Source organism: Phyllobates terribilis, unplaced genomic scaffold, assembly GCF_046119375.1.
Source record: "Phyllobates terribilis strain yellow unplaced genomic scaffold, ASM4611937v1 Scaffold_208__1_contigs__length_3488620, whole genome shotgun sequence".
Taxonomy (NCBI): Eukaryota; Metazoa; Chordata; class Amphibia; order Anura; family Dendrobatidae; genus Phyllobates; species Phyllobates terribilis.
The window spans coordinates 2,554,342-2,626,430 of record NW_027362968.1 but is presented as its reverse complement, the minus strand read 5'-3'; the positions used below and the strand labels follow the sequence as shown (position 1 = coordinate 2,626,430).

General features: G+C 45.3%; 1 pseudogene; it reads left to right on the top strand.

The window, feature by feature from the left end:
* The first annotated feature begins 15,871 nt into the window (after positions 1–15,871).
* Positions 15,872–69,983, top strand: LOC141213692 (uncharacterized; annotated as a pseudogene).
* Positions 69,984–72,089: the final 2,106 nt, after the last annotated feature.

Here is a 72,089-nt window from a genome sequence, read left to right as displayed (position 1 = left end):
CCCTCACCCCCATCCTGGTATGCATGGCACTCCTCATCCCTATCCTGGTATGCATGGCCCCTCATCCGAATCCTGGTATGCATAGCATCCCTCATCCTCAATCCTGGTAAGCATGGCATCCCTCATCCCCAATCCTGGTCTGCATGGCCCCCTCTTCCCCAATCCTGGTATGCATGGCTCCCCTCAACCCCAATCGTGGTATGCATGGCTCCCACATCCCCAGTCCTGGTATGCGTGGCTCCCTCATCCCCAATCCTGGTATGCATGGCTCCATCATCCCCAATCCTGGTATGCATGGCTCCCTCATCCCCAATCCTGGTATGCATGGCTCCCTCATCCTGAATCCTGGTATGCATGGCTCCCTCATCCCTAATTCTGGTATGCGTGGCACCCCTCATCCCCAATCCTGTTATGCATGGCACCACTCATCCCCAGTCCTGGTATGCATGGCTCCCTCATCCCTAATCCTGGTATGCATGACTCCCCTCATTCCCAATCCTGGTATGCATGGTTCCCTCATCCCCAATCCTGGTATGCATGGCACCCCTCATCCCCAATATGTTATGCATGGCACCACTCATCCCCAATCCTGGTATACATGGCTCCCTTATCCCCAATCCTGGTATGCAAGGCACCCATCATCCCCAATCCTTGTATGCATGGCACCCCTCATCCCCAATCCTATTATGCATAGCACCTCTCATCCTCAATTCTGGTATGCGTGGCTCCCTCATACCCAATCCTGGTATGCATGGCACCCCTCGTCCCCAATCCTGGTATGCATGGTTTCCTCATCCCCAATCCTGGTATTCATGTTACCCCTCATCCCCAATCCTGGTATGCATGGCTCCGTCATCCACAATCCTGATATGCAAGGCACTCCTCATCCCTATCCTGGTATGCATGGCACTCCTCATCCCTATCCTGGTAAGCATGGGCCCCTCATCCCCAATCCTGGTATACATGGTACCCCTCATCACTATCCTGGTATGTATGGTACCCCTCGTCCTCGTATGCATGGCACTCCATCCCTCATCCTGTTATGCATGGTACCCCTCATCTCTATTCTGGTATGTATGGTACCCCTCATCCTGGTGTGCATGGCACCCCTCATCCCAATTCTGGTATGTATGGCCTCCTCATCCCAGAAACCTGGTATGCATGACAACCAATCCCTCATTCTAGTATGCATTGCACCCCTCATCCTTATCCTGGTACACATGGTACCCCTCATCCCTATTCTGGTATGCATGGCACCCCTCATCCCCTAATCCTTGTATGCATGGTCCTCTCACCCCCCAATGCTGGTATACATGGTCCCCTCACCTCCCAATCCTGATATGCATAGTCCCTTCACCCCCCAATCCTGGTATGTATGGTTCCCTCACCTCGCAATCCTGATATGCATTTTCCCCTCACCTCCCAATCCTGGTATGCATGGTCCGCTCTCCCCACAATCCTGGTATGCTTGGTACCCCTCATTCCCCAAATCCTGGTATGTGTGGACCCCTCACCCCCAATCCTGGTATGTGTGGTGCCCTAACCCCCCAATCCTGGTATACATGGCACCCCATCCCTCATTCTGGTATGCATGGCACCCCTCATTCCCCAATCCTTTTTTGTGTAGTACCCCTTTATCCTGGTATACATGGTCCCCTCACCTCCCAATCCTGGTATGTATGGTCCCCTCACCCCACAATCCTGGTAAGCTTGGTACCCCTCATCCCCCAAATCCTGGTATGTGTGGCCCCCTCACCCCCAATCCTGGTATGTGTGGCCCCCTCACCCCCCAATCCTGGTATGTGCGGCCCCCTCACCCCCCAGTCATGGTATGTTTGGCCACCTCATCCCTTTCACGCTGTACACACATGCAAAAAAATAATCACTTATACTCACCTTTCTTCCCTGTGCTCCAGCGCTGCTGTGCCCTGTTCTGCCGGAGGCCGGGGGAGGAGTGTGGCGCCGGGGTACGTGCATGCCCATACCGCACTGTCCGGTGCCATTTTGCTGAAGACAAACTGCAAATGTGTCTTCAGTAAAATGGCGCCGGATAGCACTATGCACATGCGCCTATCCGACGCCTCACTCCTGCCCCGGTCTCTGGCGAAGAGCAACGCTCCTCCTGGTCAGGTAAGTATGTAAGTATGGCACCAGAGATCGCGGTATGCATTCAGTGTCTACGCATACCGCGATCTCCGGCGCCATACACACTCCTCTTACCTGTAACAGCTGGATGCGGCCTTCTGTCTGAAGCCAGACTGTGCGTCGCGCATGCGCAGTCTATAAAGGCATCAGACAGAGACACGCATCTCCCGTTATATTATAGATTGTCATGTCATTGACCAAAAATCCAAGCTCAGGACAACAGTATCTATAATATAAAGGCGGATGCGTGTCTCTGTCCGAAGCCTCGATAGACTGCGCATGCGTGACGCACCTGCAGAGTCTATACCCCCCACAGAGGCACGCATCCCAATCCTAAACGAGGATGTGGATTGTGGCGCCAGAAATCGCGGTACGCATAAGCACTGAACACATACCGCGATTTCCGGCACCATAACAACTTACCTATCCGGGAGGTCAGTTGCCATGGCATCTCTTCAGGCAGAAGGCCGGTATCCACCGTCGGTACCGGCGCATGCGCATAGCGCACTTCCGACGCCGTTTTATTGAAGACACATTGCAAGTGTGTCTTCAACAGACACATTGAAGACACACTTGCAGTGTGTCTTCAACAAGATGGCGCCGGAAACCGCGGTCTGCGCAGGCGCTGATCCGGAGTCAGTGCTCTCCCCCGCCCTCTTCTGACATCAATAATCATTTAAATATCTAACGCACCCCCACACTTCGCCGCCATTTTAAAAACAGAAGATTTCTGCGTCACACAGCGCCTCCAGTCTCTAGCTTAAAAAAACAAAAACATTTTGTAGTATATATAGATATATATATTACACATATATGTATATATATATAAAGAAGATACTATATACAAATATATATATCTATATATACTATATAGAATAGTTATCAGAGTACTCCAACACAGTCAGCGGAGCAATCCCGCACAAAATACGTCAGCGGAGCAATCCTGCACAAAAAAACCTCAGCGGAGCAATCCCGCACAAAAAAACCTCAGCGGAGCAATCCCGCACAAAATACGTCAGCGGAGCAATCCCACACAAAAAAACCTCAGCGGAGCAATCCCGCACAAAATACGTCAGCGGAGCAATTCCGCACAAAATACGTCAGCAGAGCAATCCCGCACAAAAACCTCAGCGGAGCAATCCCGCACAAAAAAACCTCAGCGGAGCAATCCCGCACAAAAAACCTCAGCGGAGCAATCCCGCACAAAAAAACCTTAGCGGAGCAATCCCGCACAAAAAACTTCAGAGGAGCAATCCCGCACAAAAAAACCTCAGCGGAGCAATGCCGCACAAAAAGCTTCAGCGGAGCAATCCCGCACAAAAAACGTCAGCGGAGCAATCCCGCACAAAATACGTCAGCGGAGCAATCCCGCACAAAATACGTCAGCGGAGCAATCCCGCACAAAATACGTCAATGGAGCAATCCCACACAAAATACGTCAGCGGAGCAATCCCGCACAAAATACGTCAGTGGAGCAATCCCGCACAAAATACATCAGCGGAGCAATCCCGCACAAAAAACGTCAGCGGAGAAATCCCGCACAAAAAACCTCAGCGGAGCAATCCCGCACAAAATACGTCAGCGGAGCAATCCCGCACAAAAAACTTCAGAGGAGCAATCCCGCACAAAAAACTTCAGCGGAGCAATCCCGCACAAAATACGTCAGCGGAGCAATCCCGCACAAAATACGTCAGCGGAGCAATCCCGCACAAAATACGTCAGGGAAGCAATCCCGCACAAAATACTTCAGCGGAGCAATCCCGCACAAAATACGTCAGCGGAGAAATGCAGCCACTTTCTACTGAATATAAAAATCTAATAAGTCAGCGGAGCAATCCGGCCACTTTATACTGAACATATATATATATATATATATATATATATATATATATATATATATAATACGTCAGGGGAAAAATCCGGCCACTTTCTACTGAATATATATAATACGTCAGCGGAGCAATCCAGCCACTTTCTACTGAATATAAATATATATAATACGTCAGCGGAGCAATCCAGCGACTTTTTACTGAATATAAATATATATAATACGTCAGCGGAGCAATCCGGCCACTTTCTACTGAATATAAATATATAATACGTCAGCGGAGCAATCCAGCCACTTTCTACTGAATATAAATATATATAATACGTCAGCGGAGCAATCCAGCCACTTTCTACTGAATATAAATATATATAATACGTCAGAGGAGCAATCCAGCCACTTTCTACTGAATATATATAATACGTCAGCGGAGCAATCCAGCCACTTTCTACTGAATATAAATATATATAATACGTCAGCAGAGCAATCCAGCCACTTTCTACTGAATATATATAATACGTCAGCGGAGCAATCCAGCCACTTTCTACTGAATATAAATATATATAATACGTCAGCGGAGCAATCCAGCCACTTTCTACTGAATATATATATATATAATACGTCAGCGGAGCAATCCAGCCACTTTCTACTGAATATATATAATACGTGAGCGGAGCAATCCAGCCACTTTCTACTGAATATAAATATATATAATACGTCAGCGGAGCAATCCGGCCACTTTCTACTGAATATAAATATATATAATACGTCAGCGGAGCAATCCGGCCACTTTCTACTGAATATAAATATATATAATACGTCAGCGGAGCAATCCAGCCACTTTCTACTGAATATAAATATATATAATACGTCAGAGGAGCAATCCGGCCACTTTCTACAGAATATAAATATATATAATACGTCAGAGGAGCAATCCGGCCACTTTCTACTGAATATAAATATATATAATACGTCAGAGGAGCAATCCAGCCACTTTCTACTGAATATAAATATATATAATACGTCAGCAGAGCAATCCAGCCACTTTCTACAGAATATATATATATAATACGTCAGTGGAGCAATCCAGCCACTTTCTACTGAATATATATATATAATACGTCAGCAGAGCAATCCAGCCACTTTCTACTGAATATAAATATATAATACGTCAGCGGAGCAATCCGGCCACTTTCTACTGAATATATATATATAATACGTCAGCGGAGCAATCCAGCCACTTTCTACTGAATATAAATATATATAATACGTCAGCAGAGCAATCCAGCCACTTTCCACTGAATATAAATATATATAATACGTCAGCGGAGCAATCCAGCCACTTTCTACTGAATATAAATATATATAATACGTCAGCGGAGCAATCCAGCCACTTTCTACTGAATATATATAATACGTCAGCGGAGCAATCCAGCCACTTTCTACTGAATATAAATATATATAATACGTCAGCAGAGCAATCCAGCCACTTTCTACTGAATATAAATATATATAATACGTCAGCGGAGCAATCCGGCCACTTTCTACTGAATATAAATATATATAATACGTCAGCGGAGCAATCCGGCCACTTTCTACTGAATATAAATATATATAATACGTCAGAGGAGCAATCCAGCCACTTTCTACTGAATATAAATATATATAATACGTCAGCGGAGCAATCCAGACACTTTCTACTGAATATAAATATATATAATACGTCAGAGGAGCAATCCAGCCACTTTCTACTGAATATAAATATATATAATACGTCAGTGGAGCAATCCAGCCACTTTCTACTGAATATAAATATATATAATACGTCAGAGGAGCAATCCAGCCACTTTCTACTGAATATAAATATATATAATACGTCAGCGGAGCAATCCAGCCACTTTCTACTGAATATATATATATATAATACGTCAGCGGAGCAATCCATCCACTTTCTACTGAATATAAATATATATAATACGTCAGCGGAGCAATCCAGCCACTTTCTACTGAATATAAATATATATAATACGTCAGAGGAGCAATCCAGCCACTTTCTACTGAATATAAATATATATAATACGTCAGCGGAGCAATCCAGCCACTTTCTACTGAATATATATATATAATACGTCAGCGGAGCAATCCGGCCACTTTCTACTGAACATAAATATATATAATACGTCAGCGGAGCAATCCAGCCACTTTCTACTGAATATAAATATATATAATACGTCAGCGGAGCAATCCAGCCACTTTCTACTGAATATATATATATAATACGTCAGAGGAGCAATCCAGCCACTTTCTACTGAATATAAATATATATAATACGTCAGCGGAGCAATCCAGCCACTTTCTACTGAATATAAATATATATAATACGTCAGCGGAGCAATCCAGCCACTTTCTACTGAATATAAATATATATAATACATCAGCGGAGCAATCCAGCCACTTTCTACTGAATATAAATATATATAATACGTCAGAGGAGCAATCCAGCCACTTTCTACTGAATATAAATATATATAATACGTCAGCGGAGCAATCCAGCCACTTTCTACTGAATATAAATATATATAATACGTCAGCGGAGCAATCCAGCCACTTTCTACTGAATATAAATATATATAATACGTCAGCAGAGCAATCCGGACACTTTCTACTGAATATATATATATATAATACGTCAGCGGAGCAATCCAGCCACTTTCTACTGAATATAAATATATATAATACGTCAGCGGAGCAATCCAGCCACTTTCTACTGAATATATATATATATAATACGTCAAGGGAGCAATCCAGCCACTTTCTACTGAATATATATAATACGTCAGAGGAGCAATCCGGCCACTTTCTACTGAATATATATAATACGTCAGAGGAGCAATCCAGTCACTTTCTACTGAATATAAATATATATAATACGTCAGCGGAGCAATCCGGCCACTTTCTACTGAATATAAATATATATAATACGTCAGCGGAGCAATCCGGCCACTTTCTACTGAATATATATATATATAATACGTCAAGGGAGCAATCCAGCCACTTTCTACTGAATATATATAATACGTCAGAGGAGCAATCCGGCCACTTTCTACTGAATATATATAATACGTCAGAGGAGCAATCCAGTCACTTTCTACTGAATATAAATATATATAATACGTCAGCGGAGCAATCCGGCCACTTTCTACTGAATATAAATATATATAATACGTCAGCAGAGCAATCCAGCCACTTTCTACTGAACATAAATATATATAATACGTCAGCGGAGCAATACAGCCACTTTCTACTGAACATAAATATATATAATACGACAGCGGAGCAATACAGCCACTTTCTACTGAATATAAATATATATAATACGTCAGCGGAGCAATCCAGCCACTTTCTACTGAATATAAATATATATAATACGTCAGCGGAGCAATCCGGCCACTTTCTACTGAATATATATATATAATACGTCAGCGGAGCAATCCAGCCACTTTCTACTGAACATAAATATATATAATACGTCAGCGGAGCAATACAGCCACTTTCTACTGAACATAAATATATATAATACGTCAGCGGAGCAATCCAGCCACTTTCTACTGAATATAAATATATATAATACGTCAGCGGAGCAATCCGGCCACTTTCTACTGAATATAAATATATATAATACGTCAGAGGAGCAATCCAGCCACTTTCTACTGAACATAAATATATATAATACGTCAGCGGAGCAATACAGCCACTTTCTACTGAACATAAATATATATAATACGACAGCGGAGCAATACAGCCACTTTCTACTGAACATAAATATATATAATACGACAGCGGAGCAATACAGCCACTTTCTACTGAATATAAATATATATAATACGTCAGAGGAGCAATCCAGCCACTTTCTACTGAATATAAATATATATAATACGTCAGCGGAGCAATACAGCCACTTTCTACTGAACATAAATATATATAATACGACAGCGGAGCAATCCAGCCACTTTCTACTGAATATAAATATATATAATACGTCAGAGGAGCAATCCAGCCACTTTCTACTGAATATAAATATATATAATACGTCAGCAGAGCGATCCAGCCACTTTCTACTGAATATATATATATAATACGTCAGCGGAGCAATCCAGCCACTTTCTACTGAATATATATAATACGTCAGAGGAGCAATCCGGCCACTTTCTACTGAATATATATAATACGTCAGAGGAGCAATCCGGCCACTTTCTACTGAATATATATAATACGTCAGCAGAGCAATCCAGCCACTTTCTACTGAATATATATAATACGTCAGAGGAGCAATCCAGCCACTTTCTACTGAATATAAATATATATAATACGTCAGCGGAGCAATCCAGCCACTTTCTACTGAATATATATAATACGTCAGCAGAGCAATCCAGCCACTTTCTACTGAATATAAATATATATAATACGTCAGCGGAGCAATCCAGCCACTTTCTACTGAATATAAATATATATAATACGTCAGCGGAGCAATCCAGCCACTTTCTACTGAATATATATATATATAATACGTCAGCGGAGCAATCCAGCCACTTTCTACTGAATATAAATATATATAATACGTCAGCGGAGCAATCCAGCCACTTTCTACTGAATATAAATATATATAATACGTCAGCGGAGCAATCCAGCCACTTTCTACTGAATATAAATATATATAATACGTCAGCGGAGCAATCCAGCCACTTTCTACTGAATATAAATATATATAATACGTCAGCAGAGCAATCCAGCCACTTTCTACTGAATATATATATATATAATACGTCAGCGGAGCAATCCAGCCACTTTCTACTGAATATAAATATATATAATACGTCAGAGGAGCAATCCAGCCACTTTCTACTGAATATATATATATATAATACGTCAGTGGAGCAATCCAGCCACTTTATACTGAATATAAATATATATAATACGTCAGCAGAGCAATCCAGCCACTTTATACTGAATATATATATATATAATACGTCAGCGGAGCAATCCAGCCACTTTATACTGAATATAAATATATACAATACATCAGCAGAGCAATCCAGCCACTTTATACTGAATATAAATATATATAATACGTCAGAGGAGCAATCCAGCCACTTTCTACTGAATATATATATATATAATACGTCAGTGGAGCAATCCAGCCACTTTCTACTGAATATAAATATATATAATACGTCAGCGGAGCAATCCAGCCACTTTCTACTGAATATAAATATATATAATACGTCAGCAGAGCAATCCAGCCACTTTCTACTGAATATAAATATATATAATACGTCAGAGGAGCAATCCAGCCACTTTCTACTGAATATAAATATATATAATACGTCAGCGGAGCAATCCGGCCACTTTCTACTGAATATATATATATATAATACGTCAGTGGAGCAATCCGGCCACTTTATACTGAATATAAATATATAATACGTCAGCGGAGCAATCCAGCCACTTTCTACTGAATATAAATATATATAATACGTCAGCGGAGCAATCCGGCCACTTTCTACTGAATATATATATATATAATACATCAGCGGAGCAATCCAGCCACTTTCTACTGAATATATATATATATAATACGTCAGCGGAGCAATCCAGCCACTTTCTACTGAATATAAATATATATAATACGTCAGCGGAGCAATCCGGCCACTTTCTACTGAATATATATATATATAATACGTCAGTGGAGCAATCCGGCCACTTTATACTGAATATAAATATATAATACGTCAGCGGAGCAATCCGGCCACTTTCTACTGAATATATATATATATATAATACGTCAGCGGAGCAATCCAGCCACTTTATACTGAATATAAATATATATAATACATCAGCGGAGCAATCCAGCCACTTTCTACTGAATATAAATATATATAATACGTCAGAGGAGCAATCCAGCCACTTTCTACTGAGTATAAATATATATAATACGTCAGCGGAGCAATCCGGCCACTTTCTACTGAATATATATATATATATAATACGTCAGTGGAGCAATCCGGCCACTTTATACTGAATATAAATATATAATACGTCAGTGGAGCAATCCAGCCACTTTCTACTGAATATAAATATATATAATACGTCAGCGGAGCAATCCGGCCACTTTCTACTGAATATATATATATATAATACATCAGCGGAGCAATCCAGCCACTTTCTACTGAATATAAATATATATAATACGTCAGCGGAGCAATCCGGCCACTTTCTACTGAATATATATATATATAATACATCAGCGGAGCAATCCGGCCACTTTCTACTGAATATATATATATATATAATACGTCAGTGGAGCAATCCGGCCACTTTATACTGAATATAAATATATAATACGTCAGTGGAGCAATCCAGCCACTTTCTACTGAATATAAATATATATAATACGTCAGCGGAGCAATCCAGCCACTTTCTACTGAATATAAATATATATAATACGTCAGCGGAGCAATCCGGCCACTTTCTACTGAATATATATATATATAATACGTCAGTGGAGCAATCCGGCCACTTTATACTGAATATAAATATATAATACGTCAGCGGAGCAATCCGGCCACTTTCTACTGAATATATATATATATATAATACGTCAGCGGAGCAATCCAGCCACTTTATACTGAATATAAATATATATAATACATCAGCGGAGCAATCCAGCCACTTTCTACTGAATATAAATATATATAATACGTCAGAGGAGCAATCCAGCCACTTTCTACTGAATATAAATATATATAATACGTCAGCGGAGCAATCCGGCCAATTTCTACTGAATATATATATATATAATACCTCAGCGGAGCAATCCAGCCACTTTCTACTGAATATATATATATATAATACGTCAGCGGAGCAATCCAGCCACTTTCTACTGAATATATATATATATAATACGTCAGCGGAGCAATCCAGCCACTTTCTACTGAATATAAATATATATAATACGTCAGCGGAGCAATCCGGCCACTTTCTACTGAATATATATATATATAATACGTCAGTGGAGCAATCCGGCCACTTTATACTGAATATAAATATATAATACGTCAGCGGAGCAATCCAGCCACTTTCTACTGAATATAAATATATATAATACGTCAGAGGAGCAATCCAGCCACTTTCTACTGAATATATATATATATAATACGTCAGCGGAGCAATCCAGCCACTTTCTACTGAATATAAATATATATAATACGTCAGCGGAGCAATCCGGCCACTTTCTACTGAATATATATATATATAATACGTCAGTGGAGCAATCCAGCCACTTTCTACTGAATATATATATATATAATACGTCAGTGGAGCAATCCAGCCACTTTATACTGAATATAAATATATAATACGTCAGCGGAGCAATCCGGCCACTTTCTACTGAATATATATATATATAATACGTCAGCGGAGCAATCCAGCCACTTTCTACTGAATATAAATATATATAATATGTCAGCGGAGCAATCCAGCCACTTTCTTCTGAATATAAATATATATAATACGTCAGCGGAGCAATCCGGCCACTTTCTACTGAATATATATATATATAATACGTCAGTGGAGCAATCCGGCCACTTTATACTGAATATAAATATATAATACGTCAGCGGAGCAATCCGGCCACTTTCTACTGAATATAAATATACAGTAAGGTTTTTAATATAGGCAGTATAGGTACCGTCCCGATTTAGGGTCACCTTGCCGCTGGTAGGACGGCTTGTATACTTTTTTTGATCAAAAATAGTTCACTAAGTACCCTATATTTATTATGCAACTTTGCTTTACATTTATATATAATGATGGTAGGGTATGAGATATATTTTTTGTCTTTTGTAGGTTTTGAATATAAATATATATAATACGTCAGCGGAGCAATCCAGCCACTTTCTACTGAATATAAATATATATAATACGTCAGCGGAGCAATCCAGCCACTTTCTACTGAATATATATATATAATACGTCAGCGGAGCAATCCAGCCAATTTCTACTGAATATAAATATATATAATACGTCAGCGGAGCAATCCAGCCACTTTCTACTGAATATATATATATATAATACGTCAGCGGAGCAATCCGGCCACTTTCTACTGAATATAAATATATATAATACATCAGCGGAGCAATCCAGCCACTTTCTACTGAATATAAATATATATAATACGTCAGAGGAGCAATCCAGCCACTTTCTACTGAATATAAATATATATAATACGTCAGAGGAGCAATCCAGCCACTTTCTACTGAATATATATATATAATACGTCAGAGGAGCAATCCAGCCACTTTCTACTGAATATAAATATATATAATACGTCAGCGGAGCAATCCAGCCACTTTCTACTGAATATAAATATATATAATACGTCAGCGGAGCAATCCGGCCACTTTCTACTGAATATAAATATATATAATACGTCAGCGGAGCAATCCGGCCACTTTCTACTGAATATAAATATATATAATACGTCAGCGGAGCAATCCGGCCACTTTCCTCTGAATATATATATATATATAAAATACGTCAGTGGAGCAATCCCGCCACTTTCCTCTGAATATATATAATACGTCAGCGGAGCAATCCGGCCACTTTCTACTGAATATAAATATATATAATACGTCAGCAGAGCAATCCGGCCACTTTCTACTGAATATAAATATATATAATACGTCAGCGGAGCAATCCGGCCACTTTCTACTGAATATATATAATACGTCAGCGGAGCAATCCAGCCACTTTCTACTGAATATAAATATATATAATACATCAGCGGAGCAATCCAGCCACTTTCCTCTGAATATATATATATATATATAAAATACGTCAGCGGAGCAATCCAGCCACTTTCCTCTGAATATATATATATACTACGTCAGCGGAGCAATCCAGCCACTTTCTACTGAATATAAATATATATAATACGTCAGCGGAGCAATCCAGCCACTTTCCTCTGAATATATATATAATACGTCAGCGGAGCAATCCAGCCACTTTCCGCTGAATATAAATATATATAATACGTCAGCGGAGCAATCCAGCCACTTTCTACTGAATATAAATATATATAATACGTCAGCGGAGCAATCCGGCCACTTTATACTGAATATAAATATATATAATACGTCAGCGGAGCAATCCGGCCACTTTATACTGAATATAAATATATATAATACGTCAGAGGAGCAATCCAGCCACTTTCCTCTGAATATATATATATACTACATCAGCGGAGCAATCCAGCCACTTTCTACTGAATATAAATATATATAATACGTCAGAGGAGCAATCCAGCCACTTTCTACTGAATATAAATATATATAATACGTCAGCGGAGCAATCCAGCCACTTTCTACTGAATATATATATATATAATACGTCAGCGGAGCAATCCAGCCACTTTCTACTGAATATAAATATATATAATACGTCAGTGGAGCAATCCAGCCACTTTCTACTGAATATAAATATATATAATACGTCAGAGGAGCAATCCAGCCACTTTCTACTGAATATAAATATATAATACGTCAGAGGAGCAATCCAGCCACTTTCTACTGAATATAAATATATATAATACGTCAGCAGAGCAATCCAGCCACTTTCTACTGAATATAAATATATATAATACGTCAGAGGAGCAATCCGGCCACTTTCTACTGAATATAAATATATATAATAAGTCAGCGGAGCAATCCGGCCACTTTCTACTGAATATAAATATATAATACGTCAGAGGAGCAATCCGGCCACTTTCTACAGAATATAAATATATATAATACGTCAGAGGAGCAATCCAGCCACTTTCTACTGAATATAAATATATATAATACGTCAGCGGAGCAATCCAGCCACTTTCTACTGAATATAAATATATATAATACGTCAGAGGAGCAATCCGGCCACTTTCTACTGAATATAAATATATATAATACGTCAGCGGAGCAATCCGGCCACTTTCTACTGAATATAAATATATATAATACGTCAGTGGAGCAATCCGGCCACTTTCTACTGAATATAAATATATATAATACGTCAGCGGAGCAATCCGGCCACTTTCTACTGAATATAAATATATATAATACGTCAGCGGAGCAATCCGGCCACTTTCTACTGAATATAAATATATATAATACGTCAGCGGAGCAATCCGGCCACTTTCTACTGAATATAAATATATATAATACGTCAGCGGAGCAATCCGGCCACTTTCTACTGAATATAAATATATATAATACGTCAGCGGAGCAATGCAGCCACTTTCTGCTGAATATATATAATATGTCAGCGGAGCAATGCAGCCACTTTCTACTGAATATATATAATACGTCAGCGGAGGAATCCGGCCACTTTTTTGACTATATCAAACGTCAGCAGAGCTAAATATTTTAATTAAAGTTTACAACCTTATTCGTTCCGTAATTCCATTATAATGGCCCCCAAACGCCAGCAAGTTCTTTCTGAGGAGAAAACTCAGGCAAAAAAATCAAAAAGGGCTGAAGCTCAAAAGGTTGGTAGAAGTAGGGGTAAAAAACAGCACCTTAAATTGCAGCGTGAAAAAAATACTGTCAGAAGAAAGGCTGCCCGTCATAATCTCACCCCAAAAAAGCCTCAACAGATGCGCAACGCTGACGCTGAGAGGCATAGGTCTGCCCCAGAGAGACATAGGTCTGCCCCAGAGAGGCGTAGGTCTGCCCCAGAGAAGCATAGGTCTGCCACAGAGAGGCATAGGTCTGCCCCAGAGAGGTGTAGGTCTGCCCCAGAGAGGCATAGGTCTGCCCCAGAGAGGCATAGGTCTGCCCCAGAGAGGCGTAGGTCTGCCCCAGAGAGGCGTAGGTCTGCCCCAGAGAGGCATAGGTCTGCCCCAGAGAGGCGTAGGTCTGCCCCAGAGAGGCATAGGTCTGCCCCAGAGAGGCGTAGGTCTGCCCCAGAGAGGCATAGGTCTGCTCCAGAGAGGCGTAGGTCTGCCCCAGAGAGGCATAGGTCTGCCCCAGAGAGGCATAGGTCTGCCACAGAGAGGCGTAGGTCTGCCCCAGAGAGGCATAGGTCTGCCACAGAGAGGCATAGGTCTGCCCCAGAGAGGCATAGGTCTGCCCCAGAGAGGCGTAGGTCTGCCCCAGAGAGGCGTAGGTCTGCCCCAGAGAGGCATAGGTCTGCCCCAGAGAGGCATAGGTCTGCCACAGAGAGCCATAGGTCTGCCCCAGAGAGGCGTAGGTCTGCCCCAGAGAGGCATAGGTCTGCCCCAGAGAGGCGTAGGTCTGCCCCAGAGAGGCATAGGTCTGCCCCAGAGAGGCGTAGGTCTGCCCCAGAGAGCCATAGGTCTGCCCCAGAGAGGCATAGGTCTGCCCCAGAGAGGCGTAGGTCTGCCCCAGAGAGGCATAGGTCAGCCCCAGAGAGTGTGACAGACGCTGAGCTTCAGCAGCATCGCAGCGCCAATGCTGAGAGACACAGAGGAGCCCGTACTAAACAACCTGCCCGCTGGGGTTAAAAACGGAAGATCTCGCAACACTGCTTTGCTTACTGAAAACTTCAATGAAGACGACATTGAGGCATGCTATCTTGGCCCAATGAACAACAAATGCTCATTTTGTAATACCAACCATTTCCAAAATGAAATTACAACAAACTGTTGTCATAGTGGAACCATCAAACTGGAAGAAGTGTGAATGCATCCCTATATTACTAATTGCATGAAGAGATCAGAACCAAACTCCAAGAATTTCATGGAAAACATAAGATCATACAATAGTGTAAACGCTTCTGCATCAATGGGCGCACAAATTGACCAATCAATTAACAGGCGATCAGGTCCTTTCTGTTACAGAATCCATGGGCAAATTTACCATGCAACATCTGCGTTGCACCCTAACCAAGGTGAATCACCAACATACGCCCAGTTATATATTCTGGATTCGGCACAATCCAGCCAACAGTGGATGCATTCGTAATCTTATGGAAAATCTACAAAGAATTCTGGAAGATATCAATCCTTTCTCCAGAGAATACAAAAATATGTTGCAATTTGAACAAGAAGAAATGCTGAAAGCAAATCTAGAAAACCGAATGCCAATTGAATATAGCATGACTTTCGTGAGAGAAAAAGTAAATACTATGCACCCCGGCAGAATCAATGCTCCAACTGCCAGAGGGGAAATTGCTGCCATTTTCCACAGCACAGATGGTGCACCCCCAGAAAACCGTGACATTACCATTCATCCAAAAAGTGGAATTTTACAAAATATATCTATTCTGAGTAGACTCTGTGACCCAATGAGCTACCCTTTGCTTTTCCCTTATGGGGACTCTGGGTGGACTACAGAACTAAAAAAAACAGTTGGTCGAGGAAATGTGACTCCACTTCAATGGTATTCATACCACTTTGCCATTCGTGATGGTACTTTTAACCAGTTCCTTAATGCAGGAAAGCTGACACACCAATTTATGGTTGATGCCTATTGGAAAACTGAGGCAAACCGTTTGAATTGGGTGCGCACAAATCAAAGTACTGTAAGAGCTGAATAATATGACGTCCTTCACCAAGTCGTGACCAACCACCGTTTCATGAACATAAATATCCTACCTGGAAGAAAAGTCATATTGCCATCGACTTTCCAAGGAAGTCCAAGAAATATGGCACAAAACTACCAAGATGCCATGGCAATGGTCAGGAAATATGGCAAACCAGACCTATTTGTAACAGTAACGTGCAGTCCAAAATGGAGGGAAATCAGGGAAAACGTACTTCCCAGTCAGCAACCATGCGACAGGCCCGATTTAGTAGCTCGAGTATTTAACATGAAACTAAAATTGCTACTTGGAGACCTAACCACATACCCCAGATTTGGACGTGTTAATGGTATGGTGTATGTAATTGAGTTCCAAAAAAGAGGGCTCCCTCATGGACACATATTGGCATTTATGACCCCGGAATACAAAGCCTGGGAAAAAGAAAGAATTGACAAAATTGTTTGTGCAGAGCTCCCGCACAAAGACACGCATCCGAAGCTTTATGAAATTGTACAATCTTGCATGATGCACGGTCCATGTGGTCCACTTAATCCAAATGCACCATGCATGGACAATGGAAACTGTACAAGGTTTTCCCAAGGATTTCTGTTCCGAAACTAATAGCAATGTAAATGGATCCCCTAAATATCAACGCCGGGATGAGAACAACTTTGTTGAACTTGGTGGAAACAGGGTTGATAATAGATGGGTTGTACCTTACAATCCTTATCTTTCCTTAAAATACAATGCTCACATAAACGTTGAGATTTGCAGTTCTATACAAAGTGTAAAATATTTGTTCAAATATGTTTACAAAGGGCATGATTGTGCAAATCTACAGTGTGTTACTGCTGCCACAGAACAAGAAGCCACGGTTGAATGGGATGAAGTAAAAAATGACTTAGAAACGCGATATGTAAGTGCACCTGAAGCATGCTGGAGACTCAGGGAATATAAAATGCACCATCAACCTGACCATGTGGAAAGATGAAATGTCCACCTTGAGGACAAGCATACAATATGCTTCATAGCAGGTAAAGAAGCTGAAGCTGTGCAGCGGAAAAACACCAAGTCTAAACTTCTTGCTGGGTTTAAACTGAATCGGGAAGATCCTAATGCCCAACAATATTTCTACATTGAAATCCCTGAACATTACACTTGGGATGAAAAAAACATTAAATGGAAACCACGTTGCAAATGTCATAAAACCACAATTGGCAGAATGTTTAACGTTAGTCCATTAGACAGAGAAAAATACTTTCTCCGAATTCTCCTTCTCAATGTTAGAGGCGCAACATCTTTTGAGGATCTCAGAACAACTGAAGGAAACCGTTTTGCTACTTTCCAAGAAGCCTGTATTGCAAGAGGGTTAACTGATGATGACTCTGAATGGGATACTCGCCTAACAGAAGCTGCCACTTATCAAATGCCAATACAACTTACACAATTGTCTGCATTTATTTGCATCATGTGTGAGCCGTCTAATGCTGCAGCATTGTTTCAAAGGCACAATAAAAATCTCATGGAAGACTACACCAGACGTTTCCCTCATGTAGAAAAGGCCCTCTATATGACATTACATGAAATTGAGCCTGTGTTACGGACACATGGAAAGTCATTACAAGATTTTGGCCTACAACTTCCTGTTGGCAAGTACGATGATCCAATCAATTCTGGCAAATATTACGACCCTGTTGCGGAAAAGGCTTTGAGGAGAAATTCCAAATGTTAAACCCAGGACAACGAAAGGCTTTCGAAAAAATCAGAGAAGCTTTTGAGATTCCAACTTGCAAAAACGTCTATTTTTTATTGACGGACCTGGTGGAAGCGGTAAAACATTCCTGTATAATACAATCATGCATTACATTCGGAGCAAAAATGAATTAGTCTTGCCATGTACATTTACAGGCATTGCTGCTACTTTGCTGGAAGGAGGCCGAACTTCCCATAATCTGTTCAAACTGCCTATACCAATTAATGAAACGTCGACGTGCAATATTCGTCATGGCAGCAATACTGCCAATGAGTTGAAAAACGCCAAACTCATAATCTGGGACGAAGCTTCTACGGCTCCAGCTCATGCTGTAAATGCAGTTGACACCTTCTACAAAGAACTCATGGCTGAAGATCCAAAAGTTCCCTCCAAAAAACGTTCGGAGGTGCAGTGTTTGTTTTTGGTGGAGATTTTCGACAAATCCTTCCTGTTGTTCCACATGGCAGCAGAACCGAAATAATTTCAGCATGCATGAAGAACAGCAATTGTTGGAGGAATATTGAAGTCCTCAAATTGGACCAAAACATGCGTACCAATGAGGACAATGTCCCCCAAGAACATCAAGGCTTTTCCCAATGGCTTTTAAACCTTGGAGATGGAAAACTTCAAGAACCAGGACTAGAGGAAGGTATCTTTGAAATTCCTTCTGTCTGCATTGAAAATGGATGTATTGTTGATGCTGTCTTTCCTCAAGTCATACAACCAGAAGATAAAAGCATTGCAAACCGTGCAATCCTAACTCCAAAAAACCAACATTCACATGAACTGAATGAAAATGTTCTTAGACGAATTCAGTCTGAATTGAAATGCTACACCAGTATTGATTCCATTCAGCAAGATACTGCAAATGCTGAGGAAGCAGCAAACTATCGATGGAGTTCTTAAACAGCTTAACGCCTGGTGGTATGCCTCCTCATAGATGACATTTGAAAGTTGGAGCAGTAGTCATGCTATTAAGAAACCTTAACTCAAGAAGAGGTCTTTGCAATGGCACCAGAATGGTTGTGAAGCAAATGATGTCAAAAGTCATTGACTGTGAAATCCTCAGCGGATCATTTAATGGTAGAAGGGTATCATTCCCAGAGTTATTCTGCCCCAAGCCATCCTCATCTTCCTTTTACTTTAAAACGAAAACAGTTTCCCTTAAGACTTGCTTATGCTATGACCATCAACAAAAGTCAAGGGCAAACACGGGATTCAGTTGGCATATATTTGCCATCTCCAGCCTTCAGCCAGGGCCAACTTTATGTCGCCTCTTCAAGGACAAAATCCTTCCAACAAGTCAAAGTCAAAGTTTTTGCTACTGATCAACGAAGCAACTTAAAGAAAGACCACAGAGTTTACACCAAAAATGTTCTTTACACAGAAGATTTTGCACAATAATTTTTTTTTCCAGCTAATAGTTTAATAAAATGTAAAATGTTATATATAACAGTGAATGTGTCTTTCTGTTCAAAGCCAAAATGGGTGGCGGCTGTGCAGTGTGGTGCCTGAGTCAGAGCGTGTGCACACTGCACTACGATGCCATTTTACTGAAGACACTGTGTGTGCAAATTCCCAGACACAGTGTCTTCAAGAAAATGGCGCCAGATATTGTGAGATGCGCACACGTTGACTCAGGCACTATTTTATGGGAACAGAACATGACCGGATGGGGGCACAGGATGGCAGCAGCACATACCAGGATAGGGGCACAGGATGGCAGCACATACCAGGATAGGGGCACAGGATGGCAGCTGCACATACCAGGATGGGGGCACAGGATGGCCGCAGCACACACCAGGATGGGGGCGCAGGATAGCAGCATATACCAAGATAGGGGCACAGGATAGCAGCACATACCAGGATAGGGGCACAGGATGGCAGCACATACCAGGATAGGGGCACAGGATGGCAGCAGCACATACCAGGATAGAGGCACAGGATGGCAGCACATACCAGGATAGGGGCACAGGATGGCAGCTGCACATACCAGGATGGGGGCACAGGATGGCCGCAGCACACACCAGGATGGGGGCGCAGGATAGCAGCATATACCAAGATAGGGGCACAGGATAGCAGCACATACCAGGATAGGGGCACAGGATGGCAGCAGCACAAGACCGGATTGGAGCACAGGATTAGAGCAGCACATACCAGGATGGGGGCGCAGGATAGCAGCAGCACATTACAGAATGGGGGCGCAGGATAGCAGCACATACCAGGATAGGGGCACAGGATGGCAACACATACCAGGATGGGGGCGCAGGATAGCAGCAGCACATGACAGGATGGGGGCGCAGGATAGCAGCAGCACATTACAGAATGGGGGCGCAGGATAGCAGCACATACCAGGATAGGGGCGCAGGATAGCAGCAGCACATTACAGAATGGGGGCACAGGATAGCAGCACATACCAGGATAGAGGCACAGGATGGCAGCACATACCAGGATAGGGGCACAGGATGGCAGCAGCACATATCAGGATGGGGGCGCAGGATAGCAGCACATGACAGGATAAGGGCACAGGATGGCAGCAGCACATTACAGAATGGGGGCGCAGGATGGCAGCAGCACATGACAGGATGGGGGCACAGGATAGCAGCACAAACCAGGATGGGGGCGCAGGATAGCAGCACATACCAGGATAGGGGCACAGGATGGCAGCAGCACATATCAGGATGGGGGCGCAGGATAGCAGCACATGACAGGATAGGGGCACAGGATGGCAGCAGCACATTACAGAATGGGGGCACAGGATAGCAGCACATACCAGGATGGGGGCACAGGATAGCAGCACATACCAGGATGGGGGCACAGGATGGCAGCAGCACATTACAGAATGGGGGAGCAGGATGGGAGCAGCACATGACAGGATGGGGGCGCAGGATGGGAGCAGCACATGACAGGATGGAGGCCATATACCAATATAAATGCTCGCCACCCGGGCGTAGAACGGGTGGTTCAATAGCTAGTACATTATAGGTGAAGTAGACTCAAAAGACCAAGCAGATTCAACCTTAAAGAACGAGTCATTACTTCTTCTTTTACCCATGAGTCCCGCACGTCATGCCCAACTGCCCCAACGCACATTTCGAATCGTCCTCAGGGGGTGCCCCTGCGTGCGTTGGGGCAGTTGGGCATGATGTGCGGACTCATGGGTAAGTGCCTCATTCATTACCAGTATACTTATCTCTAACATTCAAGAACTTGTCCACTAATTTATTCCCCCCCCAATGTATCCCCCCCGGGGCCCCTAAGACTTATTGTAAATACCTTCTGTTGCTGATAATGCCTGTGAGCGGCGCTATCGGTTGCCTCTCACAGGCATCACGTGACTCCGCGCTGACGTCATGACAAGTGAGGCGTGACTCAGCACTGGGGTCCCCGCGGTGGCCGCAGGGTTGTGGGTGGGGTTACCCCCGCGTCACACCTTGCATCCACCGCGCGCTTTCCCAATGAATGGAGAGAGGCAGAGCGCGTGGTGGATGCTGGGTGTGACGAGGAGGGGTAACCCCGCCCACAGCCTGGAGTCCACCCTGGAACCTGGAAGACAAAGACCCCCGGCTGCTGCCAGCACTTGTCGTGACATCAGCGGATGTCAGAGCCGGCTGCAGCCGGGGGTCACATGATGCCTGTGAGCGGCCAGTGATAGCGCCACTCACAGGCAGTATCTGCAACAGAAGGTATTTACAAGAAGTCTTAGGGGCCCCGGGGGGATACATGGGGGGATATAAAGTAGTGGACATCCCCTTTCAGCCATGGCGCTCTATTTTACCACCTGTGTGCCTGTTTTTATGTAATCTCCACCTATATGATGTGTGCTGCTCCTCTTTATTGATTTTGATTTAATTATACTGAGTTAGGACCTAAGCACTATAATACTGTTGTGGGGTCTATGTGATACTGCTATATCTATGTCAGATATGTAATTGGTCTGGCACCCCCACTAAAACCACGTCCCCTCCCCCACCCCCCACCCCCCGTCCAACTTATCTCATATATGTGTGTCTCTCTTGTGATTAATAAAATTGATATTGATATTTACTTTATGATTGAAGTAGTAATGACTCGTTCTTTAAGGATGAATTTGCATTGTCATTGTATCATAACACAGGATAACAAAAAAAATGGTGGTAGCCCATGCAAGTGCTGCACTCACTATTCTGCTGGTGCAGTCGCTGTGTACATACATTACATTACTGATCCGGAGTTACATCCTGTATTATACTCCAGAGCTGCACTCACTATTCTGCTGGTGCAGTCACTGTGTACATACATTACATTACTGATCCGGAGTTACATCCTGTATTATACTCCAGAGCTGCACTCACTATTCTACTGGTGCAGTCACTGTGTACATACATTACATTACTGATCCTGAGTTACATCCTGTATTATACTCCAGAGCTGCACTCACTATTCTGCTGGTGCAGTCACTGTGTACATACATTACATTACTGATCCTGAGTTACATCCTGTATTATACTCCAGAGCTGCACTCACTATTCTGCTGGTGCAGTCACTCTGTACATACATTACATTACTGATCCTGAGTTACATCCTGTAGATCTTTTATTATAAAAATTAAAAACATAACAATAATAATAACAGAAACATAACAAAATTAATAACCAGAAAATAAACAATGTAATGAACTGGTCCAGCCGCTCCCTCTCTCCTCACACACATATTATACATATATACAGAATAATAACTACCTACACCATGACATCTGGTCCGGTTACCAAACAAATAATAACAATATAATAAACAATAACCGACAAATTATATACAAACTAATATATACATTCTTTTTTTTTTTTTTTTAAATAAATTAAATACTAACTATACAAATATATACAAGACAAAACAAAACCCCCCACACTCAAGCCCACCAGTCCCTCCCCGGCACTGACCTGAGAGCTGGTCCTGCGCCTCATGCCTCAGTCCAACGTCCATAGGCCAGATCAGACAGTGCCAGTTTTTCACCCAAATAACCAGTGTCCCACAAGATGAACCCACCTCCCCCCTTTTCCCTCCACCCAACCTAACAGCTACACCCAAACCCATATATACAATATATACAGAAACAAACAATACAATAACCACAACTGACAAAGCCCAAATTCGGCGCCTGCAGCCCTACATCACTGTCTACTGATCAAATACAAAAATCTATGGTGTCAGCAGCAGCCCACCACCAGGAGAGGAGATGACCAGACTAGGGCACACTAAAAGAAAAGCCCCTCCAGAGGAGAGCGGCCCTCCGTGTACCCAGTCTCCCATACTCCAGAGAACGCACCTTCACCAGGTCACCGAGTATGGTCCTAAACACATCGTCCACTGGGAGGATTTTCCGTTGCGTCGATACTAAGCACCGTGCGTTCCACGTGTGATACCTAACCACTGCGCTAACTAGAAATAAGGTGCAGTGGTCCCGACCACCCAGGTCCCCGAATGCTCCATAGGCCAATTCCGCATAAGAGAGACCGACCAGCCGGGGCCAGCCAATGGAGGCGCCCATCCTGTTGTACACCTCTGTGTTAAAGGGACAACGAAGCAGGAAGTGGTCCATGCTTTCAAGCATGGTACCACAATGCTCCCGAGGACAGTTCCTGTCCTCAGAGCTCCTACACTTCAGATTGTCCCTCAAACACAGTTTCCCATGGAAGCAGCGCCAAGCCAAGTCCCAAAACTTCGAGGGATCCTGATAGAATTCAAAAGATGCAGACCCACCCCAACATCCCGACTTGGGCAATCCCTGCACACCAGAGGCCTCTGAAAATGAGTCAACAGAACCCTTTTGTCAAGGAGCTTCCTTGGCAGAGTCCTGACCTCCCACATTCCCAGACCCCACCGACGAATTACCTTCAGAACCACAGTAGCGTAAGCCGGTAGATGTCAATGTGGTGTGCGTAGATCTTTCACTTGCCCTCCTGTCTCCCATTCCTGGAAGAAAGGCTGAAACCATCCCTTACAGCAGAATACCCACGGGGGAGCCCTCTCTTTCCAGAGGTTTGCAATATTGATCTTAATGAAGGTATTCACAAGGAATACCACAGGGTTGACCATACCCAACCCTCCTAGTCTCCTCGTACGGTAAGTAACCTCCCTCTTGACCAGGTTCAGTCTATTCCCCCATAACAGTTGGAAGAACAAACTGTAAACCCGAGTCCAGAGAGGCTCCGGCAAGATGCACACACTGCCCAGATAGATCAGCAAAGGGAGCAGGTAAGTTTTGATCAGGTTTACCCTTTCCCTTAGGGTCAAAGACCAACCCTTCCATTGGTTCACCTTCTGAGTGGCGATCTCTAGCCTGCTGTCCCAATTTTGTTTGGGGCAATCCCCCTGGCCAAATTCGATGCCAAGAACTTTTGCGGAGACTTTGGGTCCTGGAAGGGTGTACGGGAGATCAAAACCAGAATCTCCTCCTCCCAGCCAGAGACTCTCACACTTATCCCGGTTGATCTTGGACCCGGATGCCTCCGAGTAGCTATTTACTTCTGATATCAGCCACTCTGCCTCCCCATCAGAGGAAACAGAAACGGTGACATCATCGGCATACGCCACCACTCTCAGAGTGGCTTCCGGTGCTGCTCGGTCCATCACGATCCCAGCCAATGGTCCACGCTCCACCCTCCTAAGAAGTGGGTCAATCGCAAACACGTACAGCAGCGGGCTCAAGGGACAACCCTGGCGAACACCACACCCAACCTCAAAAGAGCTGCCAATCCAACCGTTCACAAGCGGGAAACTCTCTGCCCCAGCGTACAAGGTCTTAAGCCAATCAACAAATCCCCCCGGCAGGCCATACCTCAGAAGGACAGACCAGAGGTACTCATGATTAACCCGATCAAACGCTTTTGCCTGGTCCAATGACAGCATGTACCCCTTCCAGTGACCAGCCCTACCCTGCTCCACCGCCTCTCGGACACAGAGTACAGCACTAATTGTACTGCGGCCCGGAACAGAGCAATGCTGGGCTCCCGAAAGGAGCCGGGGCGCAAATTTCACCAACCGATTAAACAGCACCTTTGCCAAAACCTTCCTGTCTGCATTGAGAAGCGCTATGGGACGCCAATTCTCAATGCAAGATGAGTCCTTACCCTTTGCCAAGATAATCAGGGCAGACCTCCTCATTGATTTTGGCAGAGTGCCCGATGAAAGACATTCATTGAATACCTCAGTCAACAGGGGAACCAAGGCGTCCTTAAAGGTCTTATAGAATTCAGATGTTAAGCCATCTGGACCGGGAGATTTCTTTAGGGCAAGCCCTTCAATCGCCAACTTAACTTCCTCTTCCCTGATCATCTCTGTCAAAACGCCAAGAGAGGGGTCTACCCCTGGTTCGGGGACGGCTTCAGCCAGAAAAGCCGACATCTCATCCCAATCCAGATCCCTCTCCCCCAAGAGGTGCGAGTAGAAGGATCTGACGACCTCCAGGATCCCTGATCTGGATCTTTTCAGGGACCCCGCAGTGTCAACCAGTCCTGTAACAACTTTACTATTCACTGACATCTTGCAGTTTCTGTAAGGGTCTGGCGAGCGGTACTTCCCATAATCCCTCTCAAAAACCAAAGATGCGTGTCTATCATACTGACACCTCATTAGCAAAGATTTCACTCTGGAGATCTCCTCACGGCTACCTCCAGTTGAGACAAGATGCTCGAGTTTCCTCCTCAGGCCCTGATACATTTGGTACCTGTCCAGGCTCCAGAGGCTCGAGAGCTGGCGGAAGAATCTCGCCACCCTTTTCTTGAACATCTCCCACCACTCTGACTTACTACTACAAAGATCCAGTAAGGGTACCTGGCTCTGAAGAAAATCCTCAAAGGACTGTCTTATCTCCGCTTCTACCAAGAGAGACGAATTGAGCCTCCAAAAGCCTCTTCCTATCCGGCGAGTCTCTGTAACATTCAGAGAAAACAAAATCAAACAGAGATCAGAGAACTCCACCTCAACAGCAGATACTGCTGAAGAGACGGCTTCCTCCTTTAAATAAAACCTGTCTATCCTGGACCTACAGTTACCTCTATGATAGGTGAACCCCTCGTGGACTGCGGTGAGCCGGATGTGGACATCTACCAGGCGAGCTTCACTAGCTACAATATTAAGGGCGACGCCATCATAAGTCAGCTTGTCTCTGGAACCTCCTCTATCTCGGGGCCTCGTGACAGTGTTAAAGTCCCCTCCAAAGACGACCTGCCGACTCGTAAAAAGGTAGGGCTTGATCCTCATAAAGAGACACTTCCGGTCCCACTTAGATTGGGGACCATAGATGTTAATGAGCCAGAGCTCTTGTCCCTTCATGAGGACATCTAATATCAGGCACCTCCCCATTTCTAACTCAATAACCCGTCGGCATTCTACCGGTGCGGTAAAAAGGACCGCCACTCCGCTATACGGCTCGGCCGCAAGAGACCAATAGGAGGACCCAAGTCTCCACTCCCTCTGCCATATTTGGCAGCCTGGTCTCTTGCAAAAAGAAAACGTCAGCTTCAACCCGGCTGAGAAAATCAAAGGCCGCCAATCTAGCCATATTTGACTTAATGCTGGCGACATTAATGGACACCAGCGTCAACGGAGTGGGTACCGGCATCATTGGTGATTGAGTTAGATGGCTTTCTTCTTCCCACTCCCCTTATCCTCTGCCTCAGAGGAGGAATCCTTCCCCCTCTTTAATGATACAGAGGTGTCCATTCCCACATTTTTCCTTCTTTTTTCGTCCTCGTCTCCGGACTCTGGGCCAGTCCCTCCCCCCAAGGACCTTGCATCCCCAGGAGAAGGAGACTCGGCGCCCACTGTAAGCTCCGCCGAAGCCAGAACCTCACCCTCAGCCTCCTCTTCTGAGGAAGAGATGTTGTCAAGGGCTTGGAAGCGGTTAGAAAGACCAACTAGAGGGGAGTCAGTTTTACCTTCCTTAGGTACCTTGGTCAGAGCGGGAGAAGATGTTTTATCTCCCTTCTTTCTCTTCTTTTTGGTGCCGAGCTTACGCTTGTTCTCTAGCCACCGCTTATTATCCTCATCCATACTTTCATAATGGGAGGCAGAGGGGGTTTCCTCCCTGTGGATCCTCCTGATCTCCTCATCAAACTCATCATCCCTCGGGGCCTCAGCAGCAACACTGGCATCCAGGACAGGGGCCGCCCCCGTAGCCCGTGGCTCGCCCCACTCCCTCTCCTGTCTGCACTTGTCTAGACCCCTCAGCTGGGCAGGCATCTTTTTATTGTTTTTCTTCCCTGGCCCCTCAGCTACCCCACCCCTGCTAGTCCTCTCCCCAGCAAAATCGGCCTCACGGCTTTCTCCCACCGGGGTCTCGACTGCATTAGCGAAGGAGCGAGGACAACGGCTGACTGGGTGACCTAACTCACCACACAGGTGGCACCTAGTCTCCACACAAGAGGCAGCAAGATGACCGACTCCCCCACACAATGCACATTTCTGCACAGTGCAGTTTGCACTGAAGTGTGTAGGGTCGCCGTACCTGTGACAGAGCTTTGGTTGCCCCAGGTAGAAGACCAGGATACGATCCCTACCCAGGAAGGCAGATGATGGAATGTGGGCAACCGTACCACCTGAACACTTAAGTTTTACCATAAACGTCCAGGCCCCTGACCAGATACCAAACTCGTCACGGTTTTTATTTGGCATCTCCACCACCTCTCCACACTGACCAAGCCATAATCATCAACATTAACAGAAATAAACACTTGAAATAGATCACTCTGTGTGTAATGACTCTACATAATATATGAGTTTCACTTTTTGTATTGAAGAACTGAAATAAACTAACTTTTTGATGATATTCTAATTTAGTGAGATGCACTTGTATATTACCTCTCTTATCTGAGATTCGTGTACAGGTAACCTATATCAGTTGGGATAGCGTTTTACAGGCATCTAGTCAGGGATTATTGCATTGTACTCCGTGCTTAAAAAAAACTATTCCCTATTGAGAACGCTGTTAGCTGCTTTTAAAATAGGGACAGGTGCTAGATGGTATTATCAGCTGGAAATGAGTGTTCATTCTGGATGTGTTTGATCATATCTCACACACCACATGGCCAGATAAGGTAGCAAAATGTTAAAATGACATTTGCGGGTGAATGCATTTTTCACCGTTGAAAAAAATGCAAAAGTGCAAAAACGCATCAAAAACGATAAGTGTGAACTTAGCCCAAGGTCTGGAGGTGCATTTTTGCTTTTGGTTATTTATTTGGCTTTATATACAGTGGCAAATCCAACCAAAACAAAGCAACGAAAAAGGATCCAACGGTTTTAAAGATGCATCAAAATTTATTAGTACATAGATGATCAGACAAAAGCAGGAATCAGTGTGGAAAACACATGAGGAATAGAAACCCGCAACAACCCTCTCCACAATGGCGGACACATGCAGGACCAAACAGTACAATTTAAGTCGGATATAGACTATCTAAGTATTTGAGGAGTAACACCATACATAGATGATATGTCAATACATATTTTCAAGTACAGCACCTATACTGGACTAGAATACCCATGCTGTCCTATACTGCTGAGTGTATGTTCCCTATCATATGCCAGATATAACCATAAGTGACCTGCTAAGTCACTATATACATACCAGAGATATCAAGCTTCAGCAGAAGACAGTCAGGGAATAGTCAAAGATTTAGAGGTCCGTCTAAGGTCGGCACATGCGGAGCAGAGAAGTCCCGACGCGCGTTTCGGTGGTTCCCTTCGTCAGGGGGCATGTTTGCTGCCTCGCTGTCACTTGCTTATATTGGCGCCAGGCACATTTAAAGACCGGAAGTGATATCAGCGTCACTGCGGAGACCAGGACGCCAGCCGACATCCGCATCATGTGACAGCGGAGGGGCGGGGCTTAAGCCCTAACGCCACACACCGCTGAAACACACAGTGTCATTGCGGAGGTAGAACGCCGGCCGGCATCCGCGTCATGTGACAGCAGAGGGGCGGGGCATAAGCCCTGACGCCACACACCGCTAGAACACAAAGACCGCGGGACCAGAAGTGACGTGTGCATCACCATGGGGATCCGGACGCCGGCCAGCATCCGCGTCATGTGACAGAAGCGAGGGCTACAGAATAGCCACAACACCTCATGTCACTGGGACACGGAAAGCCGGCCGGCGCACAGACCCACATAGTCAGCACATTTGCCTGACTGTCTCCTTCACTAGGCCAGGTATCATCGCAGCCCTCTCATTGAAATAACGAGAGTCAGTTCTATAAGGCCATGATGCCACATATCAAAGATTGTCTAAAAGATAAAATAAAGAAAGAGGGGAAAGAAAACATGAACTGGGGGGGGACCCAGAAATGTAGAAATTTTTCCAAATTTATTAAAAAAGAAAAACTTAAATATCACATGGTCATAAGTATTCAGACCCTTTGCTCAGTATTGAGTAGAAGCCCCCTTTAGAGCTAGTACAGCCATGAATCTTCTTGGGAATGATGCAACAAGTTTTTCACACCTGGATTTGGGGATCCTCTGTCATTCTTCCTTTCAGATCCTCTCCAGTTCCGTCAAGTTGGATGGTGAACGTTGGTGGACAGCCATTTTCAGGTCTCTCCAGAGATGCTCAATTGGGTTTAGGTCAGGGCTCTGGCTGGGCCAGTCAAGAATGGTCACAGAGTTGTTCTGAAGCCACTCCTTTGTTATTTTAGCTGTGTGATTAGGGTCATTGTCTTGTTGAAAGGTGAACCTTCGGCCAAGTCTGAGGTCCAGAGCACTCTGGAAGAGGTTTTCATCCAGGATATCTCTGCACTTGGCAGCATTCATGTTTCCTTCAATTGCAACCAGTCATCCTATCCCTGCAGCTGAAAAACACCCCCATAGCATGATGCTGCCACCACCATGTTTCACTGTTGGGATTGTATTGGGCAGGTGATGAGCAGTGCCTGGTTTTCTCCACCCATACCGCTTAGAATTATCACCAAAGTTATCAAAAAGTTCTATCTTCATCTCATCAGACCAGAGAATCTTATTTCTCATAGTCTGGTAGTCCTTCATGTGTTTTTGAGCAACTTCTATGCGGGTTTTCATATGTCTTGCACTGAGGAGAGGCTTCCATCGGGCTACTCTGTCATAAAGGCCAAACTGGTGGAGGGCTGCAGTGATAGTTGACTTTGTAAAACTTTCTCCCATCTCCCTACTGCATCTCTGGAGCTCAGACACAGTGATCTTGGGTTTGTTCTTTACCTCTCTCACCAAGGCTCTTCTCCCACGATTGCTCAGTTTGGCTGGACGGCCAAGTCTATGAAGACTTCTGGTGGTCCCAAACTTCTTTCATTTAAGGATTAGGGAGGCCACTGTGCTCTTAGGAACCTTGAGTAATGCAGAAATTATTTTGTAACCTTGGCCAGATCTGTGCCTTGCCACAATTCTGTCTCTGAGCTCCTTGGACAGTTCCTTTGAGCTCATGATTCCCATTTGGTCTGACATGCACTGTGAGCTGTGAGGTCTTATATAGACAGGTGTGTGCCTTTCCAAATCAAGTCCTATCAGTTTAATTAAACACAGCTGGACACAATGAAGAAGTAGAACCATCTCAAGGAGGATCACAAGGTAATGGACAGCGTGAGACTTAAATATGAGTGTCTGAGCAAAGGGTCTGAATTCTTATGACCTTGTGATATTTCAGTTTTTTTCTTTTTTAATAAATTTGCAAAAATTTCTATAGTTCTGTTTTTTTCAGTCAAGATGGGGTGCAGAGTGTACTTTAATGAGAAAAAAGAATGAACTTTTTAGAATTTACCAAATGGCTGCAATGAAACAAAGAGTAAAACATTTAAAGGGGTCTGAATACTTTCCGTACCCACTGTATATATTTGTTCAGGATGTGGGGGGGGCGCGGTCCCGGGCCCATCAGACTATAGTTGCCCCACTGTATGTACATATATATACAATATTCATTTTTTAGAGTTAGGCATATAACAATTTTTAACAACTGCATACCAATTCCGTCTTGTTTCATTGGCACTCTCATACATATACAGCGATGGGTGACATTGATGCCTGTTCCCCAGGTAGCACATTTTAATCCCACAACTGGGGTTATAAAATCCTTTGGGATTAATTTCATAGTGTTTTTATGAATTTTTTTTATATAGTACTGTCCACACTGAGTATTTAATTCTCCCCTCTTTTCCTTCCTTTTTGTACTGTCCCATTTTACCATTCTTATTTGAATAAAAATGAATGAAAAACTAAAAATAAATACAATTGTTCACGTCCCCCACTCAGCAACAGCACTTCCGGCTGGAACATCACTCCGGACGGGCACAGGAGAGGGGCAGATTCGGGATGTTGCTCCCGCAACATTTCCACCTTGCCAGAGGACCCTACCATAGTCACTACCATGGAGTGGGAGCTGGAGGACTGCTAACATAATTGTATTCATCTGAATGCTTGAACCAACGGTGCTGTACATACCTAGTACAAATGAACTCAGCTGTCTCCCTGCGGTGGATCAGGGGATACCTTGTGTAATATTAAAGATTTTCCTGCAAAAATTGCTGTATATTCACAATTATTTTCTATTAGTCATTATTATAGGTGGAGATTGTCTTACTGAACCCACAGCCCTGGTGAGAAGGGTGGTCTCTAGAATACAGAAGGTCTTATTATGTCACAGTGGGGATGTGACCCCTGGGCTCCCCAGGACGCCCAGCACCGAATCCAATTGGTTCCTGTGCATAAAACTTAGGTCGAGCCACATTTAGGTAAAAGGGTCCGAGTCTATGGATAAAATCTGTGGATCAGAACATGCTTTTCCTAGATTGACCGTCATTTCTAGGTGTAACAGAATCACTGGTCCTCTCCTCCACTTTTGGCCGAGGTCTGGAGGATTACTGGGAGACATGGAACAGATGTTCTCCTGTTTGTAGCCCACCCATCAGACATGTATGTCATAAACATCTGACACCCCATAAATGTCAGGAGGACTCTATTAAATACAAAGGGACATTAATCAATTTAAAAGTTTTATTTTTAAATTAAGAATTGCATGGAAGGACGAGGAGATGTTCTTGGAGGAGCCTCCTTCTTCAGCAGATGTTCCTTGCTGGTCAGGAGGCCACATGTAGATGGTACCAGTCCTTCCATACAGGTACAGCATTGATGGTGGACGCGCTGTACTTTCCTCAGGGCGCTAGACGTGGCGGTTTTCTGCCCTCGCGATGTTTATGGAGCCGCGGTGACAGACACCAAATAAGCAGCTTTCTCGGATGGAGTGAGCAGCCCTGGATAGTCCACGCCGGCAGGATGAGATCACCCGGCGGAAGAGAGAACCTATGAGAAGAGACGTAACACTGATGTCAGTAACAGGACTCCATATCAGAGGACACGGCTGTGCGGTCACTGTGGCCGGACGGCAGAGGAATCATCCATACACAGGTACGGGGGGATTGTCCGCCATCATACATGTGACAATCCCACCACTGACAGATCTGCTCCACGGCCGACACCACACAACATGGGGCTTATTGTCACACTCACCTCTTCTCCTTTCCCCTTCTTCTTCTCTCTCTGGTTTTTGTTGTTTTTTCGGTTTTCTTTTCCCCTGAACTGGAAATTCGAATAAAAAACAAGAAAAAGATGTTGATTATAATCTCCTAAGAGATGAGCTTTGTATGGTTTTATAGGATGGTGTTATTCTCGTGGCTTGTAGCCCTGGTAATCGATTATTGCCCCATAATGGGGGAAATATGTCACATATACATAACATCAGCAGAGGGGTGAGAATTAGATTACCCAGAGAACTGATTAATATGAAACCTGCCAGGTGGGGTCTCGACAAGGAGCTATGTCCCTTCTTACCATGACATTACTTGTAATGTGCCGCAGTGTTGCCTTATAATCAGTTACATAAACCTCAGTGTAACATTGAGGCCATAAAGGGGTCAGTATGGGCCATATGGGGCCGTGGGCGCAGGATTCGGGTCAGTTTAGCAGAAGACTGAACGGCCCCTTAGAACTTTCAATGCATAAAAGAATGAAGATTTTTACAGAATGAACTGCTCATCGCTTTATAGGGAGAAAAAAGTAGTAATTTTCTGATCCTTTATGTGCACGTTCACATTACATGTTTTGACCACAGACTGTGAAAAGATGTCATATATACCTGTACACACCTGACAATGGGGAAGACTCTCTGTAATTAGCAGTGAAACACTGCTTGTCTCCATCAGGTTTAGAAGGGGAAGATTCTTGCTGCCTGTTTGGTAGAAAAAAAACATATAAATTACAAGCGAAAACAATAAAAAATGGACGAACACCCGTCTGCAAGGCCGGTTAGGACATTTGGATAACATGGAGGAGGCACCCTGCTCAGGACCCACTTCTATCACTAAGAATGGAGAATCGCTAGTAATATTGGCCTGTAATGAGCTGGAAATGATTGACTGGTCGCAATGATCGACTGTTATCGCCGGCGTTATCACAAGCCAGAACCACAGTGATCATCAATCATGGGGTGGTGGCGCTGGATATAGTGCTGAGTTACACTTATCTTACAGTTGATCTTCTGATATATCAGATCCAAACCCGATAATAATAATTTACTCACATGTCTGAGTGTTTTGCACTCTCTGGGGAATACACTGGAGGTGGCTTCAGTTCTTCATCGTTCATCACCCTGGTATTGGTGGAACAGAGCTAAAACATAGAGAAAAATAAAATAAATATATATTTAAACTTTATTTTAATTATAAGTTTTATAGATCTTACCGGTCACACTTACTTTAGAAAGCCTTTGAGACGATGATATAAAGTTCAGGCTTTCTGGCCAGTCATTGTCCTCGCTTGTGTCCCCCTCATCTGAATCAATAAGTTCGTAATTGCTACATTGAGCTGAAAAGCACAAGTGTTATTAGAGATTATTAGTATGAGACCGGATCACGGAAAGTTATCATTTGATCACTAATAATGATTGGGACTGATTGTCACAAAATATGAAAGACAAGACACACAAAAGCTTTCTGCAGATGACGTCTCCTTCTACTTACGGTCAAAGTAGCCAGTGTCCTCTTCTGACTCAAAGTTAGGAATGAAATGTGGCTCCTTACTTAGAAGTCTGTCAAAGTCTATGCCACATAGGAATGGATGCATTTTGATCTCTTTAGCTCCTCCTGGGAAAGGAAGACAATAAAAAGTGATATAGACATTATCAGACAGACAGCTCCATATCTGAACAGTTTATGTTACTCTGAACTGAAGACTGAAGGCGAACAGAGCTGATGTGAAGAAAAGTTGCTGAAAGTCAGAGCATGAAGTAAGGGAATGGAAAAGCAGGTAAAGCATAGAACCTCAGTGCTGATCCTCAGGGGCGTGATCATTTGTCTGCTCACAGATGTGTAATAATTCATTATTAATACTATTATATACATTACCTGTCCCAAGTCTATGAGCCGGATCTTTTCTGAGCAGCTCAGTGATGATGTCCTGAGCATCAGGTGGAGGAGTGCGATTATCAAATGTCCAAGTTATCTCATCTGTTATATTAAAAGAAAATGTTACAGAAAATAAAACCTCTTCATTTACTTTATTAAAACAAAAATCTTTTGTATTAACACAACAAGTAACTAAACCACAGAACCAATCTAAGCAAATAACAATGACACCACACCGCATTCAGATTATTTTACTTACCCCTTAATATACTGCAGTAAGTGTCATATTTGGAATCCCCATGAAATGGTACACGGAATAGAAGGAATTCGTGTAGGATGATCCCTACCGACCACCAGTCCACAGGCCGCCCATAGCCTTCCTGTAAGATGACTTCAGGGGCGATGTATTCAGGGGAGCCAGCAATCTGGAAAGCAACAGAAGAAGGAGATGAGGAGCTGAGAAAATAATTGTGACGAATAACATCAGAGGAAAACGTTTTCTAGATGAGAAGATATCAGAGAAGAAGAAATAGATGAGAAGAGTAAAGAACAAGATCCTGTAAGTAAAGCCGACCTCATCATCACAGAACTCTCTGGTGACGTCCTCGGTTGGAGCCTTGTAGGTTTCTGATGTTGGTCTCATGAGGCCGAGTTTGGAAAGTCCGAAGTCCGTGACTTTAATATGACCAGATGCCGATACCAGGAGGCTATGAAAAAACAGACGGTGTCAGCCCCAAGTAATAACCCATAGACTTTATGACAATCTCTAACTTTCTTCCTCCTAGAGGGGGCACTTACTTCTCAGGCTTCAGGTCTCGGTGCACCACACCAAAGCTGTGCAGGTATTCCACAGCCAGGACTGTTTCTGCAATGTACTTTCGGGCCAAGGGGACAGGTAAAGGTCCATAGATGTTCATAAGACTGCCACAGTCTCCTCCTACAGGAGAAAGCAAATATGACAGGAGAGGGTTTGTTACAATGTAAATTACACATGATGCGTGTGAATGAGAAATAAGCGGAGACATTGGGGCAGGATGTCACACAAAGAGATATACTGTGTAATAATGCAAAAGAAAAACAATGGAGCGTACCCTAATAGTAACTAGGACTGCGCTGAATGTCTATGAAGCAAAACCACAAATGTGCAAAAGCTGCAGAAATAAGTGCAAGGAAACAACGTCCCATATAAAAATGTGAAGCTATACTATGTATATTACAATAAATAACCTAAATAAGTCTATAATTGATAGAAGGTGTCAGCCGTCTCATAGTATGGTGGAATATAATCTGACGGAGTATGAAACGCTTGTTGCAGCGCGGTACTCATACTTTTTTTCTTAAATATAGCTATCCACTCTCCTTCATGGCTGGATATTACCATCAACAAGAATATATTATATATACTACCCCATGCTATGAGATTGCTGACATCTTCTATGATTTATAGATTTATCTCGCTTATTTATTGTAAGACACTATACTTTTTCGGCCGTATTAGTATCCCTTTTTTCTATGAGTTACCTTGTTAGTTTAAGTTATTTATTCCATGGGACTAATAAAGATTCATATTTTATATAGGGGGTTGTTTTATGGCATTTATTTGTACAGCTTTTTCTCATTTGTGGCTTTGCTTTATGTACTGTACAATGTATAGCGTATACTATATACTGCAGAGCGACCGTATACAAAAAGACAGAGCTGGGCTTCATCTACGAGCCTCTGGTTCATTTCTCTATGAAATGCTCATCTACCGTGGTTCCCCGAAAATAACAACTACCCCGAAAATAAGCTCTAGGATTATTTTACAGGATTTTTGGAGTATGCTTGAAATATAAGTCCTACTCCAAAAATAAGCCCTAGTTACAGTCAGGGCCAGCATTAGGAGGGAGGGGGACACTTGGCAGTTGCCCAGGGCCCGCACTCTTTTAGGGGCTCCCAGCATTTCTATTCCGAGACTGCTTTATGTGACCATAATGTGACCATAGGTCCTTTAACTACAAGAGAGTCTAGATGAACTGAAGGGGAGGCAGGCTACTGTGTATCATTTATACTGTGTGTGTATAGGCATGTGTATGTATGTGCTGTGTGCATGTACATATCTATGTATGTGCTGTGTGTGTATATACATCTGTATGTGCAGTATATGTGTGTATAAACATGTGTATGTATGTGCTGTGTGTGCATGTACATATATATCTATGTATTTGCTGTGTGTGTATATACATGTGTATGTATGTGATTTGTGCATGTGCAGTGTTTGTGTGTATACAGTTGTGCTCAAAAGTTTACATACCCCGGAAGAATTTTTCTTTCTTTGCTTTGTTTCAGTGAGTATGAATGATAACAAAAAAAAATTTTCTCCACTCATGATTATTGGTTGGGCGAAGCCATTTATGGTCAAACTCAGCAAATACTGGAGGCAAATTTGCACTCATCAGCACGGAAGCTGCAGATGGGACGTACTTGGACGTTCCAACATGACAACGATCCAAAACACAAGGAAAAGTCGACCTGTCATTGGCTACAGCAGAACAAAGGGAAGGTCCTGGAGTGGCCATCTCAGTCTCCTGACCTCAATATCATTGAGCCACTCTGGGGAAATCTCAAGAACGCATTTCATGCAAGACATCACAGGAATTTACAGGAACTGGAGGCTTTTTGCCCAGAAGAATGGGCAGCTTTAACATCTGAGAAAATAGAGAACCTCATCCACAACTACCACAAAAGACTTCAAGCTGTCATTGATGTTAGAGGGGGCAATACACGGTATTAAGAACTGGGGAATGTGAACTGTTGATCAGGGTCATTTGGATGTTTTTGGTTGTCATTAAGATTTAAAAAGAGAAAACACAGTAGTTTGACAATAAATGGCTTCACCCAACCAATAACCATGAGTGGAGAAAAAGTTATCATTCATATTCTCTGAAACAAGGCCAAGAAAGGAAAAATTCTGCCGGGGTATGTAAACTTTTGAGCACAACTGTACATGTGAATATGTAGTGTGTGTATGTGCAGTGTGTGTGTTTGATGACATAGTTATATTTGAAAAAATGTTTCTTTTTTTCAAGAATAAATGTGGATTGTTCTGCATGAGGAAAACAATAAGACATCCCCTGAAAAACAACTAACCCATCTCTAACAGCAAAAAACTATAGACCCTGTGTTATTTTTGAGGAAACATGGTGCAAACTGTTAAAATTGAGTCAAATCCTCCTTTCTCCATAGTGGAGATTTCTGCCATGCTCAGTGAGGACATACCCTGAAGACCTTCACAGACAAATTCATTTTTCTGGCATTTTGATAACAGATAACTTATAGTAAAAGCAGTGTGGACATGTAACCGTCTATGTGGTCACATTCTGCTTATGGAGAAGGTCCTAGAGATGAGCAGACCAGCGCTGGATATAGATACGATGGAGATGTCCTACCTGGTACATACTCCATGACCATGCACAGATGACGTGTAGTTGGAAAGGAGCACAACATGGAGGCCACGAAGGGACAATCTGCGAATGTTAGGATGTCCCTCTCTAGAAAGGCCCGTTCAAGTCTTACTGGATCTTTCAGCTTCTGCTTGTCCAGTTTCTTCATGGCGTATAACTGTTTGGAGTCTTTTTGGCGCACTAAGTGGACGGTTCTGTAGAGGAAGAAAATCGGTGGTTTATAATGTATTCTTACTAACAGTCTGTCTATAGACCTCATCACATCTCCTGTACTAATGGTGAATACTAGATATGCTGGCATCACTACATAGATGATCTCCACTGGGAGGTCCTCATCCATGCCCCATCGTAAATGAACTGAATAATGACAATTAGATGTGCACAGAAGAGATGAGAGAATTAATTACAGTGAAATAGAATTCTACTCATATTTTACAAAGATCTGTATTCACCAAAATGGCGATTTTATTTTGTAATTTGCTTCCTCATGGATTCAGCAAAATGATGAGCAAGTGGACACTATTTTCTAAACCTTAAAAGGCCTTCAAAATGTTAGAAAAACACATTCTTATCCTCACCTCTCCGGCCCCTCTGCCTCAACTGCCTGGTCCGCTCTTTCAAATCTCTGCTGCCAGTGCAGAAGTCCAAACATGTCTAAGGCTGAGACAGGACTTCTGGCATTGAGGAGGTCGAGGAGGATTCTGCACAAACGCATGAAAGGTCACGGTGTCGTGGAGTTGGGAACCTTCATGAGCTTGCATAGAATCCTCCTGAAGCTCCTCAAAACTAGAAGTTCTGGCCCAGCGTGAGCAGCGGCAATCTGAAGATGTGGTGAGGACTGGACGGATGTCAGTAAAAAGCAGAGAAGTCGGAGAGGTGAGCAGTAAGGTCAGTATAAGTCTATTGTCTACTTTTTACATCTTACATTTATTAGGCTCTGGGGTCTGGAGAGAACCCAGACCATAACAAAAGACATTCAATTCGTGAATCACATGTCCCAGGAAAGTCTGCATGAACAGGCGAATGTGAATTATGCCAGATCCGCTCTTCTCTAGAGAACAGGGATGTGGACTCCAATAATTCCTCTATGGTAACACTGTACGGGCACAGAGACAGAGGGATCGTCATAAGGAGCCCTAGAAAACATATATTATGCCGACATCAAGCTCACCCAAAAGCTCCACAGCTGAACTGTTTGATCTGGTTGTAGTCGCTCTTACAAGGATTTCTCCCTGGGTTCAGGATCTGATTCATCCTAGAACAATTACATGATCGGGGACCTAGGAGCCTCCTTGTACATGATGGAGAAGAGCACAGAGGAGAGAAGCAGAATTACCTGCCCCCCTCCATTATAGTCTATGGGGGGCTCCGGAGCCATCACCGGCCTCATACAGAGGATGGAGAGTAAATCTACATGTTCTCTGCCGTTCTCTATAATATCTCGATATGTGAATGTAAGAATATTAGATGATTGCTCACCTTCCATCAGATCAGTGTTCAGCCCCTGCTGACTGGTATTAGGGTCTGGGATAGTCAGGTTTTCCCCCTCTTCGGAGTCACCTTCTGATATTTCCTGATGGGTTTAATATGTGCAATTAATATAACATTTCACAAATACTAAATTACCGTATACAGTCCATCCTCGACTTATGAACTTCTGACTTACAAACGACTCCAAGATACAAAAAGGTTGATGTTGAAAAAAAAGCTAATATTCATCCTCCAGTCCTTTCCACTGTCATTTGCCTTTTCTCTGGTCTCTTTACTATAGTCTAGGACTTCCGGCCGCATTCAGGACCCAGAGGTCACTGCTCATCATAAGGTCATAAGGATGAGGCTGGAAGTCCTGCCCCATAGTGAAGAGGCTGGAAATGTGGTGCACTATGATGGAAAAAGGAGGACCGGGTGGCGGGCAGCAAGCAAAAAATTATTGTTTTTTTTTACCCTGTTTTAACTTATATACAAATTTGGGTTACAAACAAACCTATAGGATTTATCTAGTTTGTGACAAGGGGACGACCTGTACATAAGTCAGGAAGTACTAAACCAGGACCTAGGGGATAAGCTCAGTATTGGACAGACTATGCATAAGGCAGGAAGTACTAAACCTGGATCTACGGGACAATCTCAGTATTGGATGGACCATACACGGCCGCTCCCTTCAGAAAATCCACATGAATTTGTAAGGGACTTGTATCTACAGCTGTTTTCTAATAACTTCTATTATCAGAACTGCAGCATTTACAAGATGGAAGATTGTGATGATGGAGTGAGACAGAGACGGAAACACAACCTCTGCAGCCATAGAGACAGGCGGCCATAGAATATCCTGCACCTCTGACATCATAAATCTGCCCCTCTGCTGTATGACGGCTAATCTGGAGAAGATCAGACCAGGACGTGTGTTATAGAAGGTGATGGATCCTTACCAGACGCTCCAGTGAGCCGGCCGGACGCTCCAGTACATACAGGACATTTTGGGCCAGTTGTATAATAAAGGCCAATTCTCCACTTGAGGATTTTTCTTCAGACTATAAAGATGGAAATAAATAGAAAGGGAAAATCATTAGAGAACATGGAGGAAGCCGGTTATGCCACCACTTTACTCCTGCGATCTACTCTACAATTACTACATATCTGGTGACTTGGTGCCAGTTGTCTATAATATAATCAGGGATGTGTCCTTCTGTCCGAAGCCTCTATAGACTGCGCCTGCACAGTCTGGCCCCAGACAGAAGAATGCATCCAGCCATTACAGGTGACAGATAAGATGAGTATATGGCACTGGAGATCGCAGTATGCGTAGGAACTGTAGGCATACTGCGTTCAGAGCCTACGCATACCTAGGCCGGGGGAGGAATGCAACGTCGGAATCGGCGCTTGTGCATGGCGCGCTATCTGGCGCCATTTTAGTGAAAGCAGATTTGCAGTGTGTCTTCAATAAAATGACACTGGACAGCGCTGTATGCGCACGCGAGTACTCCGGCGCCTTTTTGTTGAATACATGCGGTAAATGTGCCTTCACTAAAATGGAGCCAGATTCCGATTGTCATTTCTGTAAAATAACACAGGTGAAGCGCTTCCGGGGAGCGATGGAAAGGTGAGTAGGATGGGGAGCACATAACAGGATGGGGGAGCAAGATGGGTGAGCACAAAACAGGATGGGGGAGCACATAACAGGATGGGGGAGCACATAACAGGATGGGGTGCACATAATAGGATGGAAGAGCACATAACAGGATGGGGGCAGCACATAGGATAAGGGCAGCACATAAAAGGATGGGGAGCACATAACAGGATGGGAGAGCAAGATGGGGGAGCACAAAACAGGATGGGGGAGCACATAACAGGATGGGGGAGCACATAACAGGATGGGGTGCACATAATAGGATGGAAGAGCACATAACAGGATGGGGGCAGCACATAGGATAAGGGCAGCACATAAAAGGATGGGGAGCACATAGCAGGATGGGGGCAGCACATAGGATAAGGGCAGCACATAACAGGATGGGGGCAGCACATAACAGGATGGGGGTGCACATAACAGGATGGGGAGCACTTAACAGGATGGGGGCAGCACATAGGATAGGGGCAGCACATAACAGGATGGGGAGCACATAACAGGATGGGGGAGCACATAACAGGATGGGGGCAGCACATAACAGGTTGGGAGAGCAGATAACAGGATGGGGAGCACATAACAGGATGGGGGGAGCAGGATGTTGGAGCACATAACAGGATGGCAGAGCACGCAACAGGATGGGGAGCACATAACAGGATGGGGGAGCACATAACAGGATGGGGGACCATGAACCAGAATGGGGGCAGCACATAACAGGATGGAGGAGCACATAACAGGATGGGGTAGCGCATAACAGGATAGGGGAGCATATACCAGGATGGGGGAGCATATACCAGGATGGGGAAGCATATACCAGGAAGGGCGAAGCACATAAAAGGATAAGGAAGCAGGATGGGGGAGCATGGACCAGGATGGGGGAGCATGGACGAGGATGGGGGAGCATGGACCAGGATGGGGGATCATGAACCAGGATAGGGGACCATATACCAGTAAAAATGCTCCCCATCCGGGCGTAGAACGGGTTCAATAGCTAGTATACTATATTACTGTCGACCTAAAGAACAATTTTATGTGAATAAACTTATATTCCATCATTATTACTTTCATATGTTTTGTGCAGATTTCTGCTACTTACCTGTTGCACCAATGTCCTGATGTTCTTCTGTAAATGCTCAAGATATGCTGAGCTCATGCGACCTTGCTGGTATTTGGTCAGGCAGTCTCTCACTAGCTCCATAACCAGCCGGTAAGTGAAGCTGAGGACGCCATCGGGTAGTGGTAGCACAATGTCAGGGGCATAGGTGGTAAGAATCCCCTGCAGCAGTGCTAACACCTGAAAATTGTCTGAAGGAATTTCAGACATTTCAAATAAATCCAAATCGCAGTCAGTAAATCACTAGCTATGTAGTTAATCACCAACAACAATGACACCGGAATGTCAGAGTGACACTGTAGCTGTAAACACTGGCACAAGTATTGGTGGTGCATTATGATGTCATAATAGCAGTGATATCATCACGGAATGTTGAGATGTTACCTTATATGGAGATTCTCTCCATAAAAGTAAGTTGCCTAGCAACACAAGCAGCATCATCACAGGCTGAGCATCAGTACCAGGTGCAGGCATGGAGGAAAGAGCTGTGGGGGCTTTACTCCTCTGACCAGCGGGGGGGATTTTTATGTTTTAAAATCAATCATTTACAAAAATTAAAGTTATGGGTCAATGATTAAAAAAGCAAAATAAACTGGATATCTGTGTAATTGTATCAACCTGCAGAATAAAATTAATTTGTCTACAGTGAGCGGCAAAAAAGAAGGAAAATAAAAAAGTGATGGAAGATTTATTTATTTATTCATCGTCACTCATATCATACCATTAAAAAAGAAAGAAACTGTAGTGGTGGTGAATTCTGATGTCATAATAGCAGTGATGTCATCATGGAATCTTGTGATGGAATCTTATATGGAGCTTCTCACCTTATAAGGAAGTTGCCTAGCAACAGTGAAGATGGTAAAACCATAGGGTGAGCATCAGTGCTTGTATGTAAGAGGGAGCTGTGGGCACCGGGCTCTTCTCATCAGTGAGGGGATTTATAAATATATTTATTAATATCTGTATACACAATAAAAATCATAATTACGTATTTATAAGAAATCCGGATTCAGGAGCTAAAAGAAGTATCTTTATCTGGGGGGTCCAGGGAATGAAGATCAGAAGCCCACGCCTCACCACCCCCCAACCTCCCAAGATGGGGGTCTCTATTACAAATATAACCCTGCCTGACATTTGAGAAAATCTACATTTTGTTACTTAATTATTACTAATTTTTATTACGAAACAGAAAAAAGAGTCGGAATCAGGAGAATTCAGGGATGTTTAGATATTTAGCTCAAATTTTGAGCAGGTGACAGATCCTCTGTAATCTTGGTGAATAAAACACTGGTCCTAATAAATCTCCTCCTACGTTCTCCGATCACCACCATATTTGTATTCCAAGAGCCTCAAAGCACCGGAGAGAGAAAATAAGTGAAGAATCAGGCGCATTCTAATCTGTAACCATGGAGACACATAGGCTGCATAAGAGCTGTATACACTACACAAGATTTACAAATTTGTTTCATTTTTTATTTTAAGGAACCAAGTGAAAAAAAATACTGTAAAAGATCTTCTAACAACTAGAAATGATTCCAGGATTGTCTCTCCACTATATATACTGTATATACTCACAACACAAAGGTTAACTAATAGTTTTAAGGATTTTCTATAATAAATATTTGTATAAATATGAGAAACATTTATATAAAAATACAACAAATGATAATAAATATTTCAATTATAAAACAAGAAATACGTCTTATAATAATATTACTCAGCGATTTATAAAAATAACAAAGTTCTTGTCGCTGCTGCTCCTGACGACCAATCAGATTTCTGCCGTTTTGCCTCTTGCAGTGCGAAAACGATGGCTGGAATCTGACTGGTTGCTACGGGCAACACTTTCATTATTCTCTACACTGTTTGTATAAATAATCCTTGAACTCTCGTTGTCGATAGCAACCGATTAGAATTCAGCTTTTACATTTGTAATTTACACGAGATAAATAAACGTGATTTCTGATTGGTCGCTAGGAGTAACAAAGAGGCTACATGACAGCTGAGGCTCCGTGACAATGGCGTCTGTTACTCCAGGTACTGGATGATGGGCCGGACACAGGTGCAGCCCACCGTCACCAGCTGCTTCTCCAGCCTATAGGTGGGACACATCCTCTCATCTCACCACGCAGGACCAGGATCTCCTGTCTGATGGGGACTGAGTTCATGCTGAGGTCCACATGACCCTCCGGGTCCAAACATCCGCGGTGGAGACATCGGGCCTCGCTGATGACCGCAGGGAATCTGTTACTGTCCACATTAGAGCTGGTGGAAGGAGATGAGAGAAATCAGGACACAGCAGTAACCATGTTTAGTCCCCCATACTCCGGCCTGCTGACCCCCATATATCATTATTATTATTTCTGCCATTACTCCATGTACATTCACCTGTATTCCCAGGGAGAGATGGAGCGGCTCCTCACACTGTCCGCCATTACTTGTGCAGAACTCCGACTGCCGACCTTCATATCCACCTTCACACGTGGAGGAAATGTGGTGTCCGGTGTGAAGAGACATCCCCCGCCGGACACTAGAGGGGCCTCCCAGCCATCAGCGCCAGGGACCTGCTCTTCTCTTCCATGGACACAAGAGATGAAGATCAGAAGAAGCAAAGTGGAGAAAACCTGAGGACAGAAGATGTCACACATGTGATAGGGGACATTGTGGAAGTGTCAACATTATGTAGTGATATAAGTAAGGGTTAAATAATGGATCAATAATATACACTAATAATATTCATACTCGTATGGACCTATCCCAAAGATATGCAACAGTGCTCAAGCCAAGAGCAACCAGATATGACTATATAACATATAAGAAATTCCAACATTCCAAGTGGAATTCATTCAACAATATATTATACTAGCTATTGAACCCGTTCTACGCCCGGGTGGCGAGCATTTTTTTTGGAATATGGTCTACCATGCTGGTATGTGCTGCCCCTCTCCTGGTTTTTGTGCTGCCCCCATCCTGTCCCCACCCTGTCCCCACCATCCTATCCTGGTATGCATGGCACCTCTCACCCCCAATCCTGGTATGCATGGCACACCTCACCCCCAATCCTGGTATTCATGGCACACCTCACCCCCAATCCTGCTATGCATGACACCCCTTACCCCAATCCTGGTATGCATGGCACCCCTTACCCCAATCCTGGTATGCATGACACCCCTTACCCCAGTCCTGGTATGCATGGCTCCCTCATCCCAAATCCTGGTATGCATGGCTCCCTCATCCCCAATCCTGGTATGCATGGCACCCCTCATCCCCAATCCTGGTATGCATTGCACCCCTCATCCCCAATCCTGTTATGCATGGCACCACTCATCCCCAATCCTGGTATGCATGGTCTCCTCACCTCTCAATCCTGGTATGCATGGGCCACTCATCCCCCAATAATGGTATGTGTGGTAGCCCTCATCCTGGTATGCATGGTCCCCTTACCCCCCAATCCTGGTATGTGTGGTACCCCTCACCCCCCAATCCTGGTATGCATGGTCCCCTCACCATCCAATCCTGGTATGTGTGGTACCCCTCACCCCCCAATCTGGGTATGCATGGTCCCCTCACCCCCAATCCTGGTATGCATGGTCCCCTCACCCTCCAATCCTGGTATGCATGGTCCCCTCACCCCCCAATCCTGGTATGTGTGGTACCCCTCACCCCCAATCCTGGTATGCATGGTCCACTCACCCCCCAATCCTGGTATGTGTGGTACCCCTTATCCTGGTATGCATGATCCCCTCGCCCCTCAATCTTGGTATGCATGGTCCCCTCACCCCTCAATCCTGGTATGTGTGGCCCCCTTACCCCCCAATCCTGGTATGTGTAGCCCCCTCATCCCTTTCACACTTTACACACATACAAAAAAATAAACATTTATACTCACCTTTCTACTCTGTGCTCCAGCGCTGCTGCTTCCTGTTCTGCCGGAGGCCTGGGGAGGAGTGCGGCGCCGGAGCACCGCGCTGTCTGGCGCCATTTTGCTAACGTGTCTTCAGTAAAATGGCGCCGGATAGCGCTACGCGCATGAGCCGATCCAACGCCTCACTCCTACCCCGGTCTCCGGCGAAGAGAGGCGCCGTGGCAACGCTCCTCCCGGTCAGGTAAGTATGTAAGTATGGTGCCGGAAATCGCGGTATGCGTTCAGTTTCTACGCATACCGCGATCTCCGGCGCCATATACTCCTCTTACCTTTAACAGCTGGATGCGTGATTCTGTCTGGAGCCAGACTGCGTCGCGCATGCGCAGTCTATCGAAGCTTCAGACAGAGATGCGCATCCCAGGTTATATTATAGACTAGATATAGAACCCGTTCTACTCCCGGGTGGCGAGCATTTTTAATGGTTTATGGTCTCCCATGCTGGTATGTGCTGCCCCCCTCCTGGTATTTGTGCTGCCCCCATCCTGTCCCCACCATCCTATCCTGGTATGCATGGCACCCCTCATCCCAATCCTGATATGCATGGCTTCCTCATCCCCAATCCTGGTATGCATGGCAACCTTCTTCCCCAATCCTGGTATGCATGGCACCCCTCAACCCCAATCCTGGTATGCGTGGCTCCCTCATGCCCAATCCTGGTATGCATGGCTCCCTCATCCCCAATCCTGGTATGCATGGCTCCCTCATCCACAATCCTTGTATCCATGGCTCCATCATCCCCAATCCTGGTATGCATAGCACCCCTCGTCCCCAATTCTGGTATGCATGGCACCCCTCGTCCCCAATCCTGGCATGCATGTCACCGCTCATCCCCAATCCTGTTATGCATGGCACCACTCATCCCTAATCCTGGTATGCATGGCTCCCTCACCCCACAAACCTGGTATGCATGGTCCCCTCACCCCCCAATCCTGGTATGCATGGTCCCCTCACCCCCCAATCCTGGTATGCATGGTCCCCTCACCCCCCAATCCTGGTATGCATGGTCCCCTCACCCCCCTAATGGTATCTGTGGTACCACTCAGCCCCCAATCCTGGTATGCACGGTCCCCTTACCCCACAATCCTGGTATGTGTGGTACCACTCCATCCTGATATGCATGGTCCCCTCACCCCCAATCCTGGTATGTATGGTCCCCTCACCCCACAATCCTGGTATGCTTGGTACCCTTCATTCCCCAAATCCTGGTATGTGTGGAACCCTCACCCCCCAATCCTGGTATGTGTGGCCACCTCACCCCCGAAACCTGGTATGTATGGAACCCCATCCCTCATCCTGGTATGCATGGCACCCCTCATCCCCCAATCCTGATATGTGTGGTACTCCTTCATCCTGGTATGCATGGTACCCTCACCCCCCAATCCTGGTATGTATGATCCCCTCACCCCACAATCCTGGTATGCTTGGTACCCCTCATTCCCCAAATTCTGGTATGTGTGGCCCCCTCACCCCCAATCCTGGTGTGTGTGGTACCCCTCAGCCCCTAATACTGGTATGCATGGTCCCCTCACCCTACAATCCTGGTATGTGTGGCACCCCTCCATCCTGGTATGCATGGTCCCCTCACACCCCAATCCTGGTATGCTTGGTACACCTCATTCCCCAAAACCTGGTATGTGTGGCCCCCTCACCCCCAATCCTGGTATGTGTGGCCCCATCACCCCCCAATCCTGGTATGTGTGGCCCCCTCACCCCCAATACTGGTATGTTTGGCCACCTCATCCCTTTCACGCTGTACAGAGATACAAAAAAATAATCACTTATACTCACCTTTCTTCCCTGTTCTCCAGCGCTGCTGTGCCCTGTTCTGTCGGAGGCCGGAGGAGGAGTGTGGCGCCGGAGTACGTGCATGTCCATACCGCGCTGTCCGGCGCCATTTTGCTGAAGACACACTGCAAATGTGTCTTCAGTAAAATGGCGCCGGATAGCGTCATGCGCATGCGCCGATCCGATGCCTCACTCCTGCCCCGGTCTCCGGCGAAGAGAGGCGCCGCGGCAACGCTCCTCCCGGTCAGGTAAGTATGTAAGTATGGCGCCAGAGATCACGGTATGCGTTCAGTGTCTACGCATACGCGATCTCCGGCGCCATACACACTCCTCTTACCTGTAACAGCTGGATGCGGTCTTCTGTCTGGAGCCAGACTGCGCATCACGCATGCGCAGTCTATAAAGGCATCAGACAGAGACACGCATCTCCCGTTATATTATAGATTGTCATGTCATTGACCAAAAATCAAAGCTCAGGACAACAATATACATTATAGGTGAAGTAGACTCAAAAGACCAAGCAGATTCAACCTTAAAGAACGAGTCATTACTTCTTTTTTTACCCACGAGTCCCGCACGTCATGCCCAACTGCCCCAATGCACGTTCAAATCTTCCTCAGGGGGTTGAATCGGACACTTACCCATGAGTCCCGCACGTCATGCCCAACTGCCCCAATGCACGTTCAAATCTCCCTCGGAGGTTGAATCGGGCACTTACCCATGAGCCCCGCATGTCATGCCCAGCTGCCCCAATCTGCAGAATCTGCCTGATTCCTCCCCCTGAGGAAAATCCGAAACGTGCGTTGGGGTAGTTGGGCATGACGTGCGGACTCATGGGTAAGTGCCTCATTCATTACCAGTATACTTATCTCTAACATTCAAGAACTTGTCCACTAATTTATTCCCCCCCCAATGTATCCCCCCCGGGGCCCCTAAGACTTATTGTAAATACCTTCTGTTGCTGATAATGCCTGTGAGCGGCGCTATCGTTGCCTCTCACAGGCATCACGTGACCCCGCGCTGACGTCATGACAAGTGAGGCGTGACTCAGCACTGGGGTCCCCGCGGTGGCCGCAGGGTTGTGGGTGGGGTTACCCCCGCGTCACACCTTGCATCCACCGCGTGCTTTCCCAATGAATGGAGAGAGGCAGAGCGCGTGGTGGATGCTGGGTGTGACGAGGAGGGGTAACCCCGCCCACAGCCTGGAGTCCACCCTGGAACCTGGAAGACAAAGACCCCCGACTGCTGCCAGCACTTGTCGTGACATCAGCGGATGTCAGAGCCGGCTGCAGCCGGGGGTCACATGATGCCTGTGAGCGGCCAGTGATAGCGCCACTCACAGGCCGTATCTGCAACAGAAGGTATTTACAAGAAGTCTTAGGGGCCCCGGGGGGATACATGGGGGGGATATAAGGTAGTGGACAACCCCTTTCAGCCATGGCGCTCTATTTTACCACCTGTGTGCCTGTTTTTATGTAATCTCCACCTATATGATGTGTGCTGCTCCTCTTTATTGATTTTGATTTAATTATACTGAGTTAGGACCTAAGCGCTATAATACTGTTGTGGGGATCTATGTGATACTGCTATATCTATGTCAGATATGTAATTGGTCTGGCACCCCCACTAAAACCACGTCCCCTCCCCCACCCCCACCCCCCGTCCAACTTATCTCATATATGTGTGTCTCTCTTGTGATTAATAAAATTGATGTTGATATTTACTTTATGATTGAAGTAGTAATGACTCGTTCTTTAAGGTTGAATCTGCATTGTCATTGTATCATAACACAGGATAACAAAAAAAATGGTGGTAGCCCATGCAAGTGCTGCACTCACTATTCTGCTGGTGCAGTCACTGTGTACATACATTACATTACTGATCCTGAGTTACATCCTGTATTATACTCCAGAGCTGCACTCACTATTCTGCTGGTGCAGTCACTGTGTACATACATTACATTACTGATCCTGAGTTACATCCTGTATTATACTCCAAAGCTGCACTCACTATTCTGCTGGTGCAGTCACTGTGTACATACATTACATTACATTACTGATCCTGAGTTACATCCTGTATTATACTTCAGAGCTGCACTCACTATTCTGCTGGTGCACTCACTGTATGCATACATTACATTACTGATCCTGAGTTACATCCTGTATTATACTCCGGAGCTGCACTCACTATTCTGCTGGTGCAGTCACTGTGTACATACATTACATTACATTACTGATCCTGAGTTACATCCTGTATTATACTCCAAAGCTGCACTCACTATTCTGCTGGTGCAGTCACTGTGTACATACATTACATTACATTACTGATCCTGAGTTACATCCTGTATTATACTTCAGAGCTGCACTCACTATTCTGCTGGTGCAGTCACTGTGTACATACATTACATTACTTATCCTGTACTGATCCTGAGTTACATCTTGTATTACACTCCAGAGCTGCACTCACTATTCTGCTGGTGCAGTCACTGTGTACATACATTACATTACATTACTGATCCTGAGTTACATCCTGTATTATACTCCAAAGCTGCACTCACTATTCTGCTGGTGCAGTCACTGTGTACATACATTACATTACATTACTGATCCTGAGTTACATCCTGTATTATACTTCAGAGCTGCACTCACTATTCTGCTGGTGCAGTCACTGTGTACATACATTACATTACTTATCCTGTACTGATCCTGAGTTACATCTTGTATTACACTCCAGAGCTGCACTCACTATTCTGCTGGAGCAGTCACTGTGTACATACATTACATTACTGATCCTGTACTGATCCTGAGTTACATCCTGTGTTATACTCCAGAGCTGCACTCACTATTCTGCTGGTGCAGTCACTGTGTACATACATTACATTACTGATCCTGAGTTACATCCTGTATTATACTCCAGAGCTGCACTCACTATTCTGCTGGTGCAGTCACTGTGTACATACATTACTGATCCTGTACTGATTCTGAGATACCTACTGTATTATACTCCAGAGCTTCACTCTCTATTCTGCTGGTGGAGTCACTGTGTACATACATTACATCACTAATCCTGAGTTACCTCCTGTATTATACTCCAGAGCTACACTCACTATTCTGCTGGCGCAGTCACTGTGTACATACATTACTGATCCTGTACTGATTCTGAGATACCTCCTGTATTATACTCCAGAGCTGCACTCTCTATTCTGCTGGTGGAGTCACTGTGTACATACATTACATCACTGATCCTGAGTTACCTCCTGTATTATACTCCAGAGCTGCACTCACTATTCTGCTGGTGCAGTCACTGTGTACATACATTACATTACTGATCCTGAGTTACATCCTGTATTATACTCCAGAGCTGCACTCACTATTCTGCTGGTGCAGTCACTGTGTACATACATTACTGATTCTGTACAAATCCTAAGTTACTTCCTGTATTATACTCCAGAGCTTCACTCACTATTCTGCTGGTGCAGTCACTGTGTACATACATTACTGATACTGTACTGATTCTGAGATACCTCCTGTATTATACCCCAGAGCTGCACTCACTATTCTGCTGCTGCAGTCACTGTGTACATACATTACATTACTGTTCCTGTACTGATCCTGAGTTACCGCCTGTATTATACTCCAGAGCTGCACTCACTATTCTGCTGGTGCAGTCACTGTGTACATACATTACATTACTGATCCTATACTGATACTGAGTTACCTCCTGTATTATACTCCAGAGCTGCACTCACTATTCTGCTTGTTCAGTCACTGTGTACATACATTACATTACTGATCCTGAGTTACATCCTGTATTATAATCCAGAGCTGCACTCACTATTCTGCTGGTGCAGTCACTGTGTACATACATTACATTACTGATCCTATACTGATACTGAGTTACCTCCTGTATTATACTCCAGAGCTGCACTCACTATTCTGCTTGTTCAGTCACTGTGTACATACATTACATTACTGATCCTGAGTTACATCCTGTATTATAATCCAGAGCTGCACTCACTATTCTGCTGGTACAGTCACTGTGTACATACATTACATTACTGATCCTGTGTTACATCCTGTATTATACTCCAGAGCTGCACTCACTATTCTACTGGTGCAGTCACTGTGTACATACATTACATTACTGATCCTGAGTTACCTCCTGTATTATACTACAGAGCTGCACTCACTATTCTACTGGTGCAGTCACTGTGTACATACATTACATTACTGATCCTGAGTTACCTCCTGTATTATACTACAGAGCTGCACTCACTATTCTGCTGGTGCAGTCACTGTGTACATACATTACATTACTGATCCTGAGTTACATCCTGTAGATCTTTTATTATAAAAATGAAAAACATAACAATAATAATAACAGAAACATAACAAAATTAATAACCAGAAAATAAACAATGTAATGAACTGGTCCAGCCGCTCCCTCTCTCCTCACACACATATTATACATATATACAGAATAATAACTATCTACACTGTGACATCTGGTCCGGTTACCAAACAAAAATAACAATATAATAAACAATAACCGACAAATTATATACATACTAATATATACATTCTTTTTTTTTTTAAATAAAATAAATACTAACTATACAAATATATACAAGACAAAGCAAAACACCCCACACTCGAGCCCACCAGCCCGTCCCCGGCACTGACCTGAGAGCTGGTCCTGCGTCTCATGCCTCAGTCCAACGTCCATAGGCCAGATCAGGCAGTGCCAGTTTTTCACCCAAATAACCAGTGTCTCACAAGATGAACCCACCTCCCCCCTTTTCCCTCCACCCAACCTAACACCTACACCCAAACCCATATATACAATATATACAGAAACAAACAATACAATAACCACAACTGACAAAGCCCAAGTTCGGTGCCTGCAGCCCTACATCACTGTCTGCTGATCAATAAAACAAAACAAAAATCTATGGTGTCAGCAGCAGCCCACCACCAGGAGAGGAGACGACCAGACTAGGGCACACTAAAAGAAAAGCCCCTCCAGAGGAGAGCGGCCCTCCGTGTACCCAGTCTCTCATACTCCAGAGAACGCACCTTCACCAGGTCACCGAGTATGGTCCTAAACACATCGTCCACTGGGAGGATTTTCCGCTGCGTCGATACTAAGCACCGTGCGTTCCACGTGTGATCCCTAACCACTGCGCTAACTAGAAATAAGGTGCGGCGGTCCCGACCACCCAGGTCCCCGAATGCTCCATAGGCCCATTCCGCATAAGAGAGACCGGCCAGCCGGGGCCAGCCAATGGAGGCGCCCACCCTGTTGTACACCTCTGTGTTAAAGGGACAACGAAGCAGGAAGTGATCCATGCTTTCAAGCATGGTACCACAATGCTCCCGAGGACAGTTCCTGTCCTCAGAGCTCCAACACTTCAGATTGTCCCTCACACACAGTTTCCTATGGAAGCAGCGCCAAGCCAAGTCCCAAAACTTCGAGGGGATCCTGATAGAATTCAAAAGATGCAGACCCACCCCAAGATCCCGACTTGGGCAACCCCTGCGCGCCAGAGGCCTCTGAAAATGGGTCAACAGAACCCTTTTGTCAAGGAGCTTCCTTGGCAGAGTCCTGACCTCCCACATTCTCAGACCCCCACCGGCGAATTACCTTCAGAACCACGGTAGCGTAAGCCGGGAGATGTCCATGCGGTGTGCGGAGAACCTTCACTTGCCCTCCTGCCTCCCATTCCTGGAAGAAAGGCTGAAACCATCCCTTACAGGAGAATACCCACGGAGGAGCCCTCTCTTTCCAGAGGTTTGCAATATTGATCTTAATGAAGGTATTCACAAGGAATACCACAGGGTTAACCGTACCCAACCCTCCTAGTCTCCTCGTACGGTAAGTAACCTCCCTCTTGACCAGGTTCAGTCTATTCCCCCATAACAGTTGGAAGAACAAACTGTAGACCCGAGTCCAGAGAGGCTCTGGCAAGATGCACACACTGCCCAGATAGATCAGCAAAGGGAGCAGGTAAGTTTTGATCAGGTTTACCCTTTCCCTTAGGGTCAAAGACCAACCCTTCCATTGGTTCACCTTCTGAGTGGCGATCTCTAGCCTGCTGTCCCAATTTTGTTTGGGGTAATCCCCCTGGCCAAATTCGATGCCAAGAACTTTTGCAGAGACTTTGGGTTCTGGAAGGGTGTCCGGGAGATCAAAACCAGGATCTCCTCCTCCCAGCCAGAGACTCTCACACTTATCCCGGTTGATCTTAGACCCGGATGCCTCCGAGTAGTGATTTACCTCTGACATCAGCCATTCTGCCTCCCCATCAGAGGAAACAAAAACGGTGACGTCATCGGCATAAGCCACCACTCTCAGAGTGGCTTCCGGTGCTGCCCGGTCCATCCCGATCCCAGCCAACGGTCCACGCTCCACCCTCCTAAGAAGTGGGTCAATCGCAAACACGTACAGTAGCGGGCTCAAGGGACAACCCTGGCGAACACCACACCCAACCTCAAAAGAGCTGCCAATCCAACCGTTCACAAGCGGGGAACTCTCTGCCCCAGCGTACAAGGTCTTAAGCCAATCAACAAACCCCCCCGGCAGGCCATACCTCAGAAGGACAGACCAGAGGTACTCATGATTAACCCGATCAAACGCTATTGCCTGGTCCAATGACAGCATGTACCCCTTCCAGTGACCAGCCCTACCCTGCTCCACCGCCTCTCAGACACAGAGTACAGCACTAATTGTACTGCGGCCCGGAACAGAGCAATGCTGGGCCCCCGAAAGGAGCTGGGGTGCAAATTTCACCAGCCGATTAAACAGCACCTTTGCCAAAACCTTCCTGTCTGCATTGAGAAGCGCTATGGGACGCCAATTCTCAATGCAAGATGGGTCCTTACCCTTTGACAAGATGATCAGGGCAGACCTCCTCATTGACTTTGGCAGAGTGCCCGAGGAAAGACACTCATTGAATACCTCAGTCAAGAGGGGAACCAAGGCATCCTTAAAGGTCTTATAGAATTCAGATGCTTATCCATCTGGACCGGGAGATTTCTTTAGGGCAAGCCCTTCAATCGCCAGCTAAACTTCCTCTTCCCTGATCATCTCTGTCAAAACACCAAGAGAGGGGTCTACCCCTGGTTCGGGGACGGCTTCAGCCAGAAAAGCCGACATCTCATCCCAATCCAGATCCCTCTTCCCCAAGAGGTGCGAGTAGAAGGATCTGACGACCTCCAGGATCACTGATCTGGATCTTTTCAGGGACCCCGCAGTGTCAACCAGTCCTGTAACAACTTTACTATTCACTGGCATCTTGCAGTTTCTGTAAGGGTCGGACGAGTGGTAATTCCTCTCAAAAACCAAAGATGCGTGTCTATCATACTGACACCTCATTAGCAAAGATTTCACTCTGGAGATCTCCTCGCGGCTACCTCCAGTTGAGACAAGATGCTCGAGTTTCCTCCTCAGGCCCTGATACAGGCGATACCTGTCCAGGCTCCTGAGGCTCGAGAGCTGGCGGAAGAATCTCACCACCCTTTTCTTAAACATCTCCCACCACTCTGACTTACTACTACAAAGATCCAGTTAGGGTACCTGGCTCTGAAGAAAATCCTCAAAGGACTGTCTTATCTTCACTTCTTCCAAGAGAGACGAATTGAGCCTCCAAAAGCCTCTTCCCATCCGGGGGGTCTCTGTAACATTCAGGGAAAACAAAATCAAACAGTGATCGGAGAACTCCACCTCAACAACAGATACTGCTGAAGAGACAGCTTCCTCTTTTAAATAAAAACTGTCTATCCTGGACCTACAGTTACCTCTATGATAGGTGAACCCCTCGTGGCCTGGGGTGTGCCGGATGTGGACATCCACCAGACGAGCCTCACTAGCTATACTATTAAGGGCGACATTATCATAAGTCAGCTTGTCTCTGGAACCCCCTCTATCCCGGGACCTCGTGACAGTGTTGAAGTCCCCTCCAAAGACGACCTGCCGACTCGTAAAAAGGTAGGGCTTGATCCTCGTAAAGAGACACTTTCGGTCCCACTTAGATTGGGGACCATAGATGTTAATGAGCCGGAGCTCTTGTTCCTTCATGAGGACATCTAATATCAGGCACCTCCCCATTTCTAACTCAATAACCCGTCGGCATTCTACCGGTGCGGTAAAAAGGACCGCCACTCCGCTATACGGCTCGGCCGCAAGAGACCAATAGGAGGGCCTGAGTCTCCACTCCCTCTTAGCTATAAACACGTCTGCCATATTTGGCAGCCTGGTCTCTTGCAAAAAGAAAATGTCAGCTTCAACCCGGCTGAGAAAATCAAAGGCCGCAAATCTAGCCATATTTGACTTAATGCTGGCGACATTAATGGACGCCAGCGTCAACGGAGTGGGTACCGCCATCATTGGTGATTAAGTTAGATGGCTTTCTTCTTCCCACTCCCCTTATCCTCTGCCACAGAGGAGGAATCCTTCCCCCTCTTAATGACACAGAGGTGTCCATTCCAGCATTTTTCCTTCTTTTCTCATCCTTGTCTCCGGACTCTGGGCCAGTCCCTCCACCCAAGGACCTTGCATCCCCAGGAGAAGGAGGCTCGGCGCCCCCTGTAAGCTCCGCTGAAGCCGGAACCTCACCCTCAGCCTCCTCTTCTGAGGAAGAGATGTTATCAAGGGCTTGGAACATGTTAGAAAGACGAACCAGAGTGGAGTCGGTTTTACCTTCCTTGGTCAGAGCGGGAGAAGATGTTTTATCTCCCTTCTTTCTCTTCTTTTTGGTGCCGAGCTTACGCTTGTTCTCTAGCCACCGCTTATTATCCTCATCCATACTTTCATAATGGGAGGATTCTGAGGCAGAGGCAGTTTCCTCCCTGTGGATCCTCCTGACCTCCTCATCCAACTCATCATCCCTCGGGGCCTCAGCAGCAAGACTGGCATCCAGGACAGGGGCTGCCCCGGTAGTCTGGGGCTCGCCCCGCTCCCTCTCCTGTCTGCGCTTGTCTAGTCGCCTCAACTGGGCAGGCGTCTTTTTATTGCTTTTCTTCCCTGGCCCCTCAGCTCCCCCACCCCTGCTAGTCCCCTCACCAGCAGAATCGGCCTCACGGCTTTCTCCCACCGGGGTCTCGACTGCATTAGCGAAGGAGCGAGGACAACTGCTGAATGGGTGACCTAACTCACCACACAGGTGGCACCTAATCTCCACACAAGAGGCAGCAAGATGGCCGACACCCCCACACAACGCGCATTTCTGCACAGTGCAGTTTGCACTGAAGTGTGTGGGGTCGCCGCACCTGTGACAGAGCTTCGGTTGCCCCTGGTAGAAGACCAGGATACGATCCCTACCCAGGAAGGCAGACGATGGAATGTGGGCAACCGTACCACCTGAACGCCTAAGTTTTACCTTAAACGTCCAGGCCCCTGACCAGATACCAAACTCGTCGCGGTTTTTCTTTGGCATCTCCACCACCTCAACATGCCGACCAAGCCACGTCATGATGTCATAGCAAGAAAGTGACTCGTTATGAGTCATCACGGTCACTTTCTTGATCTGGTTTTGGCGAGACACTACCTGAACGGCAAAGTCTCGTCAGCCGTGCTCATTTTTTGCCAACTCATAATTCGCTCAGAAGAGCTCAAGCCCCTCCGGCCGAACAAAGCTGACATCAAACTCAGGCGTGGAATAGGAATGTATCAAGGCGTGGATGTCAATCGCCTTGAAGCCCATCCTCAGCAGGAGCTCCACAACTTTAGACCTTGGAGGACATGCATCACTGCCCCTCCACCGAAGACGGACCACATTCCTACGCACACTGCCTGGCCCGGCTGTTGGGAGGGACCACACTGTGTCACCCCCCTTTTTGCTCTCGGAAAACCCCGAGGCCATGCCTCTCTATCCAAAAGGATAGATCAACCTCTCGACCCTCTACCATTAGTGATCTCTCCCCCTTCTTTAGAGCCTCCAGAAGGCGCCGTTGCAACATGCCGTCCCCAAAGCCCGGAGACGAGGAGGATGCCCTATTTGCCCCGGAGGTGACACTGGCATAACTCTGGACAGGTGTTGCCACCCCCGGGGGGGCAACCGGACCAGTGACCACATCAGCCCCAACAGCATCACCATTGCCCACCTCCATCTCACCCTCCACCAAACCAGCAACCACACCACTAGACAATGAATTAGCCTCCTTCACCCCCACCACCACATTCATTCCTGCTGGACCAGTAACAATGGCGGATGACATTTTGACCTCCGCATCAGGCACAAGGGGCTCAGTCACCTCCATGGAACTGGAGGCGACCTCATCCCCGGTCTTATGTGTGCCCTCCACATCATCGGTCGGTAATTTCCGCTGTTTGGCATTCGGTATAATGTGCCGCTGATCTTTAGCTGCTGTTATGCGCCACTGATCTTTAGCATCAGGATCTTCCGGACCAGCGACGCCAACACAAAATAGCACTTTCGTGGGAGGACCGGAACGCTCAGCCCCGACAGCCCCCTCACACTGCCGCTGTTAGAACCTTGCTGTTAGGTTTTTTTTCCTTTGCTGGTCACATGACCTTGTTGGCCTATTTAATCCTGCTCCGCCCTTCTGGCTTTGCTGGACTTCATTGTATTTCTACTTTCTAGCTAGCCTGTGCTCTGTATCTAACTCTGTTAGTTTGCTTGGTCTACGGACCTCTATGTTCAATCTATTTTGTTTGTTCGTCTTTCTGCTACTATTTCTGTTAGGAGGTGTCCCATATTCCTCCCAGTCCTTAGTACTTGTAGGGATTCCCTCCCCACATCTATAGGTCTTCGTACAGACTAGATTAGGACTTTAGCAGGTCTGATCGCAGGATCAGGTTCCCTGTTACATCGTAGGGATTCAGCTGAGTCCTATAGTAGGGACAGATCTCCTCTCTTTCCTTAGCTCTGGTAGCAGAACATAACAGTAAGTCCAGCCCGCAAATTCTCTAAGGAAAGATTTTTTTTTTTGTTCCATCATGGTGTCGGTTCAGGATTTGGCTAAACACCTGCAGGGACTCTCTCTGGAAGTGGCCGAGCTCCGTCAGCACGTGAGTAACTGTCCTGGAGCATATTTCTTGGAGCCTAAGGTATGTTTGCCGGATTTATTTTTTGGTGAACACCGAGAATTTTTTTCATTTAAAAATGCTTGCTTATTGTATTTTCGTTTGAGACCCAAGTCCTCTGGGGATGAATCCCAGTGCGTAGGGTTCATAATGTCACTTTTGCGCAAAGAGCCTCAGGAGTGGGCCTTTTCTTTGCAACCTAGTGATACATGCTTCAGATCAGTGGATAGTTTTTTTTCTGCTTTAGGACTATTATATGATGATCCTGACCGTGTGGCATCAGCTGAGACTGAGTTGAGACGTCTAAAACAAGGATCGGGTAATGTTGAAAAATATTGTACACATTTTCGTCGTTGGTCCACTCAAACAGGGTGGAACGATTCTGCTCTGAAAAGTCTATTTCTTGCTGGGCTCAGTGAAAGGGTTAAAGACCTGCTAATTGCTTATCCTACACCTGAGGATTTGCAACAGGCTATGCAATTAGCTATACGGGTGGATAGAAGACTGCGTGCTAGGGTTAATGAGAGCAAATCCTCTGCTATGTCAGTTTCTGGTTATGATAATGTGTGTACTAACAGTGGTGAACCGATGGAGATTGGATCGGGGGCACCTCGCTCTCAAGAAAAAGACCGTCGTTTTTTGGAAGGCTTGTGTTACTATTGCGGAAAATCTGGTCATTTGATTAAAGGCTGTGAGCTTCGTATGAAGAAAGAAAAAAAAATGGTCAGTCACGCCCGTATTGCCTGTTTAAATTCCAAGGGTATATTTTTAGCTGCTTCCACGATTGCTCAGGAAAAATTGATGGAATTTCGGGTGTTTGTTGATTGCGGGTCTACACTGAATGTAATTGATGGGGGATTCGTGGAAAAACTCAATTTAAAACCTGAACCTTTATCATCCCCCATTGCTGTGGTTTCTGTGGATGGCTCCCCTTTGAAGAATATTACTCTCAAGGTCAGTGAATTTCCTCTCACTATTAATGGTGTTCACCATGAGAAATTGGATTTGGTAGTGTTGAATAACTTGCCTTCTCCAGTAATATTGGGTTTGCCCTGGTTAAAATTTCACAATCCTGTATTGGATTGGTCTACCAGTGAAATTAAATCCTGGAGCCATAAATGTTATGACAAGTGTTGTAACGGGCGTATTGCAGCTTTGGATAGGGGAGAATTGCCTGTTCCTATTCAGGATTTTTGGAGAGTTTTTTCTGAGAAGGAATCGCAGGTTTTGCCTCCCCATAGAGACTATGATTGTTCTATTGAATTTGTCCCTGGAGCGACTCTTCCTAAAAGTCGTTTATTTAACCTTACTATTCCTGAGAGGAAGGCTTTGGAGGAATACATACAGACAAGTTTGGCCGCCGGTCACATTAGGCCCTCTAAGTCTCCTGTGGCGGTTGGATTTTTTTTTGTAAAAAAAAAAGGACGGCGGTTTACGTCCTTGTCTGGATTTTCGTGAGATTAACAAAATTACGGTACGCAATCCTTACCCACTGCCATTGATTCCTGATCTGTTTAACCAGTTATTGGGGGCCAAGTGGTTCTCTAAAATTGACCTTAAGGGGGCATACAATCTGTTGCGCATGAAGGAGGGTGATGAATGGAAGACTGCTTTTAACACTCCTGTGGGTCATTTTGAGAATCTGGTTATGCCTTTTGGTCTTACTAATGCTCCTGCATTTTTTCAGAATCTGATTAATGACATCCTTAGACCTTTGATCGGTAAAAATGTGGTTGTGTATTTGGATGACATTTTGATTTATTCGCCAGATCTGGAGTCTCATTGGCGGAGCGTGCGTGAGGTATTACAGTTATTAATGGACAATTCGCTTTTTGCTAAGCTGGAGAAATGTGAGTTCGCTGTACAGAGAATTAGTTTTTTGGGCTACATTATCTCCAGCAAAGGTTTTGAGATGGATCCGGTTAAGGTTCAGGCTGTGCAGGAATGGCCTAGGCCTATTGGTTTGAAATCGATACAGAGGTTTTTGGGTTTCGCCAATTACTATAGAAAATTCATAAAAAAATTTTCTAGTATTGTCAAACCTCTGACTGATCTCACCAGGAAAGGTGCTGATGCGGTTCAGTGGTCTTCTGAGGCCATTGAAGCTTTTGTGTATCTCAAGGAGAGGTTCACCTCTGCTCCCATCCTTATGCAGCCTGATGTTACTAGGCCGTTTTTGGTTGAGGTTGATGCTTCCTCTGTGGGGGTTGGCGCAGTATTGTCTCAGGATAACGGGGATGGATTACATCCCTGTGCTTTTTTTTCAAAAAAATTTTCGGAGACTGAATTGAATTACGATATTGGTAATCGGGAATTATTGGCTATTAAACTCGCATTTGAACACTGGCGCCACTTCTTGGAAGGTGCGGAATTTCCCGTTCAGGTTCTTACGGATCATAAAAATCTGATATATCTTGACGCTGCCAAGCGCCTGAATGCCCGTCAGGCTAGGTGGGCACTGTTTTTCTCGCGGTTTAATTTCTCCGTTACTTACATCCCTGGTACTAAGAATGTTAAGGCGGATGCCTTGTCTCGCAGTTTTTCTCCCATAGTCGGTGCTGAGAAAGAGGAAAACATTTTTCAAGAAGGTGTTGTGATAGCTGCTTTAGACTCCGTTTTGGAAGATGAGATTCTTAAAGCTCAGGAGAATGCCCCATCTAACACTCCTCATGGGAGGTTGTTTGTGCCTGGGACCTTTAGGAGAGATTTGTTTGTTGAGTGTCACGAATCTCGGTTGGCAGGTCATCCCGGAATCTCTGAGACCAAGAGACTGGTGGGTCGCAGTTTTTGGTGGCCTGGATGGCAGAAGGAAGTCATTAAGTGGGTGCGCCAATGTACTATATGTGCTAGATCTAAGTCCTCACATACTCCTGCTGCGGGGTTGCTTTGTCCTTTGGAGGTCCCCAGTGCTCCTTGGACACATTTGGCTATGGACTTTATAACTGACCTTCCCCCCTCTGAGGGTTTTACTGTCATCTGGGTGGTCGTGGACCGTTTTAGCAAGATGTGTCACTTGGTTCCCTTCGTCAAACTGCCCTGCGCTAAAACTCTCGCTAAGGCCTTTGTCAAGGAAATTGTCAGACTTCATGGCGTTCCTACTGACATTGTTTCTGATAGAGGTCCTCAGTTCGTGGCTCGTTTTTGGCGTGCCTTTTGTGACAGGTTGGGAATTCATTTGTCGTTTTCGTCCGGATATCATCCTGAATCTAATGGCCAGACAGAAAGGAAAAACCAGGATGTTGAGCAGTTCTTGCGTTGTTTTGTGGCAGACAATCAAGAGGGGTGGTCTGAGTTTCTGCCACTTGCCGAATTTGCTCTGAACAATCATACATCTTCTTCTGCTGGTTGTTCGCCTTTTTTTTGTTGTTCTGGGAGACATCCGTCGTTTGGGTCGTTCTCCAAGTTGGGATCTGCCGTGCCTGAGGAGGAGAATTTTTCCGGTGATTTGGAAAGAGTTTGGACGGATGTGCGTGGTAATCTTCAGGAGGCCAACAGAAAATCTAAAGACTACTTGATAGGAAACGACAGGAGGTTTTGTTCGCTGTTGGTGACATGGTTTGGTTGTCCTCTAGGAATCTGCGGTTGAGGATTCCTTCTAAGAAATTGGGTCCCAAGTTTGTAGGGCCCTTTAAGGTGCTTCAGGTTGTCAACCAATCTGCTGTTAGGTTGGAGGTTCCTACCTCCTGGAGAATTAATCCGGTCTTTCATGTCTCTCTGTTAAAAAAAAGCTGTTGTGTCGGATGGTGACGCCTCTGCCTCTGTTCCTCCGGTGGTGGAGGACGGGGAATATGAAATTTCTCGCATCCTTGACTCTAGACGGTATAGAGGTAGTTTGCAGTATCTTGTGGCCTGGAAAGGTTTCGGACCCGAGGATAACTCTTGGGTGAGGTCAGATGATGTTTCCGCGTCCAGACTTATCAGAGCGTTTCACAGGAGATTTCCTGATAAGCCTGGTCCTAGGGGATCCGGAGGATCCTCTTAGAAGGGGGGGTACTGTTAGAACCTTGCTGTTAGGTTTTTTTTCCTTTGCTGGTCACATGACCTTGTTGGCCTATTTAATCCTGCTCCGCCCTTCTGGCTTTGCTGGACTTCATTGTATTTCTACTTTCTAGCTAGCCTGTGCTCTGTATCTAACTCTGTTAGTTTGCTTGGTCTACGGACCTCTATGTTCAATCTATTTTGTTTGTTCGTCTTTCTGCTACTATTTCTGTTAGGAGGTGTCCCATATTCCTCCCAGTCCTTAGTACTTGTAGGGATTCCCTCCCCACATCTATAGGTCTTCGTACAGACTAGATTAGGACTTTAGCAGGTCTGATCGCAGGATCAGGTTCCCTGTTACATCGTAGGGATTCAGCTGAGTCCTATAGTAGGGACAGATCTCCTCTCTTTCCTTAGCTCTGGTAGCAGAACATAACAGCCGCCGCTTCTCAACTAAGTGATCAGCGGCAACAGCATTCAGAGGTGCCGAGGCTACCGGAGCAGCCCCGACACCGGGCTGCTCCCCCCTCCCACTGAGGAGCGCACCACAGCATCGTGGCCTGACTGAACGCCCGTCGCCGGGCCGCCCTCACTGTCCAGCCTCTCGGCTGATGCACCTCCTGCTGCGTCCCCGCTACTACAAGCAGAGACGGAGCTCTGTGCCTCACTACCACGCTCTGTAATCTCCCCGCGCCTTTGCACCGGATCCACAACAGAACCCGGGCTGGGCTGGGCAACGGGGCTTATACAGCGAGCTGAGCCTGCCGCCGACTTAGGGGGTACAGGGAGGGGGGCATAGACAAAGCTTACCGCTTCCTGCAGCTTTGGCTTGGTCTTCTTTGCCTTTTTGTGGCCCCCAGGTGCCTCTTCTGGTAGATCGTCACCAAGATGGAGGTTTTGGAGGCACACTGGGGACTCCAGGAGATTAATCTCTGCCATTAGCGCCCCTCCCTGGCCGCTGCTGTCACTGTCCTTCCCAGAGCCGGCAGAACTGCGACCGGCTGTCACTGTCGCCTGTCCTGCAGAGAGCTCGCTGCACGTGGCCTGCGGGTGATTTTGCAGGCTGCCAGGTGGGGCTTCCTGCTGGTCATCATCACTCTCATCATCCACCTGGCTCTCAGGCTGCAGCCCCATCTGCCTTTGCTCTCTGGTATCAGCCATATCTCTGTAGCGGTCTTCATTTATTAGCTTTTCCTTGAATGGACCACTCTGCTCCCTGATGGTGGCTTTCCTAAGTTCCAGGAGATGAATTTCACTGGTCAGTCGCTTTTCCTCGGCTTGGAGCTTGGCCTTCCTTGGTTTGGAGGCCCCTGCAGCTTTTGCGCTTGTGCAGCGAAGCTCCTCCCGAAGTCTCCTGACAAGCTTACTGGCATCTTCATACTCACGGAGGTGGATCATGACCCGGGAAGCATAGGTGGACACAGACTCCCGGGGTCCCTGCAGCGCCCAACCCCCCTCAGGGAGGTCGGCCTCACCTCCGTGAGCACTCAGCTTTCCTCCGGAAGGAGCGCCATCACGCACGCCGCTGTCTGGCTTTTCCTCCATGCTGGAAGCCTTGCGGCTTCTAGGGGTCTCCACAATCCCGGGGGGAGTAGGAGCCACATTGCTGCGACTCCTGGTGGAGCGTCTCACCCCCGAGTCCTCTGATGTGCAGGCCGGTTGCTGGTTTCTTCTGCCCCCCGTCGGCCTGGTTCGGGAACCAGAAGCCTGGGGCTTGGCTCCTTCACTCATCCCAGAAACTCGCTCCCTCCCTAGGTAAGAGAGAAAGCAGGTCCCCAGGTGGAGAGGTGTTGGTTTCTCTGAGATCAGGAGCTCACAGCAGGATCTGCAGCCACCACACCCGCAATCACCACACTGACTAGCAGCTGATCAAGCTGCACCCAGTATGCTGCTGGTGGAATCACTGTGTGCATACATTACATTACTAATCGGAGAGAATTATGATTACAGCTCTGGAGTATTATACTGGTTGTAATGATAAGTAATACAATATATTTAAGCAGTAATATGCGTCTCACAATTAGACAAACCCTTTATAACAACATTCCCTCTTGAACATTGGAGAAACCTCACTGTCCTGTAATATTACAGTATACACTGTGTGCAGAATTATTAGGCAAGTTGTATTTTAGAGGATTATTTTTATTATTGATCAACAACTATATTCTCAATCAACCCAAAAGACTCATAAATATCCAAGCTTAATATTTTTGGAAGTTGGAGTGGGGTTTTTTAGATTTGGCTATGTTAGAAGGATATCTGTTTGGGCAGGTAACTATTACTGTGCAGAATTATTAGGCAACTTAATAAAAACCAAATATAATCCCATCTCACTTGTTTATTTTCACCAGGTAAACCAATATCAGTGCACAAAATTTAGAAATAAACATTTCTGACATGCAAAAACAAAAAACAAAAAAATTAGTGATCAATATAGCCAGCTTTCTTTATGATGACACTCAACAGCCTTCCATCCATAGATTCTGTCAGTTGCTTGATCTGTTTTCGATCAACATTGCGTGCAGCAGCCACCACAGCCCCTAGACACTGTTCTGAGAGGTGTACTGCTTTCCCTCCCTGTAGATCTCACATTTTATGATGGACCACAGGTTCTCTATGGGGTTCAGATCAGGTGAACAGTGGGGGCATGTCATTATTTTTTCTTCTTTTAGACCTTTACTGGCCAGCCACGCTGTGGAGTAGTTGGATGTGTAGCGCCTCGTGGGTTCGGTCGCTACAGAGGTATTGCACCTCAACCAGAGGTGTGATATCCCACTCCTGGGTAAGGATGGTGTGTGGACCGGGACTCAGTTAGCTGCATGCATCACACACCCCATTTCCGGGGGACAGCTCAACGGTGCTCCCATTAGTACAGTAATGCAGGCACGACAGATCATGTCCCTGGCTGGAGTGGGGAGGGGAGAGGAAAACCCAGTGATGTAGGAGCAGGAGGAGACAGTTTCTGGGCATAGGTAGGAGCTCATTGGTTGCTTGCCACCTGAGCTCACACACTAGGGGAGGGTATATAAGGTGGGCACCATCTTAGTTCTGGGTCAGTCAGTTCAGTCAGGAGGAGAAGTGAGAGAAGGAGTTCAGCCAGAGAGGGCTGACAGGGAGCTGTGGCGCAGTCTGGGCCCAGCTCCACGAGGCAGGCCTAGGAGGAAGACCAGAGTCAACAGAAAGGAACAGCAAAGAAAGAGAAGTACCCAAAGTGTAGAAGGGCCCAGAGACACTAAAGCAGAAGGAACCCTAAGGACCCAGGAGATTACGGGTGACGGGTTGGCAGAACAGGGTACCGGATCCCAAGTTGGTGGAGGTGACTAATCCTTAACCAAGAACCGGTGGTCGTGATCATTTACTGGTGCAACCCCTCACTACACCTACTAGGAAGGCACACCACATAGGGTCAGGGAAGTGGACACCCAGTCCTCCCAGGAGAAGACCCGAGGCAGCTGGACAGAAGTAGTGTCACTGGTGGGGCACGGCTGACGAAAAGATAGAAGGGAGTCCTGTGCCACACTCCGGAATTGCCTGGGGGTTGATCGAGCCCCCCTGTCTGGTGGACGCAGCACGGCTCGGGCAGTCCTATCTGTGCACAAGTGACCTGGATGAGAACTGTGAGTAAAGAACCTGAACTGCAACACCTTGTCTCTGTGCTTTCTCACCGCGTCAGCACTACTAGTACTGGGACGCCCCGCACCACAACCACCATCATCACTCTACATTACCCTGAGGCTATACTCCTCCCGTGGGGTGTTGTACTACACTCTGCTGCACCCACAACACCAGCCTCAGCGGTCTGCCCTGTAGCGACGGTTCATCCTGACCGCAATCCACGGGTGGCGTAGTCGGACATTAAACCATAAAAACCCCATAAATAGACTGCCACTGGTTTGACCACCCTGAGCCAAGGGACCGGGTCGCCGCCACGGTGACTACAACCCACAGCATCCCACAAAAGGCCCGGTTCCGGGTTCCCCACGCGGCCTAGGGGGCACGTCACATGCATGTGATGGAGCATTGTCCTGCATGAAAATCATGTTTTTCTTGAACGATACCAACTTCTTCCTGTACCACTGCTTGAAGTTGTCTTCCAGAAACTGGCAGTAGGTCTGGGAGTTGAACTTCACTCCATCCTCAACCCGAAAAGGTCCCACAAGTTCATCTTTGATGATACCAGCCCATACCAGTACCCCACCTCCACCTTGCTGGCGTCTGAGTCGGAGTGGAGCTCTCTGCCCTTTACTGATCCAGCCTCTGGCCCATCCATCTGGCCCATCAAGAGTCACTCTCATTTCATCTGTCCATAAAACCTTTGAAAAATCAGTCTTAAGATATTTCTTGGCCCATTCTTGACGCTTTATCTTATGTTTCTTGTTCAAAGGTGGTGGTTTTTCAGCCTTCCTTACCTTGGCCATGTCCCTGAGTATCGCACACCTTGTGCTTTGTGATACTCTAGTAACGTTGCAGCTCTGAAATATGGCAAAACTGGTGGCGAATGGCATCTTGGCAGCTTCACGCTTGATTTTCCTCAATTCATGGGCAGTTATTTTGCGCTTTTTTGGCCAACACATTTCTTGCGACCCTGTTGGCTATTTGCCATGAAACGCTTGATTGTTCGGTGATCACGCTTCAAAAGTTTGGAAATTTCAAGACTGCTGCATCCCTCTGCAAGACATCTCACAATTTTGGACTTTTCAGAGCCCGTCAAATCTCTCTTCTGACCCATTTTGCCAAAGGAAAGGAAGTTGCCTAATAATTAAGCCCACCTTATATAGGGTGTTGATGTCATTAGTCAACACCCCTCCTCATTACAGAGATGCACATCACCAGATTTACCGTACTTAATTGGTAGTTGGCTCTCAAGCCTATGCAGCTTGGAGTAGGACACCATGTATAAAAAGTATCGAAGTGATCAAAATACTCATTTACCTAAAAATTCTGCACACAGTGTATTATATATAACACTCTGGATTCATTGTAGCGTTTGTTCCGTTAGTAAATAACAATGTAACATTAATAGACCCCAGATGTGGTGATCAGAGAGGGGCCGCTGCTCTTACCACGGCTGGTGCGGCCATTGTTCTCCTGGATGTGCTCTGCTGCGGTTCTGCTGCTGGACTGGGCTGTGACCCCGACTCCAGGACACATTATATAAGGGTCACACTTGTTTCTGGCCTTTCCTGGAAAGTTCATTACCTGATATTCAGGCTTCAATGACTTTGTGTATTTTTTATGATTTTTTATGATTTATTTTTCCTAATCTTTAGTAATGGGAAACACTGGGAGAATGGAAAGGTCCAGATCATCTCCGCTGTGGAATCCCTTAATCACTAATTAACCTGCAGAGCGGACACAGAAATAATATTCCCTGATGAAGATAAGAAGAGTCATAAACCCGAGCGCGGACTTGTAATAACAGGTGTGAGAAGCAGAAGACGTTCTGTCCCTCCATATACTCAGAGGGGCATCTGCGGACTGCGGGGGATTTCAGAGAAACTGCCTTAGGCTCCTTTCACATTGCGTTCTTACCCACATTCAGTGACCCGACGGGGCCATGAACTATAATGGTGCCGACAGTCAGTGTACGCTTTGACGTCCATCATTTTAGGGCGTACACGCCTACTATTAAAATTTCAATGCAGTCTCTAGCATTAAGGCTGTGTGCCCACTGTGCGTTTTTCAAGCGTTTTTGCCTCGGAATTTCCACAGCGAAAACGCTTAAAAAACGCTTGGTAATATGTGCCCCATGATCCCCAATGATAATCCGCATGTGCTGTGCACATGCTGCAGAAATTTCCGCTGCGGACTAGCATTGCGGAAAAATACACAGCATGTCCATTATTTTTGTGGACACGCAGCGTAATTGCCGCATGGAATCGCTTAATATCCACATGACTATATGTGCACATGCGGATATGAAGCGATTCAATGTGCGGATGGTACCCGGGTCTGGAGAAGAGGAGACTCCTCCAGACCCGGGTACCATAGTACTTGTAACAAAAAGAATTTAAAATAAAAATTATACATTATACTCAGCTTCCGATGTCCCCCGGTCTCCTGTACGATTAGTCCTGGCTCCCCGGCGGCTCGCGATGGTGTAAAAGGACCTTCCATGGCGTCATTTAGTTATGTGACAGATCACGCAACCGCTGACGTCGGCGGACGCGTGACCTTTCACGTGACTAAATGACGTCATGGAAGGTCATTTTACACCAGCGTGAGCCGTGCAAGAGACCAGAGGCACCGGCGAGAAGACCGGGTGCCATCGGAAGGTGAGTATATTGTGTTTTTTTTTTTTTTTACCATTTTTATTCTTTTCTTTAACTATTAACTTGGTCACACTATATGAATCCATGCCGGTTGCCAGTTGCATGGATTTATATAGTGTGACCAAGTTGTCAAGCACGTTTCCAAGTGATGCTAAAATCGCTTGGAAAGCGCTTGTCAACCCGCATGCGGAAATGCATGCAAAAATGCTTGTCAAACCCTTCTACCTGGCAGGAAAAATGCATGTACAATCCGCATGCGTTTTTCCTGCCAGGGAGATGAAGAAAAAATCTGCAGCATTTCTGCATCGTGGGCATTTAGCCTAAAACTTTAATAATGTGTCAAACGATTTAGTTAAATAACATTACCTAAATCCCCAGTGTTGTTTACATGCACTGTTACCAGTCACTGATTTACTTGCTGTAGGGTATTTGCTCATTTTTGTGCTTCTATTTTTCTCTTAGGTTTAATGTTTTCATTCAAACCTTTTTTAATGTCGCTGTTTTACTTGTTCTTCTGTTGTATTTTTATGTTCTCCGTTGCCGGTGAAGTTTTGCCTTTCCAGATTTTTTCACTTGATTTGTCATTTGCAACTTTCTGAAAAGTAAGAAAAGTTTTGCAGATATGTATTCCTGATTCTTCCTTGAGTGATTTCATGTATGCTAGACTTTTTGAGGGTAAAATATTTACAAAACGTGCAACTTTTTGTGCTGATTTAAAGAATTTTCTGTATTTTCATGACTTTGAAAATTGTACATTCACACTGAAGGCATCAAAACTATGAATTAACACATGTGGAATTATATACTTAACACAAAAGTGTGAAACAACTGAAAATATGTCTTATATTCTAGGTTCTTCAAAGTAGCCACCTTTTGCTTTGATGACTGCTTTGCACACTCTTGGCATTCTCTTGATGAGCTTCAAGAGGTAGTCACCGGAAATGGTCTTCCAACAATCTTGAAGGAGTTCCCAGAGATGTTTAGCACTTGTTGGCCCTTTTGCCTTCACTCTGCGGTCCAGCTCACCCCAAACCTTCTGGATTGGGTTCAGGTCTGGTGACTGTGGAGGCCAGGTCATGTGAATGTGCAAATTTTTATAGTCATGAAAATACAGAAAAATCTTTAAATGAAGTGTGTCCAAACTTTTGGTCTGTACTGTATATTTACTTAGAAAATTGGTGATACGTTCAATAGTTATTTCCTCCGCTGTATGTGCATATATTAAGGAGTTGCAGCAGGAAAATTCGTACCCTTAGAGATGTGCAAATTTATTTATTTGAGTGGACAGAACCGAACCACTGGTTGCCAGAGCTGTAAGAGGGAAATGAGTTCAATTATAATCAAGATGCATCCACCCAACGTGACTGGCAGCTTCAGCTTGTACTGAGCAGTGTGAGATCTCAGCAGCAACAGGAAGGAGGGCCACTGAGGAGCTGTCAATCAGGCTAGGTGGGCGGAAAGTAAGTTAACCTATCATCAACCATTAAACAACCATTGTGATATGAAATTTCAACCGTTAACACACCAGTCTCATTAGGTCTAAAAAATCTATTCAATAACATATGCAGTTTGCATTGTGATATCTATTCACATATCCGCTTTAAGTTTCCTTGAGGTCCCAGTATTCACAGGTTATCTAAATGACTACTGGGTGGAAACAGAATTTTCTCTATAAGTGGTGGGAGGAAGCAGGAAACTCAGGCCCCCGATTCATCACTTGCTGTTTTTTAAGTTCCTTTTCTATTTTGTCTTGTTATATTTGTTGCCATTTTTTTCACCAAATTCTTCAAAATGGCCGCATACGGTTCATTAATTTTTCAGAAGGTAAAAAGATCGACTTCACTTTTCTTCAAACTTCTTGCCACTTTTCAGCACAAAAAGTTGCACGTTTTGTAAATATTTTACCCTCAAAATGTCTAGCATACATGAAATCACTCAAGGAAGAATCAGGAATAGAGATGAGCGTTGTTCGACTCTAACTGTTTGCCAATCTCAAATTCGAGCTGTTTTGGGCGGTGTTCGAGCCGTTCGGCGAACACGAACGATTTGAGAAAAATTCGGCTGTTCGAGGTTATGTTCGATAACTGTTCGTGCACCAAAATCATAACTGGATTTTTTCTCAGTAATGCTGAAAATTAATGTTAATACGCAGTTTGAGTGTACAGCGGGGTGGGGGGAGGGGCAGGGGATGGATCTCTGCAGGAATAATGAAGATCTCCATTTTTTTTTTCTCTTTCCCGCATTTACAGTGGGGAGGTGCAGTCTGTCAGCCTATCAGCAGCGCACACACGGAGCAAAGTGCTTTTTTCACACAAGCAAGGTCATGTGTCATTGGCAGTGTATGTGACATGTCCTTGCCCTATAAGACCAAGCCATTTTCCCCGTCGCCACCATTTTCTCACTGCTGCAGCTGCGTGTTAGACGGCACCGCTGTTGCTGTGTGCGCTATACCTTGTTAATTTCAAGCCAATTTTCGCACAAATCTACAGATAGCTTGGGAGTAGGGAAGAGTTGTGATTGCAGTCCTTTTAAGGACTAGGTTACAGCATTTCCTACGACTTTTATCAGGCAGGTCTGTGCTCTTAAATAGATAGGTTGGGAGTAAAGACTAATTGTAATTGCAGTCCTTTTCAGGACTAAGTTACATCAGTTCCTATCAGTTTTTGCCAGGCAGGTCTGTGCCAGTGCTGTGCAAGTTTTTTTCA